Source organism: Lathyrus oleraceus, chromosome 7, assembly GCF_024323335.1.
Source record: "Lathyrus oleraceus cultivar Zhongwan6 chromosome 7, CAAS_Psat_ZW6_1.0, whole genome shotgun sequence".
In the NCBI taxonomy this organism is placed as follows: domain Eukaryota; kingdom Viridiplantae; phylum Streptophyta; class Magnoliopsida; order Fabales; family Fabaceae; genus Lathyrus; species Lathyrus oleraceus.
In genome coordinates, this window is record NC_066585.1 from 449314861 (window position 1) to 449386949 (window position 72089).

The following is a 72089-nucleotide window of genomic DNA, read 5'->3' on the forward strand; positions in this document are numbered from 1 at the left end:
CAACTGGATTTGGGCCTTCAGAAATCGCAGCAAACTTCTTCTTTGATGTTACAAATTCAGCAGAAAATTTCTGCTACAAATAAGGTCTTCAATCTTTTAGTTCCTAAAATCACTCCATACATATCTCCATATTTAGAGCCTATATATTCTGATTGAGTCTTTAAGACCTCCACATGGGAGTTAGGATATTCACCAAATATCCTCACTAATCCCAGAATATATACTGAATTAATTAATTCAGTTTTCTACACATGTACGATGTCACAGGCATGATGTCGTGACATCGTACATGACATGATGGTCCAGATGTTGAACTTCTTCAACCCAACATATTCAAACAACAAAGATGATTACATTATTTGTTTTACAAAATTAATGCCAATCCTAAGGTATTAACAGTAACCAAAAGGAAATCTTAATTTGGAAAGAGAGTATTTCGAGAAGGAAATAATGATGCGTGCAAAACTGTTTTAGAAAGAAACAAGGAGAGCAATGACATTAAACATTCTTCAATGACCAACATCCTGTTATCACTCCAACGGTCCTTCACAACCACTATATAAAGGACAAAATACTTCACAAGAAAACACACCTGAGACACACAAGAATAAAAAAACTCTCAATTTCCTTCTTATCTTTCACGAGATGCTGCTCTTAAGTAAAAAGCTATTGTTCTTACAATTCTGTAATTCTTGCTTGTTAGAAGCACATTACATTACAATTTATACTCTTACGTAAAATACTTCCTTAAGTGACTCTATGTAGTCTGAATACTTGAGAGGGTTGAGAGATTATTATCTTAGACGATTGGTTGTGTAATCTTTCAAGATTAGTGGATTAAGTCCTTTTTGAAGGCGAAATCACCTTGGTTGGGTGGACTGGAGTAGCTTTGAATTTCAAGCGAACTAGTATGAAATTTTGTGTCATCTCCTTTTTATTCTGTGTGTCTGATTTCTGAAAAAGTTTTTATTTCCAAAATAATTCAAACCCCCTTTCTTGTTTTTCTCAACCTTCACTTCTCTGTGCGCTTCAAAATTCATGAGCAGAGACAATACTGAGATCTTTGAGGGGGTTTTGAGTAGATGCTCCACCATATTGAACTGACTCCTCTTGATCAATCGAAGTACCTCATCATCATCACTAGCCTTCAAATCGTTGGATTCACCAGACTTACCCTTTGAAGCAGTAATCGGATCTATAGTAGGCACCTCTGCATTCTTACCAGCAACTGACTCTTCTTTATCTTTTGGGAACACCGACCCAAACACACGACCACTACGGGTCACCTTGGTAACATCAACAATGCTCACCACAGAAATGGTCGTAGGCAACGTGACCTCTTGACCATCCTTCATCATTGAGGCATTATACTTATACGGGACAACTTTATCAGATGAATACGGGACTGGGCTCGCTAACCGTATAACCAACGACGATATTGATTTATTGTTGACATTGTTATTGTTGATGTTGTCGTACGGAATTACCAATCTCTCTGGCTTCTTGAAAATGGGTACTATGACATTTACATCGTCATCTACATGACGGGATTGAACAATATGAATCATGCCTTCATCCATCAGTCATTGGATGTCCCTTTTCACAACCTTGCAACCTCTTGAATTAACACTACAAACAGCACAACCATCATGGTCATGCTCACAATCACTCACCAAACAAACGTCCTTATGCATCTGCACCAAGGACCTTCGGATAAAGCGAACATCAAAAACCTTAAATTCTCCAGGACAACCATCCACCATATTCACAGAAGAATTTCCCTGGGCGGACAATGGATTTGCTTTCACATTCGGCACTCGGTTCTCAAAGGACACCATTCCACTCTTCATCAGCTTTTGAACCTCGTACTTGAGCGGATAACAGTTCTCTATATCATGTCCGGGTGCCCCTTGATGAAAAGCACAACGGAGTTCAGGTTTGTACCACCAAGGAAGTGGTTCTGGAATCTGCGGCGGGTTTCTTGGTTGGATTAGGTTCTTGAGAACCAAAGATGGGTATATCTCGGCATAAGACATAGGAATCGGGTCGAGAGAGACCTTCTTCCTCTCAAAGTATTGTTGATGATGATTGTTGTTGGTATTGCTGTTGTTGTAGGTGTTTGTTCGTTGTTACGACTGTTGTTGTTGACGTTGTAGTTGTTGAATTGGTACTGATTGATTATTAGAGAATACATGGATAACTAAAGATACTTGTTGATGATATTGATGGGGTGGTTGATTCCTCTTGATCCGAGGCCTTCTCTGCCTCCCACTGATTACTGCATTAGTTTGTTGTCCTTTTTCTTCCCAAAACTACTTCCATACCTCTTACTTGACGATGATTCATCTTTCGACAAACGTCCTTCTCCGACACCTTCCTCAAGCCTCATCCCCATGTTTACCATTTCGTTAAAATCACTGGGGGCACTACCAATCATACGTTCATAATAAAATGAACTCAGGGTTTTCAGAAAGATATTTGTCATCTCTTTTTCCTCCAAGGGAAGAGTGATCTGAGCAGCCAAATCCCTCCATCTTTACGCGTACTCTTTGAATGTCTCTTTATCCTTCTGAGACATAGACCTCAACTGGTCTCTATCAGGCGCCATATCCACGTTGTACTTATACTACTTGACAAAAGCCTCTCCCAAGTCGTTGAAAGTGCGAATGCTTGCACTGTCCAACCCCATATACCAACGGAGCGCAGGACCGGCCAAACTGTCTTGGAAGTAGTGAATTAACAGTTGATCATTGTCAGTCTGGGTAGACAACTTGCGATCATACATCACTAGATGACTGAGCGGACATGTGTTCCCTTTATACTTTTCAAAGTCAAGAACTTTGAACTTCACCGGGATCTTCACATTCGGCACTAAACACAACTCAGCAGCACTTTTCCCAAACAAATCCTTACCCCTTAGTGTCTTCAATTCCTTGCGCAACTCAAGAAATTGATCCTTCATCTCATCCATTTTCTTGTAGACATCCGGACACTCAGACGGCTTGAAATGATAAATGGTATCCTCTACACGAGGCAAGGTGTGCACTACGGCAGGTGGCACAAACATGACCGCGCTAGATGTCGACATGGAAGCAAAGGTAGGTGCAAAGCCTTCAGGCATAAAGTTTGGCGGCATTCCCCATGGGAATCCGGCAGACATAGCAGGCGCGAAGTGAGCGGCAGTAGCAGGCATGGTAGAAGTAGCCACCTCTGAAATAACTGTCGTCTGAGGAGGAGTTACGGGTGTTGGAGAAGACTAGCTCTGAGCAGCTAGTACCGAATCCATCATGGCAGTCAGTCGGGCGATCTTGTCCTTCAGTTCTCTGTTCTCTTGCTCCAAATGTTCCATGATTCTGATATGATTGGCGCGAGTAATGTACCGATGAGTCAGCTTGGCTAAAGCACAAGAGAAACACCAATGAGACATTTGGCGAAAGAGAAACCTGCTTATGCAAATGATGCATGAAATGCAATGCTTGTTTATTTATTTTTATTTTCAAGGAACTTACTATATCATTTGCAAATATATATATATATATATATATATATATATATATATACATATATATATATATATATCAACAATTGCAAAAAAATTTATATGACCAAAAATCTCTTTTCATTTATATAATTGGAATAATTACACTGAGTATAATTTTAGAAACCAAATGAAAAATACAAGAGAAAAGGAGACTAGTCATCCTAAGGATTCCTAACAACAATGACATAAGACCTAGCTGAAGGCGCGTACTTCCTTCGAATGCGTCGAATCTCGGTCTCTAAAGAAGTCTTCATCCGAGTCTTCTCGAGGACAAGCTGATCAACAATCTTCTTCCAAGCAACGAAAGGCTGAGTTGACGACGAGCCAAAGCAGGGTTGTAGAAAAGACTTTCTAACAAAGTGTTATTAGGTTTGTCTCTCAAGGGGAACCCAAGTTGACGACGAGCCAAAGCAGGGTTGTAGTTAATTAATCCTTGTGTACCAACGAGTGGCACATTAGAGAATTCACCATAACTATCAATAATATCCAAACTGCTCAAAGAAGGATCATACCAAACTATATCATCATTAGTGAGAGACATAAGTCTCTGAGACCAAAATAGACATTGTTTGTTCTCCACAAAAGTAGGTGTCTGAGGCAAGTGCGAAATAAACCACTTGTACATAAGAGGAATACAACAGACAATAGTTCCACCACCCTTAGAATTCCTTAGATGCAAAGAGAAATACATATCACCCAATAAAGTAGGTACAGGATTCCCAATCAAGAAAAGTCTGATGGCGTTAACATCAACAAAACCTTCAATGTTAGGGAACAAAGTTAATCCATAAATGAGCAACAAAAAGATAGCTTCAAAAGCGTCCACACTACCAGCTTGAGCAAAAGCACTAGCTTCCTTGATGAGGAAATCAGATGGCAACCCAAATAATCCTCCTTTCTTCACCCAATGAGCCTCTATCTCAGACTTCTTCAAGTGAAGAGCTTCAACAATAAGATGAGATCTGGGAATCTCTTCCAATCCACTAAAAGGTACCTTGCTAGAAACAGGTATTCTCAAAAGATGAGAATACTCCTCCAATGTAGGCACAAGTTGAAAATCTGGGAAAGTGAAACGGCGGTAGAGAGGACCATAGAACCGCACCAATACACTCAAAAGTCCTTCAACCACATCAGCAGACAAGATAGATAGAAGCTTTCCATGACGTTGTTTAAAGTCCAAGGGATCTAATATAAAAGATGCTATCTTCTTTAACTCTTTCAAGTCGGGACATCTGAAACTGTACTTCTTAGTGTTCCTTCGTCCATAATCCATGGTCTGAAAATATTTGCAAATAATACCTTAGTTCCTTGAAATTTTCGTGTGATGAATGTTATGATGCGCATGAATGCATGAATGCAACAATCATAAATAAGGGATCACACATAAGGCAAACAATCAAAGGTCAAGGGATGAATCAAGTCATTGTCAAGATCAAACATCCATTTTGGTGGATTATGGTTTACACCTTATCAGCACCCAAGTTCCATTGATATTGAAAAGACTTGACTGGATCAACCAAGAATCAAGGGTTTGTTGTGAGTCACGAGCATGGAGTCTGGGTAAGAACCATCCCAAAGGAGTGAACTAAGGATAAAAACCTGTAGATCATGTTCTAAAATGTTCCCAGAGTCTTAATTCCATCTATCGGATATTACAAGTTAAGATGACTGACTCATCGACCCATAATATTCTCAAGAGAAACTCGTCTGAGTGTAGTATCGCGTAACAACTGTTATCAAGTCTACACTTGAACAGTCTCCACACTACGTCCTAAATAGGCCAAGAGGGGTTAAGTGTTCTATGGTCCTTAGCTTCTCGGACCCAAATTAGAGATAGTAATGCCTAACCATAAATACTTGTGTGACATTTCCAAATCTAAAAGTCGAACATGATTATACCATCCTCCTATCTTAATTGCATTCAAGTTCGGGTAAGAACTTATCTCACCAGTCAGAGATCACCAATCACAACAATTATACAAAGATCACATATATACAATTATATATAAACAAAAAAGCAGGCTAAACCCATTGGAGACTACTCCCTAGCAGAGTCGCCACTTAATTTCTATAGTGGTAAATTCATGATCGTCAAGCTATTGACAAGCTAGAGATCAGTAAAACCAGAGTCACTATCGCACTTTTATTATTTCCAAGGCAAAAGGGAAAAAGTACGAACAAAATCCAAAAGTAATAAGTTTTCAAATCAAAACTAATAAAATGTCAGAGATTACAGGTAAGGGGGTTGGTTACACAGAGGGAAGGTGTTAGCACCCAAAGTGTCCTAGGTACTCCTACGGATCCCTTTTTTGTGTGCATATGTGTTTTAACAAAAATAATGTTTACAAATAAATAGAGTGAGGGGATGAGAAAAGAATTCATTAATTATATTTTTGTGTTTGACAAGACCTTCGGACTTGGGCCTACGTACCAACATAAAAATGAGGGATCAAAACCTCGTAGTTCGTGATACAAATTTCAAAGTGGATGCATTGCTTTTAACAAAATTTAAGTTTGAAAGGAACAAAGGCCGAATAATGGTTTGAATGAGTTAGTTCTTTTTGGCTTTTGAAGGTTTAAGTCAAGTATAATTAAGTTTATTTACAAGTTTAATTAAGAAAAGAAGTTTGAAAATGCAATGGCATAAGGCCAAAGAGTCTAGTTTGCAAAGTGGTCAAAGTTTTGAACAAAATGAGTTCAATCAAAGAATATTTTAAAAAGGGGAGGAAGAGATTTTGAAATTAAAGAAATGGGGAGAAGATGAAGAGACCAATCCTATGCACAAGAATTAAAAGTTAAGAGTTGAAAAGATCTAACAGATGGGTAGCAATCCAATAGACAAGAATGTCTTATAGAAACCCCAAATTCCCTTGGACATTTTGAATCAAGCAACACATAAATGCACAATCATATCAATATTAAAGAGCAAGGCATAAAATAAAGATAGCCACATCCAAGCTTAGCCATTCCATGATCTTCTTCAAATTAGCCCATGTAACAGATGAATTCCACAAGTTACAGGTTCAAAATAACAAATTCACAATGATCATGTTGCAGATGAACTCAAGGGGATCTTGATTGATGTATCAGATGAAGTTTCAAATTGCAAGCACTTGGTTTCATAGAAAGTTGGCATTGACCAAGTCCTTTAGCATAGGGAGGTTGCCTAAATTCTAAGTCCAATTGGTCCAAGATCAAGTCAATCAGTCCACACAAAAGTCTTTTAGGGTTTTTGTTCTTATTATGTATATTAATGGTCAAAGACCACACAAACAAACAAAATATACACAATAAGATATATCACACAATATGGTCCAAATGGAAAAAAGTGAAAATTGCATTTACATAAAAAATTAGAATGGTGTGAATAATGGAAAATGAATAGAACTTAAAAATTAAAGTGTATTAAAATAAAGGACTTGAAATTGTTAGTTGTTAATGAGTTAGAAGTTAGTGAAATTCTAGTAACAGACTATCGATGTCACACTGGATGTTATAACATCCAATTCTGTGCAGACAGGAATGATGCAGAAAGTAAATGTAAAGGGCAGTAAATAACACAGAGAATTGTTTACCCAGTTCGGTGACAAACACACTATGAGAGGTATTAATTCAGGACATAAACCAACTGTTTAATCCTATCACTTAAGACCCACCCAATGCAATTTCAATCTAAACTAAGACCTGAGTTCCTACTCACTCCCCCTCAGTCACAGTAGTGTTTACAACCTTTAATAATTTTAAAGTAGTGGTGAAGATAACCGTCAAACAACTCTTGATTGTGCTTAACAACTTTAATCAAGAAACACAACACTCACGCTTAAAAGCTTAGAGTGACACAACAATTACAACTCAATGAACACCCTAGTCCAATGCAATCATCTAGGTGATAATTGCTTGGCTCACAAGTAAAATCTAATACAAGACACAATAAAAGTACAGTAGTGAAATATGATAATATAATAAATGCTTCACGCTTCAAACCCCTGAAATGCTGAAAGTAGAATTGCCATCCTTTTATAATGCAGCACTTGGGCCTTGTACTTGAATTTCCTAAAATTAAGGTCAAGCAAGAAACCTAATTTCCACACATTAGGGTGCTAACAAATAGGCTATATGCTAGGCCTCTTAATTGTAGCACAGTTGTTAGTTTCCTGGTTTTTAGCACAGTTGTTAGATTCCTGAAAAATAGCTTGAGATAAATACTGAATCATAACAGAAAAACTAACTAGCCTACACTTTAGCATATGCTGTCAGGAATGAATGTCATAACATTCAGTTTGACATCCAGAACATAGGCCATATGCTAGGTCTCTTAATTCTAGCTCAGTTGTTGGTTTCCTGAAACAGCAGCCTGAAATAAATACTGAACTATACCAGAAAAACAGACTGGCCAATAATTTAGTATTTGCTGTCAGGGATGAATGTCATAACATTCAGTTTGACATTCAGTAAATTTTGTATTAGCTAATCCTGCAGCAGACTGCTCAAGCATGTCATGACATCAGTCAAGACATCAGAGTACAGTTAGTGTTTTAACCTAAAATGCAGCCAATGAAAAACATCTACAAACTCCCCCTTTGGCAAAATTTTGGCTAAAACAATATGGCATCACAACAGAGTTCACAGTAGTGGAAAGCACACATCCAAGCAAAGAATCAAATTAGCTAATACACTCAGCACACATAGAAGTTAAACTTCAAACAACAGCAGCACAAGTAGACAGCAAACAACAACACAACCTCTTGTTTAGAGGGCCTTCAACTTCAAAGAAATCTGTTCAAACAAATCTGTTGTCCGGGGGTACAGGTGTTACTCCCCCTTTTTGTCAAAAATATTGCCAAAGTAACACTTCAAATTACAAACAAAAAAAAAAACAAACATTACAAGCAATTTTCAAAAACACAATCTTGATTTTACTTCACAGTTTCAATCAAGATGACAAACTCTTGATCTTGCTTCACAGCTTTGATCAAGACGACACCCACTTGATCTTGCTTCACAGCTTTGATCAAGTAGACACACACCCTTGCTTCACAGCTTTAGAGTGACAAATTACAACCACAGATCAGATTTTCAATCATACATAGATTGCCATTAATTGTGCAATCACAAAACACCAGACATTCACACTGAATGTTATGTGTACAGGATGTCATGACACCGGGTCTGACATCCTGGAAAAATCCTGCATAATTCCATAATTCCTTTTATAACTTCCAGCAGGTACAACCATATCAGATGCCATGACTTTGTGTATGACATCTTGAAATAATCCTGTATGAACATGTTCTTGAACTCCAGCAGGTACATAAGATATCTTGTGAACACTCTTTGTTTTACCAAAATTGCTGCCAACACTAAAATTTTGGCTAAAACATATATCTGACCTTTTTGTTCACAAGGTAAACTATCAATAGTTAAACAACATAAGAGTAGTTTAAACAGAAGCAGAAGCAACCCAATTACTAGCTTTATAGTTACTAGTAATACACACATGCACAAGGGTACTTCTCCTCCCCCTAAATCTGAGCATACATCAAATAACAGCACCTGTACTAGCCAGAATGTCAATCTGACTTCTGCTTCAACATCAACACCTGTGCACCATATCAGACATCCTCTTTGACATCTGTAAACAGAACAACAACTATTGTAACTACAACACCTGTACCAGCCAGAATGTCATTCTGACATCTGCTTCAACATCAACACATGTGCACCATATCAGACATCCTCTTTGACATCTGTAAACAGAACAACATTCTTGTTTTAACACCTGTGCACTTCCTTCAATAATAGTTGTCCTTCAGTTCAGCTACATACACAACTGCTTCCACATTCCACATCAACATGTATCACCACTTCTCCCCCTTTTTAGTCAAAATTGACCAAAGGTGACCAATTAGACAAAATAAATGTCAATTAGTCTATCAGAGAATGTTAGGACAGAAGTTATAACATTAAACCTGTTAAAACATAATAGTTAAGCAGTGCCTACCATCATCATACACAGCTGTGATAGCTGAGATAATGAACAAATCCAAGGAACTCATTAAGAGCCCAAAAAATTACAAACAGACATCAATGAGGACTTCCAGCATCCAACCTTGTGCAGCATTGCATACTTGACAGTCAGTTTACTTGCCAACAATTTTCCTTTGAGAGGCCACTTCCTTGCCTGATCAGTAGTGATGACTTGACAGATTTTGTTGACAGTCACCTCAAGCTCAGGTTGAGCTTCGTCAGGCCTTCCCAAATACTTGTTGATCACTGAAGGAGAGAAATTTACACACATGCCTCTCACGTACACTTTGCTGACTTCCTTAGACCAATCAGAGCACACTTTCAATTGTTTAATAATTTGAAATATTAAACAGTAAATTCCTAACATCCTTAGTTGCTATAATTCCTCAGAAAGACATATTCCCACTTTGCCCCTTGACTTTTCAAACTGAGTAGCGTCCAATGTCATGACATTTTGAGTGACATTGTACTTAGTCTGCATCTGTTTCATCCATACCAGTTGGGAACAACTGCTACCAGATGCTATGTACTTAGCCTCTGCAGTGGATAATGATACACAATTCTGTTTCTTCCTTTCAACTACACCATTTTGATGAGGAATAATAGATGAGGAAAATTGATGGCTTATTCCTTCAGCTGAGCAGAAATCCTCAAACTTGGAATCTTTAAACTCCCTTCCATGGTCACTTCTTATCTTGATAACACTACTATCCTTTTATCTTTGGAGTCTTATGCATAGATCTTTGAATACATCAAATGCATCTGATTTTTCTTTGATGAAGCTTATCCATGTGTATCTGGAATGGTCATCAACAACCACATAAGCATATCTCTTCCCACCAAGACTTTCAACCTACATAGGTCCCATTAAGTCCATGTGCAACAGTTCCAGAGTTCTGGATGTTGTAAGATGTCCAAGTCTTCTATGCCACAGCTTCACTTCCTGTTCTTCCTTGGCTAAGGAGCACATTTAGGAGTAGTTTGAGACTTCAGGTTCCCATAGATAGCAGTTATCTTTGGATCTGGATCCTCACATAACTTCCTTATTTTCTCCATTCTTCACAACACATTCTTCCTTAGTGAACTGTACATTGAAGCCTTAATCACATAGCTGGCTTATGCTGATGAGATTAGCAGTTAGTCCTTTTACTAACAGCATATTATTTAGTTCTGGAACTCCTGGACTGTCCAACTGACCAACAGCTTTGATTTTTCCTTTAGCTCCATCACCAAAGGTCACATAACCGGTAGTATGAGGTTGTATATCTACCAATAATTTCTCCATCCCAGTCATATGTCTTGAGCAACCACTATCAAAATACAAGTTTTCTCTGGTAGATGCCCTTAGATATGTGTGAGCTAATCTAGCAACCCATTGTTGTTTATTGATGGGGGCATTAAGCTTAGATGCCTTCTGCTTAGGTCTCACTTGAGGGTCTAGTTAGGATAGCCATGCAACCTGTAACAGAAGGGTTTTATTTGACCAAATCTACCACAGTAGTCGCATCTCCATCTTTGAAATTTCTTCTTTTGATGGTTAATCCTCCTGTGTCCATGATGTTGTGACATTGGTTGTGACTTCTGCTTGAGTTTCTGAACTTCAGCCTTTGAGCTTTTGAATTCAGATGAGGGTTCCTTAACAAAGCCTAAACCAGACATGGTTCCTGAATTCTGTCCCACCTTTAGAATCTCTTCCAAAGTGTTAGTTCCTGTATTCAGCATTCTGATGGATTTTGTCATTTGATCTAGCTTAGAGGTCAGCAAGTTTATCTCACCATTTAGACCATCTATGACTGTCAGATGCTTCTTCTCAGCTTCCAGCTCCTTGATGAGTTTCTTCTGCTTTTCTCCTTGGATACACACTTCTGCACTTTTGAAACATAACTCTTTATATGAAGCAGCAAGTTCATCAAATGTAAGTTCATCTCCACTTGAGTCATCATCAGAGGCACAGACACTAGTTAGTGCAGTGACATGTTTAGCAGATTCTCCTTCATATTCACTCTTAGAGTCTCCCTCAGACCAGGTGACAGATAGTCCCTTCTTTTGCATCTTGAGGAAGGTAGGACATTCAGCTCTAATGTGTCCAAAACCTTCACATCCATGACACTGGATTCCCTTGCCTTGGTTGTACTTTTCTTCAGATTTTGATCTTCTACTGATGTCAGATGAAGAGTTCTTGACATTTGGTCTACCTTTTTTATCAACCTTCTTTATGAACTTGTTGAACTGTCTTCCAAGCATGGCTATAGCTTCTGATATGCTTTCATCACCTCCAATATTTCCTTCTTCTGAATCCTCTTCAGTATTTGATACAAAAGTTATGCTTTTGTTTTTCTTTTCAACATTCTCACACAAGCCCATTTCAAAAGTTTGGAGAGAACCAATAAGCTCATCAACCTTCATATTGTAGATATCTTGAGCCTCTTCTATAGCATTAACCTTCATGGCAAATCTCGGGCAATGATCTGAGAATCTTTCTTACAAGTTTTTCTTCAGACATTTTGTCTCCTAAGCCTCCAGAAGTGTTAGCAATTTCAAGAATATTCATGTGGAAGTCATGAATAGTCTCATCCTCTTTCATCCTCATATTTTCAAACTTAGTAGTCAACATCTGGAGTTTAGACATTCTTACCTTGGAGGTACCTTCATTAGTTGTTTTAAGGGTATCTCAAACCTCTTTAGCCAGTTCACAGTGATGCACCAGTCTGAAAATGTTCTTATTTATCCCATTGAACAGTGCATTCAAAGCCTTAGAGTTTCCAAGGGCTAATGCCTCTTGCTCTTTGTCCCACTCTTCTTCAGGAATTTGCATAATGATTCCATCTTTACCTGTCTTCGTTGGATGTTCCCATCCTTTGTTGACAGCTCTTTAGACCTTGCTATCCAGAGACCTCAAGAAGGCTATCATACGAGGTTTCCAGTCATCATAGTTAGAACCATCCAACATGGGTGGTCTATTTGAGAATCCTACATCCCTGTCCATGGTACTAGAAAGTAACGTCCCTAGATCTCACCCAGAAATTAACAGGCAGGGTGCCTGCTCTGATGCCAATTGAAATTCTAGTAACAGACTATCGATGTCACACTAGATGTTATAACATCCAATTCTACGCAGACATGAATGATGTAGAAAGTAAATGTAAAGGGCAGTAAATAACACAGAGAATTGTTTACCCAGTTCGGTGACAAACACACCTACGTCTGGTGGCTACCAAGCCAGGGAGGAAATCCATTATAAGAGGTATTAATTCAGGACTTAAACCAACTGTTTAATTCTATCACTTAAGACCTACCCAATGCAATTTCAATCTAAACTAAGACCTGAGTTCCTACTCACTCCCCCTCAATCACAGCAGTGATTACAACCTTTAATAATTTTAAAGTAGTGGTGAAGATAACCTTCAAACAACTCTTGATTGTGCTTAACAGCTTTAATCAAGAAACACAGCACTCACGCTTAAAAGCTTAGAGTGACACAACAATTATAACTCAATGAACACCCTAGTCCAATGCAATCATCTAGGTGGTAATTGCTTGGCTCACAAGTAAAATCTAATACAAGACACAATAAAAGTACAGCAGTGAAATATGATAATATAATAAATGCTTCACGCTTCAAACCCCTGAAATGCTGAAAGTAGAATTGCCATCATTTTATAATGCAGCACTTGGGCCTTATACTTGAATTTCCTAAAATTAAGGTCAAGCAAGATAACCTAATTTCCACACATTAGGGTGCTAACAAATAGGCTATATGCTAGGCCTCTTAATTGTAGCACAGTTGTTAGTTTCCTGGATTTTAGCACAGCTGTTAGATTCCTGAAAAATAGCCTGAGATAAATACTGAATCATAACAGAAAAACTAACTAGCCTACCCTTTAGCATATGCTGTCAGGAATGAATGTCATAACATTCAGTTTGACGTCCAGAACATAGGCCATATGCTAGGTCTCTTAATTCTTGCTCAGCTGTTGGTTTCCTGAAACAACAGCCTAAAATAAATACTGAACTATACCAGAAAAACTGACTGGCCTATAATTCAGTATCTGCTATTAGGGATGAATGTCATAACATTCAGTTTGACGTCCAGAACATAGGCCATATGCTAGGTCTCTTAATTCTAGCTCAACTGTTGGTTTCCTGAAACAACAGCCTGAAATAAATACTGAACTATACCAGAAAAACTGACTGGCCTATAATTCAGTATCTGCTGTCAGGGATGAATGTCATAACATTCAGTTTGACATTCAGTAAATTCTGTATTAGCTAATCCTGCAGTAGACTGCTCAAGCATGTCATGACATCAGTCAAGACATCAGTGTACAATTAGTGTTTTAACACAAAATGCAGCCAAAGAAAAATATCTACAGTTAGTATTGTTTTGCTTTTGCTTTTTAGTTTAAGTCATTCTTTGGAGAACACTCAACCCAATTATCACAAGCATGGATCCTTGAGCCAAGACATCTTCCAAAGGAAGGAAAAAAAGGCCAAGTTTCCACACAATACCATGAAAGAGGGGAGACTTACAATCTCACTAACTAGAATGCTATGCCTTTTTGTGTCACAAATTTAGCGCTATGTTAAGCAATCGTAATTGGGCTTATGTAGAAGTCCCAAATATTTGAGGCCGAGCAATAGAATTTTGGACTTAATGCATGTTAAAGACATAGTATAATGGACTATGCTCATGAAACATACCACACACAAAAAGAATATGCAAAAGAGGTGGCCTAATCTCATCCATACTTATGTTGATTTTGCAACCAACTAGCCTTAGGACTTAGAGATATTATAGGCCAAATGAGATGAATGCATAAATAAGGGGAATGAGATGAAGAGGGAGGGGAATGGATCAAAACTCGAATTGGTCAAAGGAGGACTTTTACCAAATTAATATCATCCATTCATTTTGGAGATGGAATGTACATTCCATAAATCCCCTAAATCCAATGATATTAACTTGACAAAGTCAAATCAACCTTGACCAAGGCCAAACAACAAGAGTCAAACTTATACAAGTCATCATAATAGGTCAACACAATTAATTGGCATTTATTCAAATTAAAAATATTAAAATAATACATTTAAATTAAATATGGTTTGTCAAATTCCTAAAACCTCATCAAAACACCAAAGAAATGACCATGAGATTTATCATACGTCAAAGAAGGTCAAAGGACCTTGGAGAAAAAAATTCAGAATTTTTCAAGACTTAAAAGTATTTTTTAACAATTAAAAACAAACACAAAATCATTTAAATCATGAAAAATATTAATAATGATCCCAAAAATAATTTTAATATGAATTTTTTTGTTGAAACTGTCATATTTTTTGGATCAATATTAAAATTAATATGAATTAATGAAAATAAAAGGAATGAAAGAAAAATCAGAAAATTGCAAAAAGCACGGACCACTTGATCTCCCTCATTAATTGAGGTGACAAATCAAGTGGATCAGCGTGCGCGTTCCATGGTGCACTGTAGTCAACGTGACATAGGCTTGGTATTTAAAAGCAACACACAAGATTAAAACATTTTAAATCCATCCAATGGCTCAGAACACTTCCAGCTCATCGCCGGAGCCAAAGGCTGGTCATCTTCTCCGAAGACCCTTGCCGGACTGGTTCTTTCATTACCATAACATAATGAAAAAGGGGGACATGATCTGAAAGATAAAATGGTGTAGATCACGAATATCACCTCAATTTTAACTAACTCCACATATATAGAAAGATACGAGGAGTTGAATTTTGAGGTGTGTCAACTGAGTTGCTTCGATTTGACCTCTAAGCAACTCAATCTTCTTGCCTATATTGGTAGGACTTCAGACAACCAAAGATCCAAGAGAATTGATGAGAATTGAGTGAGAATCAAAGAGATGAAGTTTTCTGAAAATTACCTTCAATGATGTGTAGAACTTGATGTTGCTTGCTTCAAACATGATCTGATCACACTTGAGAAGCTTGCAGGAAGTGATTAGCAAGGGTGCAAGGCTTTGGATCCTGGAGTTTTTGAATCTCCAACAGTTGAGATTCAAACACAATTTTCAAATTGAAAATTCTTAGGTTTTCCTTTAGAATGAGATGGTTTAAATTGGGGGGAAAAACTGGCGGGCAAGGTCCCTTGAATTGAGCACAGGGGTCATGTATTTATAGCATGAGGAAGTGATATTTGCACACTTGAAATTTTATCCAAATTTAGCAATGTGAATGGCACGAGTGCATGGCCCTGTACAGGCCCATGAGGCAATGTATTAAGGTCCAAAATCAACTATGTTGAAGTCTAAATGAAGCTTGATTGACAAGGCAATGTGAAATGAAGTTTGTACATTTGATTTCCTCCAATGATGCAGCTCTGTTAAAGCCATGCGCAACCCTAGCAAACCTCATCCAAAATGCATGAACTTGGGTTCTTTGGAAAGCTTGGATCAAGGGGAACAAGTTTTATGTTCAACACTTTTTCATTTGGAGCTTGGATCATGGTTAATTTTGAGGTGGAAGTTTGAATTTTTCAACCTGTTGAAAACTTTTCTAAGTGTCAAGCCATATATCTCAATATTCCACCTTACTTAACTTTTTATGTGAGCTTCAAATGAGAAAAGTGTCTTCATTAAAGTTGTATCTCTTTAAAAGACCTTCAAAATGGTAACCAATTTCATGTCATTCTGATTTAGGATGGTAGAGTTATGCATTCTTGAAGTTTGGAAAAATCACTTATTCAATGGTATAGGTCAAAAAATGACCTATAATGTATCCTCATATCACATGCTCATAAATGCTGAATTTTCGTCCACTCCTAACATAAAAGTTGAAGTAGAAATCTTGAATTTAATTTTAAAACTTGGAAATCTTTCATCTCATAAAGATTGAGCAAGTTATGGCCTTGGGAAGTTGAATTTCAAATTAGGGTTTAGACAAAATGACCTATAATGTTTCCACATAGAAAATTATTTTGCAAGCAAAAATAGATCTAGGTATCAACATGAACGTTGTTTGGAATGTCATTTATAGTAACTTTGCTCTTGGAATAATTTTCATATGGTGAAAATTGTCGGAGATAGGGTTTAGGGAGACCCAATTTTGATTAGATGAATTCATCTGGCCAACCACCACCAACCAACTTGCTAACTTTAAATTATCTTGACTTTCGTGGCTCATGGTAGATCATATATGCATAATATGATTAATTTTAAAGTGTCCCTTGAGAAATTTGATCAATTGGTGAGATAGCTTGTTGGAGAAGTTACTTAAGATACCTAGTCAAACTAGGGTTTCCAAGGCAAATCACCCTCAAACTCTTGAAGAAAACTTGATCAATATGACATGGAGGAATCATTGGGACTCATATATGATGCTTATAACCATTCTTGGATCTATTCATGGTTGTGCTTCTTGTCATGAGGGTCTCAAACCCTAGATATGAACTTGATAGATCAATGGTTATCATGCCTTACCTACAAAAGAATTAGGCAAATCCAAAGACATATTTTTGGTATTTTGGTTAGTAAAATGATAATATACAAGTATGATACAATCACATGGTGCTTGGTGATCTCTCCTAAAACAATTCCAATGAAAGAGGGGTAAGAAGGATGCCAAGGTAAGATCCCAATGCTAATGCATATGATGAAATTGCAGGAGGGATCTTAAGGTCAAAATTGGGGTCTTACACATTGCAATAGGAAAACACTTTAAGTATCAAGCGTCTGAGAGAAAAGAGTTAACTTCCTGCAAAATTTACTTCTGCTTCCACATTTATTTTCAAACAATTTAACTTGTCAAGTTATTTGCAGTTGCTTTGTTCTTTTACATCTTTATCTTGTTTTTATCCTTTCTTACTATTACTGCATTTTTCTATTCTGCAAACGTTTCACTTATTATTCTAGTATTCCAAACACTTTATCAATGGACACACCATATACTTAACACATATCAGTCTAGGACTTTGTAGGCGGTCCTGAAAGTAAACCTCGATAGGAAGGCTAGAGATTGTTGCATAAACAAATTGGCACACCCGGCGGGACCCGTTGTGTTCAGTATATGCAACTATGTAGTGGCAAGATGGTATCACCATGACCACTCAAAAAACATCTTCGGGGGGAGACACAATCACTTCACAAACAACCGATGTTGGTTCCAACACTATATCTGCAGTTTCAACTGCATATAGTGGACCTATTTTAACACCATGTCAGCCTCAAACTCCGACACCGACGACGACGGGAACTTCAGGGTAATATATGCCCAATTGTACAGTCCTCGTGCACTGAATGTTGGGAATGCCAACTGAGTTTATGGTAAGTATGCATAATGTCGGTTCGACATTCGGTGAAACATCATCGTCGCCATTCTCGCACTACTAGGGGTTAAGACCGTTGGCAAACCAATTTGGTCGACCCACGGGTTTTGGATTGTCTTCTCAGTCAATCCCAACTTTCACATCAAGTTCTGTCTGAATCATGAAACAGTAGATGGATGAAAGTATTCATGAAATGGTCCACTTGCTAACTCAATAAATGGGCACCATACTGAGACCTTTAATTCAAAATTCGACCCAGAGTTACCGACAACTGGAAACTCAGATGACCCAAATAGGGGATTTCCTAGGGGCTCTTAGAGCGCAAGTTTGTCAGACACCCCCACCTCCACCTCGACCGGAAACCCCAGTACATCAAGAGGAGATGGAAGATGAAATGGTCGAACAAGAATACCAGGAAGTTGAACCAATACCTAGGATGGATCGAAGGCCTCCAGTTGTATTAGTTAATAGGAACCAGGATCCCAATGATGTGGCCAAGCATATTCGATAAGAGGGAACGGTTGGGGAGCAAAACTTAGAGGCTATTTTCGAACAGATCATAGGGCGAAATGGGATAAACCCAGGCCTATAGAAGCCGACATGATCTTCTCCTTTACCAAATTTTGTTTTACAAACAGAATGGCCTAGGGGGTGGAAGGTTCCAAAATTCACCAGGTTCTCTAGAGATACCGAAGAATCTACCATCGAACATGTTGCCAAATATCAAACTGAAGCTGTCGACATAGCAAATAATAAGGATTTGAAGTTGAAATACTTTCCAAGTTATCTTACAAAAAATGCGTTCACATGGTTTACGATGCTACCTCCACAATCCGTCCAAACATGGACGCAATTAGAGAGATTGTTCCATGAACAATTTTACATGGGACAACCGAAAATAAGTCTAAAAGAACTACCCAACGTCAAATGAAAGACCACTGAGTCAGTTGATCAGTACCTCAACAGGTTTAGGCTGTTGAAGGCTAGATGCTTTTCTCAAGTCCCTGAGCACGAGTTAGTCGAGATAGCCGCATGCGGTTTAGACTATTCTATCAGAAAGAAGCTAGATACCCAATATCTGAGGGATGCGATGCAATTATCTGATAGAGTTCGACACATCGAACGCTTGAAAGATGAAAAAACCAAAAATGGTCGATACCATAAGAAAGATAAAGTGTCTTATATAGCAGTCGAGGAATACTCTTCTGACGAGGAAGAGTTTGTCAACGAAAGCGAGTCAATGTTGCTGAACTCAAGCATGGACCTCCTTACACGTGTAAAGTATTAAAACCATCGAACGAGAAAAATCCCATCGAAGTAGAAAAATAGATAAATATGTTTCCAAAACTTACACGTTTGATGTGTCTAAGTGTGATGAGATATTTGATTTATTGGTTAAAGATGCTCAAATTGTTGTTCCTTAGGGTTTAAAGGATCTCCCTTTAGAACAGAAAAATAAAAGGGGATTTTGTAAGTTTCATAACTATCTTGGTCATAAAACTTATCAATGTGTTCTTTTCAGGGATTTGGTGCAAAAAGCATTGAAAGAAGGAAGGCTTCAATTTGGCGAAAGGCCAAAGATGCAAGTGGACTCGGATCCTCTGAAGGTTGAAGAAGCCTTGTACTCTAAACCTCTTGAATGCATGATGGTGGAGACTACTGATGGTCTCATGGAGTATCTGGATGTTGTTTCTCTAGCCGGATCTTTTGAAGTATTAATGGTCGAGACTACTGATGGTTTCGACAAGAGATCTAAAGATGAATTGGAATCAGCTTATTTCCAAGCAGGTGAAAACCTAACAGATTTCCTAGAGAAATGAAAAGTAAGTGGGTCAAAATCGATACTATGTCCAAGGTGTAGCACTGTGTTCGACGAGAAAGCCGCTGAAAGATTTAAAGCTGACAAAAAGAAGGCATGGGAAGAAGAGAAACCTGTCATCGCCAGATTCGTGTTCGACAGACATGGAGCACCACGTCGAAACTAAGAATAAAGGAGGAAATTCTAGCAGCCTCGACCAAATACTTTCCTTCCGTCATCAGATAGCGCACATGATAAGTGGGTGGAATTGGTGAACTAGAAGGGGGGAAATAGGCCAAAGTGGAGAGTGCTTGGTTTAGAAAAAGAAACAACGATGCCAAAAAAGAAGGTAGAAACAAGAGGTTATGTAGTTTATCCCAACTACAAGGGGAAAAACCCAATGAACAGAACAGAACGGAGGTGTTACCATCGGAACAAATAATCTGGGAAAGAGGCTCCAACTTCGCAGTTGAAGTCTGTCGAAACCTCTGGACAGAAGAAGAAACTCCCAAAAGGAGTGTGTGCAGAAAAAGGAAAGGTCGTGGCTAATCAGACAATAGCCATGACTGTCGACCCTAAAGGGAAAAAAGAGACGGTATCTTCCCAAAGTATGAAATGTTTGCCTCAGGTCGAGAAGGAGAAAGAGTCGGAGGACGTTCTTAAATCGAATGAGGAGGAGCCTGAATACTCCCCTCATTCGGATGAGGGAGAACCTGAATATTATCCCCAGTCTGATGAAAAGTTCTACGAGGATATGTATGACGATTCTAATGACGACACTTACTATGAAGATTTCATCGTTAACTGCGGCATCGTACCAATGTTACCTCTAGAATATGATATGGTGTCAGGAGTCTCCGAAACAGAGGAGGACTTCATGCCAGACGAAACTGTTGGAGATAAACCACTATGCTATTATGTTATGAATAGTGGCGTGATCAGGGAGCAAAAAGCCATGTTCGAAAGACCTAGCCCCAGGATGATGTACCATCTGAAGCCTTTATTTATAAGGGTGAAGGTCGATGGGATAGCAGTGAACAAGGTGTTCATAGACGATGGTGCAACCGTCAACTTAATGCCTTATACTTTATTCAAGAAGATGGGGAAATGCGACGATGATCTCTAATAGCACAATATGGTTCTATCCAACTACGAGGGAAAAAATAGTAATGTAGTTGGTGTTATCCAGGTCGGGAGTGGAGTAAATACATGGAATAAGAGTAGTACCATCAATTGCACATCAAAGGCTCATAATATAGAGAAAGGACGACATCATGGAAAAAATCGAAGCTAACCAGAGTAATTACAGGGTTGATGAGGCCAAGGGCTCGAAGAAATATTTCGACCAACATTTGGCAAACATCGCACCTTATGATGACGAATCAGGGTCCTACACTTTAGTTAACACAGGTTGCATGTTGAACCTCGATCCCGACTACAGATTCATATGGGATACTGAAGAAGAAATGAAGTCAGATATGCTAATACTACCCACGGGGTGGTCCGCGGTAGATGGAGATGAATGCTGAGTCACAATGTTTAGCTTGAATTTTGGACTATTTGGTTGAGAACAAAAGAAAGTCGCCCCTAGAAGGTGAGAGACTTCAGAATTTGGCTTTCGAAGCCAAAGAGGGAGAAGATGTCCGACAAGATCAAACAAAAGCTTCAGAAAGCCAGAGGCATGATTGCATCTATGACAATGAGCCTTTGGGGTTTGAGAAAAACCCATTGAAGGAGTTGCAGAAAATGCAAGCATAAGACCCACTCGAAGAAATTGATCTAGGAGATGGAGTCACAAAAGACCAACGTACATAAGCATTAAAGTTGGGTCAGAGATGAAGGTTAAACTGATGGAAGTATTGAAATAATATAGAGACTGTTTATCCTATAACTACAGCGAAATTCCTGGTCTAGATCGAAGTGTGGTGGAGCATCGATTGCCTATTCAACCTGGAAAAAGGCATGTAAAGCAACATCTTCGACGGTTTGCTCCCGAAGTCACTATGAAGATTAAGCAGGAGATGGAAAGACTCCTCAAAAGTCGGTTCATCAGAACTGTAAGATATGTCAAATGGTTAGCTAATATAGTACTTGTTATTAAGAAAAATGGAACTCTCAGATGAGTATTCGATGTCTGTGGCATATATGCTAGTCAATTCAGCCACAAGCTTCAAATACTTGAGTATGCTTGATGGTTATTCTGGATATAATCAAATTCTCATAGCAGAAGATGATGTTCCCAAGACGACATTTTGATGTCCTGGAGCTTTGGGGACATATGAATGGGTTGTGATGCCCTTTGGTTTAAAAAACACTAGAGCAGCCTATCAAAGAGCCATGAATGCCATATTCCATGATTTTATTGAAAAATTTATGCAGATATACATTGATGATATTGTGATAAAATCTTCACCTGAAAATGATCATCTTGATCACCTTCGATGATCATTTGAGAGAATGATAAATTATGGACTAAAAATGAATCCATTAAAATGTGCTTTTGGTGTACATGCATGAGACTTCTTGGGTTTCATGGTACACAAGAAAGGCATCGAGATCAACCAAAACAAGACAAAAGAAATTTTAGATCTCAAGCCTCCTTCGATGAAGAAAAAACTCCAGTCTTTGTTGGGGAAGACAAAATTCTTGAGAAGATTCATATTGAATCTAAGTGGCAAGACAAAGGCTTTTTTGCCACTACTCAAGATCAAGAAGGAAAGTGATTTTCACTAGGGGCAAGAGCAGCAGGAGGCTTTCGACGCCATCAAAGAATACCTGACAAAGCCTTCCATTTTATTACCTCTTAGTAGGAATAAGAAGATGAGTTTGTATATTGCTGCGTAGGATACGACCATAAGAAGCATGTTAGCTCAAGAGGATGTTAGTGGTGTCGAAAGACCCACATACTATATCAGTTAAATTTTGATAGATGCTGAAACTAGATACAATATGATTTAAAAACTGTGCATGTGCATGTACTTCTCATGTATGAAATTAAAGAAATATATAAAACCATTTGACGTTTATGTTTCGTCTCATTGTGATGTTATTAAGCATATGTTGTCTAAACCCATTCTACTTTGTCGAATTGGGAAATGGGTGTGATCAGTGCATTTTGATACATATTCTTCTACTATTCTACTTAGGCAACTCTATAGTTTATTCTATTATTTTAAATATTTTTGTGTGTTTTTATATTTAAGTTTATTTTTGGTTTAATTTTATTTTCATACTTTATTTTCAGCATAAATAGTTATTTGATACCTTATTACTTTACAGATCATAACTTGAGCTACGAGGATCAGATTGATGCATTCTAATATGCGTTGGAAAGCTAAGAGGATAAGATGAAAGTTTTATGTTGAAGTCAGAAGCTGATTAAGAGTTAAGAAGAGTCGAATAATTCATTTTATTTCCAGACTTAAGAAAGTACTTAGTTTTTGGGCCGATTTTGTATTTTTTCGGGTCGGTTGCTATTAGGCCTAAATTCCCTTGCTCTATTTAAATAACTTAGTAGTTTTAGGATTGCGGATTCAGAGTTCATGAAATAGAGAATAGGGCACATGAATACCATGGAGAGCTAATTACCAAAGAGTTGATTTGCTGTATTCGAATTCCACTTTGAGGTTTTTATTAATTTCAGTTTAATTTTGATTTCTTTTCAATTCTTCTTATAAAATTGTTAGCTTAATTCGATTAATTTATTTTGCTTAATTCAATTGTTTCTTATAGGATAGAGTTGATTAAATTTGTTTGTTTGTATGCTCCTTAACTATAATCACGTTAGTGTAGCTTTTTCGTTATCGTGTTTGATTAAGTCGTGTTTGCTTAATTCGAGTCTTCTTAAATCCGTTTACTTAATTCGGATATTAGGAACATACATCATATAATACCAATTGCGCTTGTCAGTGGGTATTGTAATCGAATGGGATTGAATTCACTAGGGAATTAAAATTATAAGAATCGATGATAAGTCGAAAATCGATACAATAAATTAGCTTATTTATCAATTTTTCTTTTACCTTTAATCATCTTCGATTTAAGTTTTAAACCTTAAAAACACCATTCTTTTCATTCGTTCGGTTATAACATTCAAGAGTCATTGTGATACGACATTATCAGTATTTTCGTACTTTAAGTTTTGAACCTTAAAAACCCCTTTCTTTTCATTCGTATTTCAATTGTTTTTTCTTAACAGGGACATTATCAGTATTTTCTTATTTGTTGCTTCATTGCTGAATTAGTTATGTGTTTTCTCTTTGTTGGTTGTTTTTTTCCCTATTGAGTTTAACATGGTTGACCAAAGAACTCTGAGAGAACTTGTTGCCCTTGATGTTAATTATAATGCTTTATGTATTGAGTATCTTGTTGTTGTTGTGACTTTCGAATTGAAATATGATTTAATACACTTGTTGCCAAGGTTTAGTGGTCTTGCAGGTGAAGATCCGTATAGGCACCTAAAAGAATTTTAGATTGTATGTTCTACAACATTGAGGACTCAAGGAATTACTTAAGATCATGTCAATCTTAGAGCATTTCCATTCTGATCTCCCTCATTAATTGAGGTTGCAAATCTGATGGCCACACGCGCGCGTTCCACCACGTTCCTTGGTTAATGCAATGTACGCATGGTAATCATAATGAAAACTTAAGATTAAAACATTTGAACCAGATCAGATGGCTTGGGACTTGCCAACGCACCACTAGAGCCCTAGCTCTAGTCATCTTCTCCCGTGATCACCACCGGACTGGTCAAACCTCAACTTCATGAAAAATGGAAAACAAGGACACTAATTCAAAGAGAAAATGCTCAAGAGCTCGAATCTGGCCTCAATTTTCTCCAATTCCAAGTATATAAAAAGATACAGGGATTTGAATTTTGAGGATCATTAACTGAGTTGCTTTGATTTGACCTTAAAGCAACTCAATCTTGTTGCCTATATTGGTAGAACTTCAGCCAACCAAAAATCAATCAAATATTTGAGAAATAAGGGAGAATCGAAGAAGAGAAGTTTCTGAAATTTCACCTTCGATTAGCTTCAATTCAGCTTGATCTTGATCTGGATTTGCTTGATTCTTCCTCCTCTTGCATGCAGTAATCAATTGAGATGGAAAAGGCAATGAATTCTTGGAGTTTGAACTTCAAAATAGAAAGTAGAATTCAAACTCGATTTCAAAGAAATCCTCAAGAAATTCTATGGTGCGAGGGTCTGAGTTTTGTTGGCAAAGCTTGGGCAAGGTGTTGATGTTAATTCTGAGGCCATGAGCTTGTTTAAATAGGCAATGGAATTGATTTTTAAACCACTTGAAATTTTGCCAAAATTGGAAACCAAGTTGCATGGATGCATGGGTAATGGTTTGATTCTAATGAGTGATGTAATCCATCTCCAATTCGTGCACAAAGTGTACTAAATTCATCATATGGAAGCATGCAAAGAAGAATGATCATTTGAATCCAAATCGTGCCAAAACAAACCCAACAAATGAGCCATGCGCAAGTCCATCAATTTTGATCCAAATGGGACGATCTTTGACTTTTTAGAAAGGTGAGATCAAGAGGAACAACTTTCATGTTGAAATGTTTTCCATTTGAAGCATGGATCATGATAAAATTTAAGGTGGGAGTTTGGAAAATCAAACATATTTGAAAATTTTCTAAGTACCAATCCAAATGTTCACTTCTTCCACCTGAATAACATTTTCTATGGACTTCAAATGGAAACAGTTCATTCATCAAAGTTATAGATATATCAAACCTCTTAAATTTGGTCACAAATTGGACCTCATTTGGAATTTGCATGAAGGAGTTATGCATTTTAGAAGTTGAGGAAAATCACTTGTTCAATGGTAATGGCCCAAAATGACCTATAATGTTTCCTCTTGGAACATGCATTTTCAAGTTGAATTTGAACTTCTTCCAAACATAAACGTTTAAAAGGACATATTGAATTTTATCATGGAACTTTAATTGCTTTAATATCATAATAATTGAGCAAGTTATGGTCCTTGGAAGTTGACCTCCTAACTAGGGTTCAGACAAAATGACCTATAATCTTCCACCATAAAAAATGACTTTACAAGCAAAAATAGATCTTTACTTCAACATGAAAGTTGTTTGGAATGTCATAAGGAGTAATGTTTCTCTTGGAATAATTTGCATATGACAAACACTGTAGGAGATAGGGTCTAGGGAACTCCAATTTTGACCAGCTCACTTCCTATAGTCAACCACAATGAACCATCTTGAAAACTTGACATTATCTTGATCTTTGGGACTCATGGAGGATCATATATGAGTAATATGATGTAATATGAAGTATACCTTGATATATTTGATCAAATGATGGAGAAGCTTGCTAAGGAAGTCACACAAGATACCTAGATGAATTAAGGCTTCCAAGGAAAACAAGCTTCAAAATCTTGATTAATTCTTGATTAAAATGATATTGGAAGATCATGGGGATCCATATATAATGTCTAGAACCAATGTAAACCGTCTCGTGATTGATCTCCTTGCATTGAGGGTCTCAAACCCTAGATATGAGCTTGATGGAGCATGGGTGAACACACACACTACCTACAAAAGTAACAAACTATACATAGACATACTTTTGGAATTTTGGTTAGTAAATAATGAAAAACAAAGTATGATACAATAAAATATGCTTAGTGATCTCTCCCAATGCAAACCCAATGAATGAGGGGTAAGGAGGATGCGAAGGTGTGATCCCAAAGCCAATGCATATTATGAGATAACATGAGGGATCTTAGGGTCAAAATTGGGGTCTTACAGTTACCTTTGTTAAGTTATCACTTGGTTGATAGTTGGTAATATCTATTTTACCTTTGATTTGTTACTTTTGTTAAGCTTTCACTTGGTTGGTAATTGGTAATTTTTCCTATAGTTGATTACCTTTGTTAAGCTATCACTTGGCTGATAGATAGGGAATTTCTCCCCTAGTGGAGTTGGGTATCCCCCTTTATTTTTTTCCTGGTGAAGTCTTGCCTTGTTAAGTCTTCCCCCGTTGGGCCCTTGGTTCGTTTGTTTTCTAACTATGCATTGGTTTCTTTCCAACACAATAGTTATTCCCGAGTCAGGTTGTTTCCCCTGTGGGACTTTATTTGTCCCCATTCGGGTTCCCCTTTAGAATCTTTTATTTCCCCGCGGAGTTCTAGTATCCTCTTTTCACCAGTCATTCTTTGTCTCTTGTAGAGCTATATTCCTCCACATATATCATTGTTTGCATTCATATAATATCATAAGTATTTTTGTAGTATCTTATGGACAAACATTGGGTTTTCTGTATTTAAATCTCCCCAATCTCGTTGAGACGAAGATCTTAATCTTCATATATCTAAATTGAAGAAACTTAAATAGGGACATCTGTCATACCATAATTTTTAACACTAAGATCCCACATATAATTTGCATCCTTGCATACAAACAATATCACATCTTGGTTTTCTCCCTCTCATCTTTGGGTTTGCCTTTTGCAGGGATCATCAAGAACCTCTTTGTTAGTGTTTTACTTTTGTGTTTATATTTTCATTACTCATCTAACAAATGATTAAAATAGTAAAAATATGTCTTGTTTATTTCAACCATTGATTCTCAAGGGAATATCTCTCAAGGAATGATCTCTAAGGTCCCCAATCATCTTTCAATCTCATTTATTGATCAAGTGTATCTCAAACTTTTGTTGCTAACTTCTCAAGAAAAGTAAAAGGTTCATGTGTTTATTTCCATGTCTTACTCAACAAGTTACCTCAAACTTTGAGAAATCTAATCAATAGATATTAAAGGACATCCTATTTTAAGTTCATATGATCATCTATGTACCTTGAAATGCAATAAAAGTCCAAGTGCACAAGCTTGTTCCAAGTGGTTTGACCAAAAAGTCAACATATGAAGTCAATGTTCCAAGGATCACAACTCATTCTAATCTCAACAATTTTGAATGATTATATTTACATATGACTCTCCTAAATATTCTCTACAACTTCTATTTACATCATAAGAGCCAATTATGCTTGGAGGATCATCAAAGGTTTGGAGACATTATAAGTCATTCGCGGACTTAGTGAAATTTGACCTATTTTCAAGTGACATTTTCCCAACTTTCAAGGCTTACAAATTCTTCAATTTTTAACATTTGAGGCTGATTCTTTTTGTGTAATATCATTTTTGATGCCCTCTACAAGTTTTCTTCAAGGATCAAAGTCAAATTACACTTGGAAGAACATTAAATTCATTGAGACATTACATGTCATTTTTAGCCATTTGGGACTTAGATTTTTCTAAGTTACATGACCAGTTTTTTGTGCCAACTTCAACATGACATAAATTTGTGCTCAAGTATTCAAATGCAACTTTTCTTGGCATATTGTAATCTTTGTTATGATGTAAACACATTGCAAAAAGAATAGGATTAAAAAGCCTCATGAGCAAGATGCCCCATTGAGTTGAACATGGCTTGGAACTGAAGAAATCACCATGGTCCGAATTTGAACTTCACTAATTCTCAATTACAAGCCAAATTAGCATGCGTTTTGGACCTAAACATGTTTAACCAAGTCTCCAGAATTTAATTGAGCCTTGAAACGCATCATTTGGCTAAGTTTTGATGGATTGCAAGTCACACTTTTCTCACTTCATGATCAAATTCATTTTGCACGAATTAAGCTTGATTCCACACGTATTTGGATCCAAACACATTAATAAAGGAAAAACCCTTAAAAAATGGTTATCTTGATTCATGGATCTATGGGTACTATCCTTAGCATTGTTGTGGAGTTATGGACATAGGACTAAGATCTTGACCCTTACTTTGAGAGTTGGTGATTTGAGACCTTCAGATTCATCTGGTGCCTTTGACTTTGGACTTCTTTTAAAGACTTGGCTAGGTTATCATGGTTTTATCTGATACATGGTTTATTCTTTGCTTATTTGGCTTGCTTGAGGTTTAACCCAAAGAAGGGAATTCTTGTTTGACTTATGTTATAAAGCTTGCTATCTCTTGGTTAGATCTTTCCTCCCTAGCTTTTACTTCATGCTTTATGATAGTCACTTCTTCTTCTCTCCTTCTTTGATTTTCAAAATCTTCTCTCCTTTTTTCAAATATTCTTGTTTTCAAACTTGAACCACTTTCTCAATAAACCTTGACTTTTATCAAGTGATTTTCAAAAATCTTTTCTTAATAAAATGTTAATCCATCCTAAGAATGTTCGGATTAATTTCAAAGAATACTTAACAAATGGATGAACTCATTCAAATAAATTTGTGCCCTTTGTGCACTTTTTCTTTTAAAACTTTTTTAAAAATTTAGACATGAGTTATTTCCGTAGTTGAAATATAATTATCCTATCACCATAGTATTGATGATAATTATTTTCCATCTAAGAGAGTTAGTGGCATATTTGTTGATCTCTATCCAAGTTGGAGTCATTATCATGATGATGCAAAGTTCTCATTCTTGTGGGTGATTAGTTGAGTATTCTCCTCAAAATGACAAAATTCATTTTCATTAAAAAGAATCAGAACAAACATCTTTGTTATTTTTACCACGAAATACTAGGTTTTGATCCTCCATTTCACTTTGTTGGTACGTAGGCATGAGACTCCAAAAGTCTTGGCAAACACAAAAATTAAAAAACATATTTATTTTCCCATCTCCCCAATCTTTTGCAAATAAAACCATTTTAAAGCCAAAATATACATATTTTCAAATAGGTTCATATAGAGGACTACATGTGTTTAGGATTCTAATAACTTCCCTTTGTATAACCAACCCCTAGACCCTTATCTCTTTTTGTTAGTTTTGTTTTAAAACTTCTTTGGGTTTTGTTCTTACTTTTTCCCTTTTCCTATGGAAATAATAAAAGTGCGGTGGAGACTGTTGCTTTGCGAGTTAAGTTAATCAACAACTTAAACTCAAAAAGTTTACCGCTACAAGTAGTCCATAAGAGTGGATTACATTATACATGGTTGCAATTGTGCGATTGATTGTGGATCACTAAATATTATTATAATTGTTATGTTAATTTCATTATTACCATGTCATGCATTCATTGTTGATATGTTAAAGGAGATAAGTCATAGGTACGAAGGGGGAAAAAAGACTTGTGCGAAATTCATAAGGGGAAGTTAAGGATTTCAAAGGGGGAATCGGATTTGTATGATGATCCACTGATGATTATTGGTACCACATGCATCGTGTAATATTGTCGGGTTTTATTGCATTGTAATTATGTTGCGCTTATGCATTTATTATGGTGAGAATGAATGTGATTTGTGTGTATAAATATTACTCTCTTAATTATTATACAGTATTTATTATATGAATGATTTACTCACCCCTTTTGTGTTTGTTGTGTATGTGCTCCCTCAGAATATAGACAATCAGGTACCTAAGTAGTTTACGATGTACCTCATGTTGTTATCAGTCGAGTCTACTAGTGGAGTTGCTCTGATACGTAACATCGGGGAACAAGTTGTTTTCTTTATGTTATTATCTTATGCATCTTTTAATTTAAATTAATTATTGAATAACTTTTGGTGTGGATGATTTGTTAAGGCTATGAATGCCATACTTTTGTTTAATTCCGCTGTTTGGACTATATTTTTGATTAAATGAAGTAACATTCAGACTTCATGGATTGTGAAGTGACATCCTACTTTGATAGAAATATATTTTATTTATTAATTATTGAGTCGGAAAGTAGGATGTTACATTAAGTGTAACAAGTAAGTACTAGTCTGATTCCAGTGATGCTCATCAGGTTGTTTTCAAGAATATCCTTAAGTGCCTCAGAAGCATGTAATTCCCTAGTGGGTAAAACATGTAATATTGTACTACGAATCTTTTCTCCTAGCCTTTTCCAATACTTTGTATCTTCATCTTAACATACAATTCATTTTTATTTGAAAGTTACCACCATTATCTAATTCTATAAATTGACAACAATTTTTTATAAATTATTTTTGGAGGAGATACACTTCATTAACTTATCTACTTTAAATGTGTTCTCATATCATGAAATATCAATTAAATTATAACATGGATAAAAAAGAGACATACCTAAAACTATTCTTTTCACTTTTCCTTTCAAATGATCAGAAATCTTTTAATAGATATTAATACGATATTCTTTTCACCTTTCCTTTCAAATGATCATCAATCTTTTAATAGATATTAATACGATAAGAATAAGGAGAAAAAAAACAAATATATACATAAAACCTAATGCATCAAAAATCCTAGAAAGTGTAATGATAACAAAAAACTTTCAAAATCACAAATAGGAATGAGCCCCACAAAGTGTAATGATAACAAAAAATCGGCATTGGCTAATCTATTCGCATATGCATTTCCCTTTTTGAAAATGTGAGATATATTAAACCTAAAGGAGCATATAGTGAGTAAAGTATTTTCCATTTAATTATTAGATGTCAATGAACAATATTCAAATTAGAAAATGCACGAATGACAAACATTGAGTCAATTTCAAGTCAAGCATTTCTCCAACTCTTCGTGGAAGCATATTTGATAGCAAGTGTGACTCCATACAATTCAGCTTGAAAGGAGGTGGAAAATCAAATCTTAACTGATAAAACTCCCAAGAATGTTTCTAAATCATCCCTAAATATGTCAACACAAGTTAATATTCTAGGATTTCCTCTTGAAGCTCCATTCGTGTTTCACTTAATTCAATTATGACTAGGAAAACACCAATTAACTTGTATGGTTCTAGGTGCGAGGGGAGTTTGATATTAAATTTCAAAGCATTTAATAATTTTAAACTCGTGAATTGAAGAGTACATGTTCCCCTGGAAAGAAGTAGATGTCATATAGATCAACTTTTCAGCTTTAAGAATGTCTCTATCAAAGTCAATGATATCATTTTGAAACCAAATATCATTTGTTATGTTTCATGCTTTCCAAAGAATTATTATGATGAGAGTGATGATCATATTTTGAATTTGAGAGCTCCAATTTCTACCATCAAGTTTGAATAAGCTTTCATAACTAATTTTATCAATCTTAATGTCAAACAATCTCTTCATCCAATGCCAGAAAAGTAATGTGTACATGCATCTCATAAATAACGGGTTTGCAGTTTTCATATCATGAATATAGAGAGCGTGCCTCTAAAACATATGCATTTCCCTTCGAATCGGGTTATCTTTTGTTGCAATAACATTATGCATTAGTTTCTAAGTCACTAATTACTTAGTAGGTGATATGTAAGGATGCCAAATGAATTTTTTCCAAGAAGGCAAAATATAAAAGATAGATAAACATTTGTAGATCTTTTCCAAATGAGTTTATCAAGAACATAATCATCAAATGACAAGTAAATCATCAAAATGTCTTCAATAATTTGAGGATTTAAAATGCATAAGCTATGAGGAATGTTCCAATTTATGTTTTGGATAATTGAATTGGCCTTAGAAGATTCCATAAATTGAATATCTAATGGTAATATTGTGTGTAAATAATTAACTTTGTATAAATGTCAGCCCATAGATAAATGTTTTTTTTCTTCCATTACTAACCTGTCATCTACTATGTTCCTTTAGAAAGAAAAGAATTCTTAATGTCATGTCATATTGAAGAAGAAATATGATGCATGATTGATTTTTTTATGCTGAATTATCTACTAATAAGCATAGAAGACCATTGATTATTGGTAGTCAACAACGTCCATTAAAGATATAAAAAAAGCTTTATTTATCGTCTTAAAATCTCTTAGATCAAGACCTCATTTAGACAAAGGTGAGCAAATAACCTTTCAAAATATAGTAATCGACTTTCTATTGTCTAAGATACATGTCCACACAAAATTTCTAATACAAGAATCTAGTTTGTTCAATAGATTGATTAACCATTCATAAACCCTAGGACTATACATAAGCATTTCGGGTATACTTACTAGACCAAACCCTACCCATCATAAAAAAGGTTTCTTTTTCAATAAATTCAATCATATATATAATTACAAGATAGTTAAATAATGCTATGATATGAAAATGATGAATTTTAGATTTGCCTTTGAATATAGGAACTCAAAGAAAGTTACATGGTGTATCTCTCACAATAAATCCAATCATATATATAATGTACCTCAATTTAGATCCATAAATACCTCCTCCATAAAATTTATATTTAGTTGGATTGATCTGTTGACTAGAATTTTGAATATGACATATCAAATCACCATTTTATGTATAAAATTGAGAAAGATCTTGAACTATGACTTCTAAAGCATATTAACTAATCATTGTTATTATTATTTTTTTATAATTTGGAATAGTAATATATAGTGATCAATATTCGAACTCACCCTAATTAAAGTTTAGAGCAATAACTTTACTAATATGTTAGCAAGTACCATCACAATTTCCCACTTTTGTTGATCTATTGAACTCCATTTATGATGATTTGGTGTTTATTCAACTAACCTGAAGTGTGAAATCTACAACTAGACCAAAAAAAGTGACATTTCTATGGTGGCGAAAATAATCATTGAATTATTGGTCCATACATGGTGGCGAAAATAATCATTGAATTATTGGTCCATAAAATGTGTGCCTCACAAGTCAATAATCATACTTCTGGAGGTCCACAAAAAGGTTAAATAGTAAAATAACTATAATCTATGACATCCCTTGCTTTCGTAGATATATAGCTATTATTCCAGGAGTGAAAACGACCCATCATAAACTTTGACTGCGGCCTGATAATTTTAAATTATTCACTTCTCATTCTCTACAATACTAATATTTACTATCAAATAAAATGAGAGATTTGTTAAGTGATTTTTTTAAATAACCAAGTATTTCAATTTAAATTTTAAAATAATCACTATTTCAAAGTTATTTTTTGAAATAACAATGTTTTATACACACATTTAAAGCATTTGTCAGTTGGATTGACGCATGCATTTTGTCCTTGAGCATGGACGTCAATACTATTGACGCATGTATGAAGTAAAGTCAATGCAATTTGCGTATACTTACTATATATCATGTGTATGTGCCATTACATTTGGCGCATACTGTATAAATTTAAAATACATAACAATTTATAAGAAAATCAATGACCCGTCCGATTGAAACGCCCCCTATTCTACATCTCGGTGCGTTGACCTACCTTCAAGGTCTCCCACGATTTCTTTGACGTTTGGGATCTTTGAGTGCTGACATGATGCAATGGTGGCTAGTGAGAAGGTCCGTTGGAAGATTCAGCGGTATTTGATAAATTTGTCATCATTTCTACGTAATAGTTAGGGGTGTTGCCGTCAACGGCGCTGCCGTAATTGAGTTCGGCGTTCGTGTTATCGTAGTTGGGTCGTTGTGGTTGAGTGGTTTGTGGACGGTAAGGTTGTCTGAATTTGGACATTGAATCGTTTTTGAAATACCGCTTATGTAACACCCCAATAAAAATAAGATAATTATTTGATTTAAATTAATAGTATATTTATTAATTTAGTTAAATAATTGGAATTTTTGGATTATTATTATTATTTTGGAATGATAATTATTGGAAAATATATAAGTGTAAAGCAAGGAAAAAGAATCCCATTTGGTAAAAAGAGTTTTACGTGAAACAGAGAAGCGGCTGAAAAGTGGAAAGTGGAGAAAGGGCAAAGAGGAAGAGCAAGGGCAAAGGTTGGAGAAGAGAAAAGCTTGGAGCTTAGAGATTGCCGGATTAACTCAGGTAAGAGGGGTTTATCGTCGTTTAATGGGTATTATGGGTTAGCATGTAATGGGTAGTGATAAGCCGTTGAATTGACCCTAATTGGGATTATGAATGCTGGAAAATTATGTTGGATAAACTGTGTTTAGGCTGTAATTGAATCTGTGTTTGGGTTAGTTGTGAATTTCCGAACGTATAGCTTTTTACGGAATTGGAATCGGAGGTCCGGAAGTCCTCCAACGGCGGAAAATGCGGAGAATTCTGCATTCTGCCTTGTGTTAGCGCAGGAACAGCTTCTGTCTTGCGTTAACCGGTTAACCCAGGGTGTTAACCGGTTAACACTGTTATCTATTTTGAATAATTGCTGTTTTGTCTGCGTTAACCGGTTAACCCAGGGTGTTAACCGGTTAACACTGTTGTGAATGCTGAGATATGGCTGATTGTGCTGCGTTAACCGGTTAACCCAGGGCGTTAACCGGTTAACACTGTTAAGTTTTGGGACAGGAAGCGTGTTTGTGCTGCGTTAACCGGTTAACCCAGGGCGTTAACCGGTTAACACTGTTGCAGAGTGGAAAAATTGTTAATTAAAATGTTGTGTGCCTAATTGATGGTTGCCTATATCGGTGTGTGATATAGTAGGGATTATTTCCCGCTGTTTTGAGCAGTATAGGTATTAGTAGAGTGTGCTAATACTGTGTTTAATTATTTGACATGATATGATGTGTTGATACATGTGTTAATAATGTATGATGGTATGCATAATGTTGTGAATGTGTATGTTATGCATATGTTGTGAATGGACTGTTTTATGGCTTAGAGAGTGAGCATCGGTCCATTGTGGATTATTGTTGTGATGTTGCATTGCTAGGTGATTAGCGTGCATAATGTGGCCTTTATGGTGGTAGCTAATTCCCATGGTGAGGAATTAGTGATGTTAGTCATTTGGACTGTTTTTGATGTTTGCATGCTAGGTGAATTAGCGTGCATAGCATGGCCCTTGGGGTGGTAGCTAATTCCCATGGTGAGGAATTAGTGATGTGAGTCACTAGGTCTCAAATGAGTGGGACTGGTGAGCTTGGTAGCCGTACCTGGATTTGGTCGGTGAAGTTGAACTATATGTTCACGAATAGTCGGTACCGCATGCATGGAGTCTCATTGCATAATATATGTGTAGTGTATAATATGAATGGATGTATTCCAATGTTATACGTGTGTTGTGTTGGCATTGAGCATGAGTATGAATTGTGTTGATATTGAGTATGATACTTGAGTTGATGTGCCGTTACTAAATGTGGGATACGATTAGGGTGATTAATGTGTTAAATTACTTAACATGACATTATATTCTATAATGCTTATTATATCGATTGAGGAACTCACCCTTACAACTATTTTTCAGGTAACGAGCAGTGATTGAGTAGAAGCTAATGCTTGGAGTCTAGTGTAGTCTCCTTAGTGGGTCATGCTCTGATAGATGTAACATCGGGAGGGAACATTTTAATTGTGTTGTTGATGTTTGTTGAACCAGTTTACATGTAGTATGTTACATGTTTTGAATGATCGATTTGATCTCTATCCGCTGCGTATTGTGCAATACTTTATGTTTTGAGTTAAATAATGAGCATGACTAAATAGTATGACGAATGGTGCGAAATAAATGTGTGACACCCTTAATTGCATGATTACTCTGATTTATATGTTGTTATTTTAATTAAATATTTGGGGTATTTTAGAAGGGTGTTACATTAGTGGTATCAGAGCATAGTCGATCGAGTCGAGTCGTAATTATTCTGTTTCCCCTGTACGGGATAGGTGTTGTGTAACCCTATCAGTACTTATTGTTTTAGCTTGTTGGGTTTTCAGATTAGAGATGGCTGGAAGAGGTAGAGACGATGCTGCGATTGCTGAGGCTCTGGGTATGCTAGCTGGAGTACTTGGAGGGAATCCGAATGTTGTGGGAATGGGAGCTGCTCGTCAATTGAGTGAGTTCCAGAAGAACAATCCTCCAATGTTCAAGGGAGCATACGATCCAGATGGCGCTCAGAAGTGGTTGAAGGAGATCGAGAGAATCTTCCGAGTAACTGAGTGTGCCGATAACCAGAAGGTCAGGTTCGGTACGCATATGCTGTCAGAAGAGGCTGATGATTGGTGGGTTGCTAACCGCACTGAGTTGGAAACCGCTGGGAATACTGAGATCACTTGGGCTGTGTTCAGAGAGAGATTCCTGAGGAAGTACTTTCCAGAGGATGTCAGAGGAAAGAAAGAGATAGAGTTCTTAGAATTGAAGCAGGGTAACAGGTCTGTTACTGAGTATGCTGCTAAGTTCACAAAGCTGTCAAAGTATTACACTCCCTATAATGAGGCTGCGGGAGAATTTTCAAAATGTGTGAAGTTTGAGAACGGGTTACGTCCTGAGATCAAGCAGGCTATTGGGTATCAGCGGATTAGAGTGTTTTCTGATTTGGTGGACTGTTGCAGGATTTTTGAACAGGATTCCAAAGCCAGAGCGGAGAGCTATCAGCAGAGGGTTGATAGGAGAGGCAAGAATCAGAATGATCGTGGGAAACCGTATGCAGCTGGCAAAGGGTTCCAGAGACAGAGTGGGATGAAGAGGCCTAGTGGGGGAGACTCTAGTGCTCCTGCTAAGTGTTACAGATGTGGTCAGGCGGGACATCGTTTCCACGAGTGTACCAGTGCTGAGAAGAAGTGTTTCAAGTGTGGTAAAGGTGGTCATTTGGCTGCAGAGTGCCGGTTGAAGACTCTGACTTGCTTCAACTGTGGAGAGGTGGGTCATATCAGTCCACAGTGTCCTAAGCCAAAGAAGGAGAACCAGTCGGGAGGCAAGGTCTTTGCTTTATCGGGTTCTGAGACTTTTGCAGACGATCGTTTGATCTGAGGTACGTGTTATATTAATGGCTTTCCTCTTGTAGCTATTATTGACACCGGTGCTACTCATTCCTTTATATCTTTGGACTGTGCTGTGAAACTTAAGTTAGAGATATCTGAGATGCATGGAAGTATGGTGATTGATACTCCTGCGAAGGGTTCAGTGACTACTACTTCAGTTTGTTTGAATTGTCCTTTGAGTATTTTTGGTAGAGACTTTGGGATAGACCTTGTGTGTCTTCCATTAGTGCAGATTGATGTTATCTTGGGTATGAACTGGTTGGTGTTTAACCGAGTTTCTATCAACTGTTTTGATAAGACTGTGATATTTCCTGAGATTGAGGAAGGTAAGGATTTGTTTCTATCAGCAAGGCAGGTGAATGAGGAAGTAGCAGGTGGGGCAGAGTTGTTTATGTTGTTAGCGACTTTGGAGGCTAAAGATAAACTGGTGATTGGCGATCTAGCCGTGGTGTGTGATTTTCCTGATGTGTTTCCTGAAGAAGTGAATGAATTGCCGCCAGAGCGTGAAGTTGAATTCTCGATTGATTTGGTACCTGGTACTAGACCGATATCGATGGCTCCGTACCGTATGTCTGCTGTTGAGTTAGCTGAATTGAAGAGTCAGCTGGAAGATCTGTTGGATAAGAAATTTATTCGTCCGAGTGTGTCACCGTGGGGTGCACCAGTGTTATTGGTTAAGAAGAAAGAAGGTACTATGAGGTTGTGTGTGGACTACAGGCAACTGAATAAAGTGACGATCAAGAATCGGTATCCTTTGCCGAGGATTGATGATTTGATGGATCAGTTGGTTGGTGCGAGTGTGTTCAGCAAGATAGATTTGAGATCGGGATATCATCAGATACGTGTGAAAACTGAGGATATTCAGAAGACTGCTTTCAGAACAAGGTATGGACATTATGAGTATTCTGTAATGCCTTTTGGTGTGACTAATGCGCCTGGAGTATTCATGGAGTATATGAATAGGATTTTCCATCCGTACCTAGACAAGTTTGTTGTGGTGTTTATTGATGACATTTTGGTGTATTCGAAATCTGAAGAAGAGTATGCTGAGCATTTGAGAGTGGTTTTAGAAGTTCTACGAGAAAAGAAGTTATTTGCTAAACTATCCAAGTGTGAATTTTGGTTAGAGGAGGTTAGTTTTCTTGGTCATGTGATTTCAAGAGGTGGTGTTGCTGTTGATCCTTCTAAGATAGAAGCGGTGTCTAAGTGGGAAGCTCCGAAGTCTGTTGCTGAGATTCGAAGTTTCCTTGGATTGGCTGGTTACTATAGGAAATTCATTGAGGGATTTTCTAAGTTGGCGTTACCGTTGACGATGTTGACTAGAAAGGGGCAAGCATTTGTTTGGGACTCAAAATGTGAAGAAGGTTTCCAAGAGTTAAAGAGAAGGTTGACTACTGCTCCTATTCTGATATTACCGAGTTCGTCGGAATCATTTGAGGTTTACTGTGATGCTTCATTGTTGGGTTTGAGTGGTGTGTTGATACAGAATAAGCAGGTTATAGCTTATGCTTCGAGACAACTGAGGATTCATGAAAGGAACTATCCGACACACGATTTAGAGTTGGCAGCTGTGGTATTTGTTCTGAAGTTATGGAGGCATTACTTGTACGGGTCAAGATTTGAAGTTTTCAGTGACCATAAGAGTTTAAAGTATTTGTTTGATCAGAAAGAGTTGAATATGAGACAGAGGAGATGGTTAGAGTTTCTGAAGGATTATGACTTTGGTTTGAATTACCATCCGGGTAAAGCAAACGTAGTGGCTGATGCATTGAGTCAGAAATCATTGCATATGTCTATGTTAATGATTAAAGAATTGGATTTAATTGAGCAGTTTAGAGACTTGAGTTTGGTGTGTGAGAGTACTCACAATAGTGTTAAATTGGGAATGTTGAAGTTAACGAGTGGTATTCTGGATGAGATTAGAGAGGGTCAGCAATCCGATGTGCTTTTGGTTGATAAGTTGACTTTAGTGAATCAAGGTCAAGGTGGTGAATTCAGAGTTGATGAGAATGGTGTTTTGAAATTTGGTAATCGGGTGTGTATTCCGGATGTTACCGAACTTAAGAAGAGTATTCTGGAGGAAGGACATCGTAGTGGCCTGAGTATTCATCCTGGAGCTACGAAGATGTATCATGATTTGAAAAAGTTATTTTGGTGGCCGGGAATGAAAAGAGAAATTGCGAGTTTTGTTTATTCCTGTTTAACTTGTCAGAAGTCAAAGATTGAGCATCAGAAGCCGTCTGGGCTAATGCAACCGTTGACTATTCCAGAGTGGAAGTGGGATAGTATCAGTATGGATTTTGTGTCTGGTTTGCCAAGGACAAATAAGAATTGTGAAGCTATTTGGGTGATTGTTGATAGATTGACAAAGTCGGCTCATTTCATTCCGATCAGAATGGATTATCCGTTAGAGAAATTAGCTGAGTTGTATATTGAGAAGATTGTAAGTTTGCATGGTATTCCGTCGAGTATTGTTTCGGACAGAGATCCTAGATTTACATCGAAGTTCTGGGAAGGTTTGCAGAAGGCTATGGGAACTAAGCTGAGATTGAGTTCTGCATATCATCCGCAGACTGGTGGTCAGACTGAGAGGACGATTCAGTCACTAGAGGATCTTTTGAGGGCTTGTGTTTTGGAAAAGGGAGGTGCTTGGGATTGTTATTTGCCTTTGATTGAGTTTACCTACAACAATAGTTTTCATTCGAGCATTGGTATGGCACCGTTTGAAGCTTTGTATGGTAGGAGATGTCGGACACCTTTATGTTGGTATGAGTCCGGTGAGAGTGATGTGGTTGGACCGGAGATTGTTCAACAAACCACAGAAAAGATTAAGATGATTCAGGAGAAGATGAGAATTGCTCAGATTCGTCAGAAGAGTTATCACGACAAGAGGAGGAAGTCACTTGAGTTCCAAGAGGGAGATCATGTGTTTCTTCGTGTTACTCCGATAACTGGGGTTGGTCGAGCTTTGAAGTCGAGGAAGTTGACACCTCGATTTATTGGTCCTTACCAGATTTTGGAGAGGATAGGGGAGGTAGCCTATCGTATCGCTTTACCGCCGTCGCTTGCGAATTTGCATGAGGTTTTTCATGTGTCTCAGTTGAGGAGGTACATTCATGATCCGTCGCATGTAGTCCAAATAGATGATGTATAGGTAAGAGATAACCTGACTGTTGAAACATCACCTATGAGGATCGAGGATCGAGAGTTGAAGCAGTTGCGGGGTAAAGAGATTGCCTTGGTGAAGGTAGCTTGGGGAGGACCAGCAGGTGGCAATATGACTTGGGAATTGGAGAGTCAGATGAAGGAGTCTTATCCGGAGTTATTCGCTTGAGGTATGTTTTCGAGGACGAAATATCTTTTAGTGGGGGAGAGTTGTAACACCCCAATAAAAATAAGATAATTATTTGATTTAAATTAATAGTATATTTATTAATTTAGTTAAATAATTGGAATTTTTGGATTATTATTATTATTTTGGAATGATAATTATTGGAAAATATATAAGTGTGAAGTAAGGAAAAAGAATCCCATTTGGTAAAAAGAGTTTTACGTGAAACAGAGAAGCGGCTGAAAAGTGGAAAGTGGAGAAAGGGCAAAGAGGAAGAGCAAGGGCAAAGGTTGGAGAAGAGAAAAGCTTGGAGCTTAGAGATTGCCGGATTAACTCAGGTAAGGGGGGTTTATCGTCGTTTAATGGGTATTATGGGTTAGCATGTAATGGGTAGTGATAAGCCGTTGAATTGACCCTAATTGGGATTATGAATGCTGGAAAATTATGTTGGATAAACTGTGTTTAGGCTGTAATTGAATCTGTGTTTACGGAATTGGAATCGGAGGTCCGGAAGTCCTCCAACGGCGGAAAATGCGGAGAATTCTGCATTCTGCCTTGTGTTAGCGCAGGAACAGCTTCTGTCTTGCGTTAACCGGTTAACCCAGGGTGTTAACCGGTTAACACTGTTATGTATTTTGAATAATTGCTATTTTGTCTGCGTTAACCGGTTAACCCAGGGTGTTAACCGGTTAACACTGTTGTGAATGCTGAGATATGGCTGATTGTGCTGCGTTAACCGGTTAACCCAGGGCGTTAACCGGTTAACACTGTTAAGTTTTGGGACAGGAAGCGTGTTTGTGCTACGTTAACCGGTTAACCCAGGGCGTTAACCGGTTAACACTGTTGCAGAGTGGAAAAATTGTTAATTAAAATGTTGTGTGCCTAATTGATGGTTGCCTATATCGGTGTGTGATATAGTAGGGATTATTTCCCGGTGTTTTGAGCAGTATAGGTATTAGTAGAGTGTGCTAATACTGTGTTTAATTATTTGACATGATATGATGTGTTGATACATGTGTTGATAATGTATGATGGTATGCATAATGTTGTGAATGTGTATGTTATGCATATGTTGTGAATGGACTGTTTTATGGCTTAGAGAGTGAGCATCGGTCCATTGTGGATTATTGTTGTGATGTTGCATTGCTAGGTGATTAGCGTGCATAATGTGGCCTTTATGGTGGTAGCTAATTCCCATGGTGAGGAATTAGTGATGTTAGTCATTTGGACTGTTTTTGATGTTTGCATGCTAGGTGAATTAGCGTGCATAGCATGGCCCTTGGGGTGGTAGCTAATTCCCATGGTGAGGAATTAGTGATGTGAGTCACTAGGTCTCAAATGAGTGGGACTGGTGAGCTTGGTAGCCGTACCTGGATTTGGTCGGTGAAGTTGAACTATATGTTCATGAATAGTCGGTACCGCATGCATGGAGTCTCATTGCATAATATATGTGTAGTGTATAATATGAATGGATGTATTCCAATGTTATACGTGTGTTGTGTTGGCATTGAGCATGAGTATGAATTGTGTTGATATTGAGTATGATATTTGAGTTGATGTGCCGTTACTGAATGTGGGATACGATTAGGGTGATTAATGTGTTAAATTACTTAACATGACATTATATTCTATAATGCTTATTATATCGATTGCGGAACTCACCCTTACAACTATTTTTCAGGTAACGAGCAGTGATTGAGTAGAAGCTAATGCTTGGAGTCTAGTGTAGTCTCCTTAGTGGGTCATGCTCTGATAGATGTAACATCGGGAGGGAACATTTTAATTGTGTTGTTGATGTTTGTTGAACCAGTTTACATGTAGTATGTTACATGTTTTGAATGATCGATTTGATCTCTATCCGCTGCGTATTGTGCAATACTTTATGTTTTGAGTTAAATAATGAGCATGACTAAATAGTATGACGAATGGTGCGAAATAAATGTGTGACACCCTTAATTGCATGATTACTCTGATTTATATGTTGTTATTTTAATTAAATATTTGGGGTATTTTAGAAGGGTGTTACAGCTTACACATGCATGGACTATGTATGCGCCATTGCATGCGGCGCCTACACATGGATGCGCCATTGCATGTGGCGCCTACACATGCATGCGCCACTCATATTGGCGTCTTCGCCATGGATGCGTCAGTGCATGTGGCGCCAATGAATAACATTTTCATTGGATGCGCCAATTCAACTGACGTCTAGGTTAGGTGTTTTTTTGCAAAGTGCTTATTTCGATAATTTTTTTGAAAAAATGATTATTTTAGAATTTTAATTAAAAAAATAGGTTATTTTAAAAAAAAATCTTGTTAAGTTGTATGTAAATATCATTACAACTTAATAAAAATGAAGATTTAAAAAATCTCAATTTCAATATTAAACTGTACAAAAATATATATACAGATTTCTAACAAATTAAAGCTAAAATTTCGTTAGACTTTTTCTATCTAATGACTATATACATAATTTTACCAACTTTTTCTATCGAACGACTATATACTTAATTAAATAACAGATTTTTAGTTTAATACCCCCTTAAAACTAGAGTGTATGGAAAGAAGATCCAATTTAGAAACCAGAATTGAGAAGGGATCGAGGTGCATGGACTTGGTTGCTGCTTCTTCCACGAGTGACTCCTTCTTTGACTGGTTGACACTATGTTCGTTTCACCCATTGTTATGGATGTTTCAGTGGTGGTTTTCATTTTTTCATTTTTCAATCCAAGCTCAATCTTTATACCCACGACAATCAAGTCAGAGAAACTTGTCGGTACACTACTCTCCCTCCTTTCATATAACATAGGCTTTATTGTATCCATGAACCAATCTACTGATTCCTTCTCAACAAGGGGTGGTTCAACTTGTGAGGCCACCTCCTTCCATCATTGTGCATATTATTTGAAAGAATCGTTATCTTTCTACGACATGTTGAGCAATTGCCTCCTATCCGGGGCCATAATCATGTTATATTTATAATGCTTGATGAAGTATCATATAAGTCTTGGAAATAACAAATTCTACTACGACCAAGGCTTAAGTACCACTTAGAGGGAGCACCCCTCAAGCTATCTTGAAATCAATGTATCATAAGTTTATCGTCCTCGACGTGCGCAACCATCTTTCGATAGTACATGATGAGGTAACTTTTGGGGCATGAGTGGCCCTCGTAGTTATCGAAATCAGGGGTCTTGAATTTCACAGGAATCGCAAGATCAGACACTAAACACATTTTCCTAGCAGCAGTGTAAGACCCCAATTTTGACCCTAACATCCCTCATGCTATCTCATCATATGCATTAGCTTTTGGATCCCACCTTGGCATCCTCATTACCCCTCATTCATTGGGTTTGCATTGTGAGAGGTCACCAAGCAGACTTTAGTGTACCATACTTTGTTTTTCATTATTTACTAACCAAAATACCAAAAATATGTCTATGTATAGTTTTGCTTGTAAAGTCATTTTTTATAGTGAACAATTATATGTAATTTTGTCTAAATCCTAGTTAGAAGGTCAACATCCAAGGACCATAACTTGCTCAATTTTTATGAGATGAAAGCCATTAAAGTTTCATGATAAAATTCAAGATTTCCTTTCAACCGTTTATTCTTTGAGAAAATTCAAATTCAACTTGCAATGGCATGTGCCAAGAGGAAACATTATAGATCATTTTGGGTCATTACCATTGAACAAGTGATTTTCCTCAACTTCTAAAATGCATAACTTTGATGAAGGAACTTTTTCCATTTGAAGCCCATAGTAAAAGATATTCAAGGTGGAATAAGTGAACATTTTACTTGGTACTTAGAAAATTTTCAAATATGTTTGATTTTCCAAACTTCCACCTCAAAATTCATTATGATCCAAGCTTCAAATGGAAAAGTGTTCAACATGAAAGTTGTTCCCCGTGATCTCACATTTCCAAAAAGTCCAAGATCATCTCATTTGGCCAAGAATTGGAGGACTTGCGCATGGGTTCCTTTCAAGGGTTCATTTGGATGAAATTCACATTCACATTTCAATCTCCATTGCATGATCACATGAATGATTTCAGCGTTGCACATGAAGGATTTTGGACCTGATAACATCATTTCATGGGCCTATCACACGCCCATGCACGCATGCAAGTGAATTGATAATTTTGGTCAATTTTGGAAGTGTGTGGAATTCAAATGCATTACCTATAAATAAGACCCCCATTGCTCAAAATTAAGGACACCCTGCCCAAGCTTTGAGACTGTAATCCAAACCCTCACCATTAGAGGATAATCTTGAAGGTTTTTATTTGAAAATAGAGTTTTAAATCTCCTTCTATTTTGAGATTGAAACTCCAAGAATCCAAGCCTTTCCTTGATCCAATTCAACTCCTACAAGCTTCTGAAGTCAAGCCAAGGACAATTGGCAGCAAGATCAAGCAAGTTTCAAGCTCACTCGAAGGTGATTTTTCAGAATTTTCGCCTCTTTGATTCTCTCTCAATTCTTCACCGTTCTTTGTGATTTTTGGTTGGCTGAAGTCCTACCAATGTAGGTAACAAGATTGAGTTGGTTTGAGGTCAAATTGTAGTAACTCAGTTCATGATCCTCAAAATTCAAATCCATGTATCTTTCTATATACTTGAAATTGGAGAAAATTGAGGTCAGATTCGTGATCCTGAGAATTTTCTCTTTGAAATAGTGTCCTTGTTTTTCATTTTCCATTGAGATGAAGTTGGACCAGTTGTGTGGAGGTCACCTGAGAAGATGACCGGAGCCCTAGCTCCGGTTGTGTGTTTGCACACCTCCTGGCCATTTGATCATGATTCGATGTTATAATCTGGACCGTTGCATTTGATTACCAAGCATACAAAAAGTTGACTTGAGTCCACCATGGAACTCGCACATGTGACCATCAGATCTGCCACCTCAATTAATGAGGGAGATCTGATGGCCATTGTTTTTTCTATTTTTATTTTAATTTCTGATTTTGTGTTTAATCCTTTTATTTTTTTTATTCATATTAATTTCATTTTTAATCCAAAAAATATGGGATTTTCACCAAAAATCTTTAAATATTTTCCTCTTTCCTATTATGAATTAAAATTATTTTTTTGGATTAATTTTGATATTTTTCATGAATTAAATGTATTTGTGCATATTTTTATTTATCTAAAAATACTTCTGACTTTTCAAAAATCATGAAATTTTTTGTCTAAGGTCCTTTGACCTTGTTTGACCTCAGACAAATCTCTTGGCCATTTATTTGGTGTTTTGAAGATATTTTAGGTTTTGACCAAATAAAACTGCATTTTAATTCATTTTTAATTGATTAAATGTGTAAAAATTATGTTGAGCCACTTTTATGGTCTTGTGATGTTTGACTATTTGTTTGGGCCTTGGTCAACGTTGATTTGACTTTTGTTGGATCAAAACCATTGGATTTAGGGGATTGATAAAATGTATGATTCATCTCCCAAAATGAATGAATGGTTTAAATTTGATGAAAATCCTCCCTTGGTCAATTTGTATTTCTATTTTCCCCTCCCTCTTCATCTTCATCTGTATTATTTCCTATTCCTTCATTTGACCAATGAAATCGCTAATGTCTTAAGGCTAACTGGTTCATCAATACAAGTATGACTAAGATAGGCACATCGCTCTTGATTTTTTTCTTTTAGTGTGTGGTATGTTTTAGGAGTTTGGTTCTTCATACCAAATCTCTAACATTCATGAACACCTAAATTTTTATTGCCCGACCTCATATAGTTGTGACATCTACATAAGTCCAATTACGATTGCTTAACATAAACTAAATTTGACCCTCAAGGCATATCATTCTAGTAAGTGAGATTGTAGGTCTCCAATTCTTCATGGCATTGTATGGAGACTTGACTTTTTTACCATTCATGGGAGCTAGTGGCATACTTGTAGAATTATCCAAGTTGGATCCCTTCTCATGGAAGATGTCTTGGTTTAAGGATTCATACTTGTGAATGGATGGTTGAGTGTTATCCAAAGAATGACTTAATCAATTAAAAAAAATCATCACTAACACTTGACTAACTTTTGATTAACATTTGACTAACTCTTGTTAATATTGCTTTACTTTCAAGTTATTTACTTTATGCAATTTAAATTTCAGTCGTTTATCATTCATTGCCATTTACATTCCATTTAACTTGTTTATGTTTATGTCATTTTGACTTTGCTCATTTGAGCCATATCTTGTGATTGTATATATTGTTTGTGCATTTTGATTTTGTTTGTGGTCTTAGGACCTTAAAATACTTAATAATAAAAAAAACCTTAAAAAATATTTGGTGGACTGTTGATCTTGATCTGAACTATTGGACTTAGGATTAGGAAACGTTCCCTGTGCAAAAAGGACTTAGCCAATGCCAAAATTTTAAGACCAAGTTATTGTGAACTAAGCCTTCATCTGATGCAAGCCTTGGACTTTGTTTGAATTCATCTGCTACTTTGTCTTGTTGCTAATTGTTATTTTGATCTTGTGTTTGATGCTTTGTTCTGAGTTGATCAAGGGATATTTCATCTGATACATGAGAAGACAAAGAATACTGCTAGCTACGGGAATTGCTTGCTTGGATGTGGCTATCTTTATTTGATGCCTTGATCTTCATGATTTCTGGATTTTTCTAATTGCTTAAGGTTAATTGCTTGATTCAAAGTCCAAAGGGAAAATGAGTTTTCTATATGACATTCTTATATGTTGGATTGCATTCCGTTGGTTAGATCTTTTCAACTCTTAACTTTTAATTTGTGCTTAGGGTAGTCTATTCATCTCCTCCCACTTCTTAAATTTCAAAATCTCTCGCTCTTTTCAAAAATCTTCTTTGCTTGTGATTTCAAACTTGGACTTTGTTTTAATGATTAGAAACTTTGGCCTTATGCCACTGAATTTTCAAACTCTTTCTTTAATCAAAATTTGTAAATAAACCTAATCATATTGACCTAAAATTTCAAAAGACAAAAATAAATAACAACTCCGTTCAAGTTTTTTGGCCCTTCGGGCCTTTTCTTACTAAACTTTTGTTATAAGCAATTTACCAACTTTGAAATTTTTACCACGAACTACGAGGTTTTGATCCCTCATTCTTATGTTGGTACGTAGGCACAAGTCCGAAGGTCTTGTCAAACATAAAAATATAATCAATAAATTCTTTTGGAAACAATAAAAGCGCGGTGGCGACTCTGGTTTTGTTAATGTTAAGCTTATTCATAACTTGATGGTCATGAATTTACCGCTACAAGTAGTACCAAAGACTTGGTCACCTTCCATAGCCCTTAAACTTTTATTAAGAATCTATAAATTCTCCTTCATCCCTCTTATTTCTTCATGCCTTTCGTCATCTTCTTCAAAAAAATCTGGAGCATGTTGTTGATCTTTGAAATAAGGTTGCACACATGCATGGACATGGGTGATGCAAATGTGTGAACCACAGAATGAGCCTCGTTGATAGTTGGTAGAGGCATTGTTTGTTGAGTGGATTGTACAATGCCAGGGGAGCCTTCAATTGGAGGTGTAAAGATGGGAGGTAAACCGAAGATTGGGTAAGTAGTATGCACCGTACTTGCAGGTTAGGGTTCAATCGTAGGACCAGTGATCTCTGAAAATGACCGTTGTCTGAGTGTCCAACTTGGCCCTAATGACTTGTAATATCTCCATGACTTGACCCATATTTCCTCGCAAGTCCTCAAGCTTGGAGCTTACTCTCTCCAATTCTTGCTCTTGATTTGCCATTCTCTGACGAGCGTTGGCTCTAGTGTTGTACTGGTGTTAAGGACTCAGTGTGGAACTGGAAGAAGACACAAAATGAGATTTTGTTTGAAGAATGACATGGGTGCATGTATGGGTGCATATATAGATGCATTTTTGTGCAAAACTCTTAGTTATCTTTGTTATTTATTTCAGCAATGTCAAAATATATTATTTGCAATATATGAATAAAAAGCATAATAAATGAGATCCAGAATGACAACTTTCATTAATTTAAATTCTAATTAAAATACAAGTGATTCAAATTCTAGTAGAAGTGATTCAAATTCAAGTACAAGTGAACTTAAGCTCCATATCCATTGTAGCAAGATCTATGGTGAGCTCTTTCACCATTTTCTTGAAAAACTTGACAAAATTGAAAACTTGGGGAGGTGTGTTCTCTAGACACACACACCAATCAACTTCTTGGAGTTTTTTTGGAAGTTCCAACATGTTAAGGTTAACAAATCTAGCCAAGTTAAGAAACTTACCATTCCATTCAACATAGAGGTCTTGGAGTTTCTTTATGGCACAGTGATCTTCATCTAGGTCCGCTCTAGCCTCTCTATACAGCCTCCTCCAATACACGCAATCATCCTATTAGTTTCTCCCAACTGGTACTCGAGGCGGAGACAATTCCTCTCAGCTTCCTCTTTTCGTAGGACCTCGCGAGACAACTTATCTTTACACTTCTTGAGAGTGTCCTTAAGTTCACGGATTTGGGCTTCAATGTCGAGCTTAACATCCTTCTTTTCCACAAGAGACCTATCCAACATCCTTCCTAAATCCTGAATTCTATATTCAACTTTCTTGAGCTTTTCCTTTATGGTTTGGACTACCGAAGTAGAACCTATAAGGATATGATCAAGGTCGTCCTTCTTGTCTTCCAATAACCTAGTATCTTATTACTATCTTAAAGTTCCTTGGATTTCCCCTTACGTTCATCATTTAGTTTTTTATTTTCTAAAGCAGTTTGATTCATCTTAATCTGCAACTCAATATTCTCCAATTCGGGCTTCTTAACCTTAACATTGAGTTTCTCAATGTCTTCAAGAAGTATAGGTTTTGGCTCAGGAACCTTAGGGAAAGTCGAAGCATCAAAGGTGAGTGGTAAATGGATTACTACAACTCTCTCTTTCACCCATTAAGTGTAACTTTGATAAGAATGTTCCTTTTTCCAAAAAAAATACCCTTTCTAATAATGTTCAACCAAGCTTTTTAAATTGTTCTTACATCAGGATTACTTGCTTGGATGTGAAAGAGCATATATGGTTGTATGTCTTTGGCTTCAGGAGGACCATCCATGGAGTAGCTGTGTTCCATCCGAGATAACATAGGGTTGTAATTGATACAATCCTTAGTTCCTATCATCGGCATATTAGGAAATTCCCCACAGCTGACAATGATGTTTGGGGTTTCCCACTCTCTGACATTCCATCTGATGGAACTTGTAGTGAGAGAAGCTAGTCTTTGAGGATATTTAAGCTCCTTTGCTACGAAATGACCTTTTTCAGACATATGTTGCATGAACCAAGTATAAAGCAAAGGAACAAAGTTCCACCCCTCTTTTCATGTTGAGCGTGAAAACCATGGTAAATGTCAGCAAAGAGAAATGGCATATGATTTCTAGAGAGAAAGGCTTCTACAGCTACACGATCCACAAAATTTTCAATGTTTGGGAAGAGCACAATCCCATGAATCAACAAAGCAACACAACATAAAATGTCTTCCAATTTCCTGGTTTCTTGAATTTCAGAGGTAATTCTTCAAAGAACCTCATGGCAACACCTTTGAAACCCCCTTTCTCAATCCAATTGGCTAGAACAATTGGGACATCGAGATATGGACTAAAGCTATCTTCTTTGGGCCCACTTCCTATTCAAGCTTTGGAAATGGATTGAAATCCTTCAACTTTAGACCCAAAATTCTCTCAACTTCATCCAACGTAATTGCTAGTTGGAAATCAGAAAATGTGAAACAATATAGAGGTAGATCAAAATATTGTGCTAGAGAGATGATAATCCTATTGTCAACTTTCTTAGTCAAAAGGTTGAAAATTTTCCCATAGTCTTTTCCAAAGTCATCACACTTATTTAGACTCAAGTCAGAGATCAATCCTTGCAAACTGTCAAGCTTAAGTTCCTTGTACTTGAGTGAGAAAATGTTTCTTCTTAGAGTTGTCATTTTCAAGTTCTTAATTCCTGAAACAAATATGATACAACTAAGAGTTTGCTTTTTATGATGTAGATGCAATGCATATGGATAAATGTGATGCATTTTTTGTATAAGTTCAAAGGTTCGAGGTATAGATAAATCTGATTACTTCGTATGGAACAAGTTTCTCACCAGGCATGGTCTAGGTTACAAAAAGTTCCCAGAGTCACAGATCTATTAGATTGTTTGCTGCCTGCGGAACTTACTTGTCGAGCGTCAACTCTATCTAAAAAATCTACTCTAAGTGAGGTTCTTGCATCGATCCAACGAGAAATTAATCTCACGGACCCACACTACACAACCATCATTCCTAGTTGGCAAAAGGATTAAGGTTCTACAAATTGTCTGAAGAGTCATGGATCCAAATGAAAATATTGAATCTTACGACAACTTACATTCTGGGGGAAACATCCTCCAAAGGATATACTTTAAGTGAGGTTATCGTACCTACCCAACGAGAATTTCATCTCACTGACCCTCACTACTCAACCTCATCATATCTTATGTTTTTACATGAGACCCAGGTAGAGAGTTTTTCCCACAAGGTTTGTAATCAGACTTTCCAAGTACCAAAGCATAATGGAACCAATACAACATATTATATCAATATGAAAATAAAGACAACAAAAGAAATAAAGAAAACTCACACAAGTAAACAAACAAAGGCACACAATCGACCTAACTAGGCTTGACCCACTTAGGGAAACATCCTTCCCCAGCAGAGTCGCTATTTGTCGCACGTCGAAAAATGAGAACACGACTTAGCGAAGCACAAGCGCACACTCGCATGATGGACTAAACAGAGTCTCTACCGAACTTAGGAAAGGGGAAATATCTATAAAACCCAGAAAAGAACAACAATGATTATGGTCGTCGCAACCAAATCAGGGTTCGGGAGTCGATTACGCAGGGGAAAGTATTAGTACCCCTCACGTTCGTTGCACTCAACGGGAACCATTAGGTTAATTGCGCACATCAGTGTTAGCTTAGAAATGTTAGGCTTCTCAAGTTATTATGAGGGAGAGAATAATAGGATCAAAAGAAAAGACAAGATGTTTTTTTGGTTTTTTAAAAGGAGGGGGGGCTAAAGCTAAGGTTTTTTAATGGGTATGATAAGATTTACAAATCCTCCTCTTACGTATCTCCGGGTGTAATAGATAACTCAAGGCTTACGTAGTTCTGGGTAGAAAAATATTTGTTTGTTGGTCGATTTTAGAGAAAGCTATTTTGTCTCAATCGACGGAAAAACATTGCTTGCTACCCAAAACAATTGAGGATCGGGTGTTTGCATCACATTGAATGGATTTACAAATCAACATTCACAGGAAAACGCCACGTATCTATACTCAATGGTTGTGGATGAAGCATTGATTTGAATCATCTCAAGACAAAATGTCTTTTGTTTTTGAAAAGGTTTGAAATACCATACGATAATGAAAAAAGAGTTTGATTGGTTGAATGTATTTTTGAAAGACGAATATTTATGACTTATAAAATTTTACGACTTGGGTCAAATATACGGGACTACGTCTGGACCTTTCACCCATGTAATATTTTTCTTACAATTTTATTAATAAAATGGTTTGAATGTTTACAAGTTTGAAGGGAAGACAGCCACTTATGACATGCAAGCTCTCACAACTTGGGTCTAGCTTTCGGGACTACGACTGGACCTCTCACCCAGGTAATCTTTTTCTTCTAATTTTATTTAATAAAATGATTTGAAGAGATTTGAATTGAGAATGGTTTAAAGTGATGAAAATGATTATCGAAAAATAATTTAAAATTGTTTTGAAATTGATTAGAGGTGTTAGTGAAATGGAGTGGAAATGGTTGATGGTTTGAGTTGAGAAAAATGGCTCGATATCAGATCGAACGCTTATTATTTTTTTCATTTTAGAAAATGTTGATTTTATATTTTCTTTTTGTCTACTATTTAATTAATTATTTTATTCTAGCTAATGAAAAATAAAAAGCAATAAAGATAATTAAACAATTACAAACAATGATGGGGGATACACTTTTCAAAAGGGGAATATAAAAAAAAGTAAGAAAATAAATAAATAATAAAAATAAAATTAGACAACCAACAAAAATAAATATAAACAGAATAAAAGAAAGTAAATCACAAACATTAAGATAAAATGCTTATTAAAAAAAATTTCATTTCCATTTTTTCTATTTTATAAAATTTATATTTTTGTTTTGATGAAAGGAAGAAACAACAACAAAAAAGTTCTAAACACCTAATTAAATAACATATCTAAATAAATAAATAAATAAATAACAAAAATAATATTTTTTATCATTTTTTTTAATAAGTTTTTTTTTGTATTTTTGTTGGACAAAAATTTTAATCTAAACATAAGAATAAATATCTCTCTCTTCTTTTTAGATCTTCTTTTTTAAATAAATATTAACAAAAAAAGAAAAAAAAAAATCACTTTGTTATATTTTTATTACTATTTTTGTAATAATATTTTTTTTAACTAAAAATAAATATTGACGAAAAATCATAATAAATAATCAAAACAATTAAACCACCTTATACTCTTTGTTTTGTTTCCTTTCTTTCCCTTTTTTTATTTATTATTTTTAAAATAATTAAAATCAAATAATGACCATAATATTCACACTTATTATTATTACTATTATTATTATTATTATTTTTTTTTTTTCAACATTATGATCTTTTTATTTATTATATAAATAAAACTAAGTATATACAAATCTAAATCTAAGGATAAAAATAATTAAACATCATTTTTTTTACTTTGTAACAATAGTTATTGTCTTTATTATATTTTATTATAATTTATTATATTTTACCTATCTTAAAAAACCAAAAAAATGAGGAAAAAAATAAAATAAAACATAAAAACAAAATAAAAGAGAAAAATCATCGGTTGTTGCATCTAGCTACTATTTTACTCTTTACTAATCAAATCCAAAAAACACGACCATCAAAATTACTTTATTAATAAAATCTAATCTATTAAAGTATTAAGATATTTTTTTAAAGTCTAATTAAAACCTTAAATGACAAGAACATATCAAAACATGACCATCAAAGTTATTTTTTTTTTAAGTATTAAGATTTTTTTTTCAAATCTAAAGTATTAACACTTTTTCATCATTAGTATTTTTTTTTTTTTTTAAATATTAGGGTATTTAATTTTTATTTGTTTTGACACTTTTTTTATTAAAAACCCTAAGTATCTGACTAAATAAATAGATCTAATTAAAAAAGAAAAGAAAATAGAATATTTTTAACATTTTTAAAATAGAAACTAATCCCTTTTTTTTATTATAAAAAAAGCTAGCATTTTTTATTGGTTATATTATTATCTTTATTATTATTTTTTAATATTAAATAAATCTCAACAAGTAAAAATAAAATAAATCACTCTTTCGGATCTTATTAGTAAAAATAAAAGAAGACTATATTCTTTTTTTTTTATTCGATGTTATCCCGTTAAAGTTTTTTTTTGTTGAGAAAGTTGTTTTTATCAAGAAATTTCACGGGTGATATCATTTTTTTTAAAAGTCACACTTCACAAACAAAGCAGGAAAAATAAAATATTAAGTACATATGAAAGAACTGATTTTATTGATAAATGGTCCCCAAATGGGTGATTTTGTAAAAATTAAGCAATTCCTAAAAGAGTTGATTGTGAAAAGAAATTGAAAACCTATAATGGCAATGAAATATTTCAGATTTCCACCAAATTCAAACTCTGCTATAGTCTTTATGTATTTGGTCGTCCTTTAATCTTGCTTTCAGAAGAATTGTGATTGGATTGACTTGTTGGGGCCACTGGATTGACTCGCTGAGGAGTGAAGAAAGATTCTTTGCGGGATGCAGCCTCTCGCTTTTGCTAAATCCCTAATTTTTTCGTAGGCCTCCCTTTTGGATTTTCAGCCTAATGGGATACCCATTTTTTTATAAGTCGCTCTTTCGGGTTTTCAACTTATCGGGCTCTCTCCTTTTTTTTTCAAGCATAGTATTTTTGACGGCATCTTCATTCACGTGGGATGGAAGATCTTCAACATCCATAGTTGCAAGGATTAAGGCTCCTCCAGAGAAGAGCTTTCTTACAACATATTGGCCTTTGTAATTTGACGTCCATTTGCCCCTTGGGTCGGTATGAATGGGCATAATCTTATTCAATACAAGGTGTCTGGCCTTGAGGTTGCGAGGTAAGACTTTCTTGTCATGCGCTATTTTGATGCGCTTTTAGTAAAGCTGGCCATGGGAGATAGCTTCCAAGCGCTTTTCATCAATGAGGTTCAGCTAGTCAAATCGGGCTTCCACCCACTCGGCTTCTTCAAGCTTGACATCAGTCAAAATCCTTAAAGAAGGAATCTCTACTTCAACAGGCAAGACTGCATCCATGCCATATACGAGAGAGAAAAAAGTTGCCCTTGTGGAAGTACGCACTTAGGTACGATAGCCATGTAATGCAAACGGGAGAATTTAGTGCCAATCTTTGTAGGTATCTACCATTTTCTGCATGATCTTCTTAATGTTCTTGTTAGTTGCCTCAACAACGCCATTCATCTTTGGCCTATAAGGCAACGAGTTATGGTGTTCGATTTTGAAACTTCGGCGCAGTTCTTTCATCATTTTATTATTGAGGTTAGATCTATTATCAGTAACGATCTTGTTAGGGACTCCATAACAATAAATGATTTCTTTCTTTATGATCTGAGCCACCACTTGTCTTGTAACATTGGCATATGAGACCGCTTCCACCCATTTTATAAAATATTCAATGGCTACAAGGATGAAGCGGTGCCCATTTGAAGCAGTTGGCTCTATGCATCCGATTACGTCAATGCCCCGCATGGCAAAAGGCCAAGGTGATGTTAGGACATTGAGCGACATTAGTGGCACATGGATCTTGTCGGTGTAGATCTGGCATTTATGGCATGTTTGGATGTGGCGGTGGTAATAAACCTCCATAGTCACCCAATAATAATCGTCCCCCAAGATTTTCTGTACCATGGTATGTCCACTAGCATGCGTCCCAAAAGATCCTTCATGGATTTCCATTATAATTTGGTTTACTTCTTGCTTGTTCACACATCTTAGCAAAAATGAATCATAATTTCTCTTGTGCAGGGATGAGCTTGTGATGTCTAGTATCCCAGTCTCCTTTGACTTGGCTAATAACCAAGGTTGAATCTCCGTAGACTTCAAGGATTTTTATCCTAAGATCAATTGCAACTTCGATGCCGAAGATACATGCCTCTTACTCCGCCATATTGTTTGTACATTTAAAACACAACCTTGCGGTGAAGGGGAGCTGAAAACTAGTTAGAGAGGTGATAACTGGCTCAATACCATTGCCATGAGCATTAACAGCTTCGTCAAATACCAAGGTGAATCGGGATCCAGGCTCTAGTCCTTCCTCGGGGCCAAGGATGTTGTTGTATCTAATTAGCATGATATCCTCGTTGGGGAATTCAAAGCATATAGACGGGTAAGCTTCCAAAGCTTATGTGCAAGATAGTCGGACAAGACACTCCCTTTGATGGCCTTTTGAGTGACATGTTGGATGTCGTACTCGATTAAATCCATTTGCCAACGGACTACTCAACCGGTTAGATTCGGCTTCTCGAAGATGTACTTGACATGATCCATCTTGGAGATTAACATTGTTGTATGAGTGAGCATGTACTGTCTTAAGCGTTTGGCGGCTCAAGCTAGTGAATAACAAGTCTTTTCAAGCATCGAATACCTACTCTTTCAATCAGTGAACTTCTTGCTTAAGTAGTATATTGTGTGTTCCTTCCTACCCGTCTCGTCACGTTGGTCGAGGACACATCCTATGGATCCTTCAAGGATAGTAAGGTACATGATTAACGGTCTTCCAGGCACAGCAGGCATCAAACAATGAGGTTCTTGCAAATACTCCTTGAATTTCTCAAAAGTGCTTTGGCAATCATTGTTCCAAATGACAGCTTGATCCTTTCGAAGAAGTTTGAAGATTGGTTCACAAGTGTCCGTAAGGTGAGATATGAATCTAGCGATGTAGTTCAATCTACCTAAGAATCCTCAGACATCCTTCTCAGTTTTCGGTGCATGCATAGCTTGTAAGGCCTTCACTTTTTCAGGATCCACCTCAATGTCATGTTGGTCGACGATAAAACCTAGCAATTTTCCAGATCTTACCCCAAACGTGCACTTGTTGGGATTAAGCCTTAATTTGAACTTCCTTAGCCTCTCGAATAATTTTTCCAGATTGATAAGATGTCATCAACATAAACCTTGATCTCTCTATTAATCATATCGTGAAATAGTGTAAACATGGCTCTTTGCTATGTTGCTCTAGTGTTCTTTAATCTAAAAGGCATGACCTTGTAACAGAAGGTGCCCTATGGGGTTATGAAAGTGGTTTTCTCCATATCTTCTTGAGCCATTCGGATCTGGTTGTAACCGGAGAAACCATCCATAAAGGAGAAAACAGAGTACTGAGTGGTGTTGTCCACTAGCACATCAATATGGGGTAATGGGAAGTCATCTTTAGGACTTGCTCTATTTAGATCTCTATGATCTACAAACATCCTATAATTATCGTCCTTTTTGGGCACGGGCACAATGTTGGCAATCCATTGGGGGTAATTGGAGACCGCTAGAAAACCTACGTTGAGTTGTTTTTACACTTCCTCCTTGATCTTGATAGCCAGGTTAGGACGAGTCCTTCGTAGCTTTTTCTTCACGGGAGGGCACTTTTCTCTAAGAGGTAGATGATGGACCACGATATCAGTATCGAGGCCAGGCATGTCTTGGTACGACCATGCAAACACATCCCTGTAATCCTTCAATAGCTTGATCAACTTTGCCTTGATTTCTTCTGGTAAGGCCGGGCCTACTCTTACTTCCTTAGCTTCTTCGTTTGTTCCAAGGTTGACCACCTCAACTGATTCTTCATGCGGTTGGATGACCTTTGACTCTTGCTTAAGTAATCTCGCCAATTTTCTGGGGAGCTCGTAATCTTCATCACAATCCTTGTTGGCATGATTAATCAGGTTATCAAAGTCATATGAGACTATAGAAGAATTGTCATTGGTGGTTGTCGAGGGTGATTTGCACTATTCAGGGTTCATGCTTTTATTGATATGAAAGGAATAAAAATGATTTGAAAAAGAATTTTAAGAAAAAGAATATTGCCATTTGTTTTGAAAAGTGAAATAAATAAATGAAAGACTAGGATCATAACATTGAATGTGAAACGTGGATTTTTTCCATGATAAAAGGGAAAACTCATTGAGGCCATACAAATGATTCCCTTATGCCTTGGGTGTAACATGAGTTCTTTTGATTGATAAAAAGGGAAAACAAACAAGGGAAATTACATCTTGATCATGGTCACTTCAGGTACTTCCATCACAGCCCATTTGGTGGCACACCTTCCTTCCGTTTTCATGAAGATCAGTCCTTCTTCTTCCTCAACATCTTCCCCTAAAGCAAGGACATGGTCGTCGACAAGGTGCCCGACACTTGAGACGTATTCTGATAACGAGAGAATTTGTCCCTTTTCAGGAATTGGCGTGGGATTCTTCATGTTTTGGGAATTGTATCCCAAACCCAAACGGTCCTTATTGTTAGGCAACTCAAGCATTCTCCCCCATCCTTCGGGGTATCCACTCCACATGATAGTGAAGGCATCTTTGAGGAATGCCATCAGAAATTCAACATTTTTCGATTCATCCCTTACTGGGAAAACCATTTCGACATTGATAACCTCAAATGACTAAAATGGGATTTCCTTCATTTCTCATTCTCCTTCGACGTATCTAAATGATGCGAGATGACTCACTACAATATCTTGTTCACCTTCCACGACCACCAGTTTATCGCCAACTAAAAATTTCAATTTTCGATGGAGCATTAAAGTAACAGCTTTGACTGAGTGAATCCACGGTCTTCCAAGTAGGAAACTATAAGCTGGAAGGTCTACTTTACCAGTCATGGTCCTCCTTAACCCATCAAATGCTCTCACCACAAGATCACTAGGTTTCATTATGAGTCCTTCAATGGTTAACTTAGCGAGGGAGCCCTTGGGCATCATATTGAGAGATGATCCAGTGTCCACCAAGACTCTTGATAGAACTGTGTCCATGCACTCAATAGAGATGTGGAGAGCTTTATTGTGATTTCTTCCCTCGGCGGGGAGCTCCTCGTCACTAAAACCCAAGCTTAGACTGATGGATATATGTTTAAGTACTCCTTCGAACTGACACATTGGAATCTCTTGTGGTACATGGGCCGTCTTCAAGAATTTCACCAAGGCGTCCCTATGCGCTTATGAGCATATCAACAAAGATGACATCTAGATTTTTGATGGTGTTTGGTTGAGTTGTTCAACCACTCGATAATCACTCCTCTGGATAATGCATAAAAATTCATCTACGTCACTGGTAGGTAAAGAGTCTTGCCTTTGCTGAGTACCATGAATTTTCTTTCCCTTGTCTAGGGACGAAGGACCACTAGGACCAATTGGGGGAGGCACGGGTGCAAAGATCCTACAACTTTTAGTGACTCCGCCAGTCCCGACTATGCTGATTATTGGGTCATTGGACTTCATTGGCTCTTCTTGCATTTTCTGACCATTGATATATATTGAAGTATCATGCACCCATGGGATTGCCTTGGTGTCATCGTATGAGAATGGTGTTGGAACCATTATTTTTATTGGAGCAATAAGGTTTACTGAGAGAGTTAAATGAGATAGGTCATACGGAATTTGTAGAGGGGGAACTTCATGTATGGTATTTCGAGAGTTGACACGTCTTTAATTATAGAGGGGCGATCTACTAACAATATTCCTTGATTCATCAGAGTGTGAATGAAGGCCTTCAATACTTCACACTGTTGTGGGTCCATTAAAGAATGATCACAACTCTTGGTACAAACTAGGAATGTGTCACTTTTATTAGTATGTTTAATGAACGGAGTCTTCAATTCACTGACAGAGGTTATCACTTTCCTTTCATCGTCCAATTCTACCATATTCACATTTGCTTTATTGTGCGGAGCCATAGCATTGTTGTTTGCGTTCGGGCCATTGGGTGCGAACGTAATTGCCTTTGAATCAATTAGATCTAGGACTTTGTACTTCAAAGCCTTACAATTCTCGATGGAATGTCCGGGAGCTCCGGAATAGAACTCGCAATAGGCATTTGCATCATATTTGGATGTGGTTGTACGAAATTGGAACTGGTGGGGGTCCCAACTCCCTTATTTGTACAAGTGATCCTCTCAAAAGATATAGTAGGATGTGGCTGTACGGAATTGGAATCGGGTCAAACCTTCTTTTGGGCTTTCTTAATCTTTGTTGTTGTTGTTGATACTGTGGTTGAGGTTGTTGTTGTTGTGGTTGATAACATTCCTGATGTTATTGTTGTTTCTGTTGCTGTTGAGGTTGAATAGGAATAATGAATGTTTGTTGTTGAATATCCGGGACGGGGTCCACAGTGGCCACTTGTTGATATGGAACTTGATATGTTGAAGTCCTTGTTCGGACGACTGCGGTTGCGTTAGTCTCACCCTCTATTTTCTTGCCATATGGGATGAAAGGTTTGTTTGCTACGCCAGACGTACTCGTAGAGTTTTGAATTTTACCCATTTTGACCATGTTCTCGATCCTTTCAACGACCAAGACCAAATCGGAAAATCCGAAGGATGTAGTTCCCATCATTCTATCGAGGTACAAGCCTTGTAAATTACCCATGAACATGTCTATCAACTCTCGTTCTAACAATGGCAGTTGTACTCTGGCTGCTAGCTCTCCTCATCTCTGAGCATACTCTTTAAAGGTTTCCTCAGACTTCTGCGTTAAATTCTGCAATTGCATGTGGTTCGGCGCCATATCAGTGTTGTATTGGTAATGTGTAAGGAAATATTTGGCCATCTCTCTCCAAGTACGAATATGGTTACCCTCCAATTGCATATACCAATCTAGGGATGCCCCACTTATTGAATCTTGGAAGAAGTGCATCAAGAGTCGGTCATCGTTGGAATAAGCATCCATTTTCTGAGAGTAGGCTCTGATGTGGGTTATGGGATTGTTGGTTCCCTTATACTACTCAAAGCCGGGGATTTTGAATTTGGCCAGGATAACCACGCCGGGCACCGAGCATATTTCAGCTGCATCAAAACCTAATGCATCAGTACTCTCCATTTCTTTTAGCTTTTCCTCAATGGCCCTTACCTTCTTCTCCACCTCATTGGTCGCAGGACCAAAAGCATCATATTGGGAGGCATCCCTAGGGCTGAAGAAAGCATCATGTTGATCATATATCTTGACAACAGGGGGATAGAGTTGACTGGTGGGACACCGCCGGGTGCGCCTATATGGATCGGAGGGTCAACTTAAGGATGAGGGATTAAAGTTTCAACCACTGGAGGAATGGGAGGATTAGCAGTGTTAGCATGCTAGTTCATGTCTTCTTGCATCTTTTCCATAATCTCTTGTCCCCTAGCGACCCCTTGGATTGTCTCCATTAGTTGCCCAATCTGGGACCTCACTTGGGATACTTCTTATTAGAGTATGGCTTGGTGAATCACGAAAGCTTTATTCATCCTTTGAAGGGAAATCATACATGTTACAGATACATGGAAATTGTAAAGTACAAGTAGTTGAGACAAATAAGCTAACTAGATGTCGACCATAAAAGTGACCCCTTGAGACTTGCGTAGAGCCTCAATATTGGTGATGAGCTCGACCATGGTCTTCTTGCAGAAATTGACGAAATGGTAGACCTCCTCAGGGGTATTATCTGGGTACATAATCAAATCAGCCTCCTTCAACTTGTTGGGAAAGTCTTGGAGGTCATAGTTATTAAGTACCTCCATGTTGGTGTATTTGCCCCTCCACTCATTGCAAAGAGTTTGAGGGTTGTGGATGATTTCATCCTTTGAGCAATGGAATTTTAGGATCCATGGCATCGTTCCTCCCAATATCTACAATTGTTTTGTAACTCCATGTATGCTTGATTATAGATTCCCATCTTCAGATTTTTTATTTTCTCGTCCAAGGTTGAACTGCTCGTGCAAAAAGCTTCGGTGGATCTTGTCTCTCTCTCTCTAGTTGTTCCTTGTCCAAGAGGTCTTTACACTCTTTTAGAATAGTCCTAAGCTCGAGGATATGGGCTTCGTAATCCTCCCTAGCTTCTTTCCTCATAGAATTAGACCTCTCAACCGTCTTCTCAAGGTCCTTGATAGTTCGATACACTTGATCCAACTTGTCATTGCATAAGTTTAGATCAGAATTAGCTCCTTGTATAGCTCCACCAACCCAAACTCTTTCACCCTCAGCTATTCAGAGCCTTTTCTTGCTATCCTAGAACTTATCATGGATTTGCTTACCCTTGTCTTTTAATACGTGGTTACGTTCCTTGGCACGGTTGAGTTGGAGTCATAATTGAGTGTTCTCCAACTCAAGCTCTTTGATTTGGTTGGTAAGCTTGTCCATGTCCTCTTGCAGGTTAGGCTCAGGCTCGGGCATCAACGGGAATGAAGAAGGGTCAAACAGAAACGACATCTTGACAACCCTATGTAACACCTCAAAATTTGCCCTCCTCTTCTTGAGACTAGTTTGACACATTGCATTTCATATTTTAGAGCATTAGGCATTGCTTTTTGCATCTCATACGAATTGAGAAGGTCATCCTCCAAAGTTTTTTCAGAAGATGGAGGAGTTACATGATTCAAGCCTGAGGGTCTCTATGAATTGATTATCAACCATCTGAGGGTATGAGTTTCAATTAGGGTTTCTTGATTCTTGAAAAGGTCTTGAGCATCATCTTGTTTGCAAGGATATATTACCATCATCATGGTTCTATTATCATCAAGGGTTTCATAGTTCATCCTCAGGTTCCTCTGGATTAGGGTTGTGACCTCTGGTCAACCCTAATCAAGGCCATTCTTCCAACCAGGGTTTCTCAAAGAGATGAGGTATTTTCTTGGGATGAAGATCACATGATTTTTATAAGGAGCTTATATAAGCTAGGGTTACATTTTTGAGCAATTTCCCCAAGTGGTAGAGGCTCAAGTGGATCAAGGCATTTCAAGGTCATCTGAGGACCAAAAAGTCAACTGTGCAGTCAACGGAGGGCTATGAGGTGGGGAAATGAGTTGAGACACCTCAATCATGTTCAAAAGAGGTCCATTCATCATTTTAAACATCCATCTTGAAGATTCAAAGGTCATGGCAAAAGTTACTAAAAATGGAAAATGGCCTATAATTCAAAGTTTCCAAATTTGGCAAGTTTTTGGTCCACTTTCAACTTGACTTTTTAATATCAAAGATGTTTCAAATGGATTTTTGGTGAATATGAAAGTTGTAGATGTTTGTCTCCCCTTTCTAAAAATCCATAATTCATGTCCATATGATGAATGGTTAAGGAGTTATGGTCATTTGATCACAAAGTGTGCATGGAAATTCAAAATGGCATAACTTTTGATACAATGCTCCAAATTGGTTCATTCTTTTTGCAAAATGATTCTCATGATCAAGACATCCCAAAATGAGCTTTGCCATGCATGGGGAAAGTGTGTATGTCCATTATTTCACACATGTTCATTTTGAAGTGAATTCTCACCATTCCTTTTTGGCTTATGATACAAGCAAAATAACATTCCAATGTTGGCCTTTGGTTGCTCATAAGTGAATTGAAGCCCTTGCAAGAGAAAGAGCACGTGGATTATGGCCTTATGAGCTCAATGTGCATTTTTGCAAGTTACTTCATATCTCACTAATCATGATTTGTACATGGAAAATATGATTAGCATTGTGATTAGCATGAGATATAAATAGCCAAACCCTAATTGTAATTGCCATAACTAACTTTTCAGATCTGAAAATTCAAGAACACTCTCAAATTTCTCTCTCTTTGAATCTCCATTTTCTCCACATAACTGTAACACCCCAAAATTTGCCCTCCTCATTCATGCATTCACTTTTTAGGTCATTTAGAATTTCATACCACATTGCATCATGTCAATTGGAATTAGCTCCAAGAAGCTCGGACATCATCCAGGACACTTTGTGGGTTCTACTTAGACGATCAATCAACACAAGGAAAAGACTTGAGGTACTACCAACAGGGCCAGATAGGACCTACTCACCGTACAAATCGCCAAGCTGGAATAAGCAAGAATCTGCTGCTGAGCTGTCACGCTCGCTAAGCAATCAGATGCTTCGCCTAGCGAAGAGCACTGTCATGCTCGCTAGGCGAGCAGGTCCTTCGCTAGGCGAAGGGCGCGCACTTCCGAAAATATCAGAAAGATTTTGGACTTGAGTTGCCCTCATTTGAGCCCACTACCCACGAAATCAGCCTATAAATACTGAAGTTTCAGTAGAGGAGTGACATTTTGGAGTTACACTTGGAGTTTCATTTGGAGAAAGATCTTGAGAGAAGGAAACCTAGGAACTACTCTGCAGCGACCTTCAGGCAGCCCTGAGAAGTTCACTCCGCCTCACGTAAACCCTAATGATACCTTGCCAATCCAGCCGTGTCGTTCAATTCCAATCGGTTTCTCATCAGGTATGCCTTTGTTCCTCTTACTTTATGCCTTGAATTTGAACACCATGAATGTATGAGGTAACATCAGGTTTTTCCCACGGGTTTATGTTTGCGTATGAATATGTGAATAGTGTCTTGAATGTTTAATAATTTCGTTTCTGAAATGAATGCCATAGGGTTCGGAACCCTTAAAATCGTACTGTTATCGATGGGAAATTCAAAACCCGCAGGCGCTCGCTAGCCGCTTCGCTAGGCGAGCACGTAGCGAAGCTTCGCTAAGCCTTCGCTAGGCGAAGTAGTCGCGAACGTGACAGTATTTGCTTTTTTGTTCTGTTTTGTTCTAACCTGTCTTGTGCTTCCATGGCATTGTTTTCCTTGGATTTCATCTTGTTTGTCTAACCTTTCTGTTGAGTTTTCGTGAGGGCTCATATACTCTTGCAGGGATACCATCCGGAGGTTTATTCTGATTACTCGTATTGACTGATTTTCTTTGATGGTCTAACTGGAGAGATCTCAGGGTTGCTAATCCTTTAATTGCTGTAACTTCGGATCTTTATCCGTGTGGTAATTTTTTCCCTTTCTCGTACTTTATCGCTTTCTTAGCTGGAAGACCTCGATAGGAGGGAATGTTTGAGCCCCTTGGTGGCATTTTACTTTAAGATACATGTTTTGTGTGGTGTGATCGCCTCCCCATAGGACACGAGGCTTCAGATAGTCTCCCGTTTGCATGCCAATTAAGGTAGCACTGTTCCTTCGCCTAGGACTTCCTTTTTGCATGCGCGTTCCTACAACGCGAACAAACCCTAAAACCTAAAGCAACATGTTATCTCCTTCTACTACAGGCGAGTAAGTCTCCAAAGGTCGAGCATCCGGTAGATTGCGTAGTAACGTTGTTCGTCCAAAACCCAATCCATAACCCCGTAGTTAGCCGAACTACGGCTTGCTCTGATTCTCATTCCAGATGAGATACGTAGGCATAAGACGCGATGTCTTAGCGAGCACACATCCCCCCAACCCATAGGTCAGCCGAGCTACGAAGACTCTGATTCTCATATTTAGATGAGATACGTATGCAGTGGATGCGCCATCCGCGCGAGTCATTTTCATTTAACCTTTTTTTTTGGTAAACAACACAAGATAAACTCACACCCTTTAGACAAGAACCACAAAAGTGGATCTCGTAGAGTACTACGGATGCGTAGGGGTGCTAATACCTTCCCTTCGCATAACCGACTCCCGAACCCAAGATTTGGTTGCGAGACCCCGTCTTGTCCTTTCCTTTTTCAGGTTTACTTCGAGCGTTTCCTTTCCCTCCTTTGGGATAAATAACGCACGGTGGCGACTCTTCTGTCATTTTCTTTCGCCGGTTATTTTTTTCGCGCACTGTATTTTTCAGGTTGTTACAATAACTCTCAAAGATCTTTGCATAATCTTGATCCTCATGCTTCACTGATCAAGAATCATCACTCCTTGGATGCAATTCATCAAGATTTTGAGCAGTTCATGTGCATTCTCATGAAGATGGAAGTTGGAAATTGAGGCGAATTCAGAAGGTTTCAGCCATTGATTCTTGCATAGAGCTTCAAAGGAAATGCAGTGGAGTTGATCTGGAGCATATAAGCTTGTGAGGACACGATTTCAGAAGCTTTCATTTCAAGGTGACCAAATTTTCGTCCTCTCATTTTGCTGATTTAAGGTCATAGATGAGTAGATCTTGATTAGTAGAGCTTGTAGATATGATTAGAATTGATTTTGGTTGAGTATTGAGCATGTTAGATTAACTGTAAGTTTTGATCATGAAAATGTTTCTCTTCGATCCGTGGAATCTAGGAAGAATTAGATGAAATTGATATGATATTTGGATTCAGCATTGAAAGAGGTTTCGAATGATGTAAGCTTTGTTGAATTCTGGAAAATTTTGTGTTGAGGTCGCCAGAATCGCGCCGGAGAAGACGACCGGAGACTGTAGCTCCGGCGTCTGTAACTTGCTAGGGTTTGCTTACGTGTTTGCCGCGTGTGTGCTTGCTTGGCTGAATGATTGGCTATGTTTCCTTTGACCATGCCACGCGTGTGAGTTGAATGATGACTGAGCATGCCAATGCATTAGTGAAACGGTGCATTTCACTCATTTGAATTTGGACCGTTGATGCTTGATGCACGCCAGATCCAAGGGCTGTGTATTTTCTGAGTTTAATTTGAATTATTTGTTTCCCTCCATTTTTCCATTGTTATTTCAGTTATTTTGGTTGTTTTGGAAAAGTCATAAAAAATGCAAAAATGATCCAAATGAGTCCCAATTTTTTTTCATGGTTTTGTATGGATGTCTAGTTTTTTATGGTGTTAATTTCATGAATTGTTGATGTCTGGGTTTTTATCTGTGAATTTTTGAATCTATGTGGTGCCATTTTGACCTATTGCCTTCAATGTGTTGTGAAATCCTCATCTTTGAGCCATTTGATCCAATTTTTTGCATGCTTGACATTCACACATGATATGAAATATTGGTCACTGGTTTGGATTTTTCTCACATGCTATCACCATTTTTGACACAGAGAATAATGTGACAATTTGTGTCACATTTTTGACATTGAATTGGTGCATTTTTATTCACATAGCATTTGCATCATTCTGGATTTGATTTTTTGCATATTGAATGTTCATGACATGAAGAACTTGTACAAAAAATCTCAAGGGCATTGTATGCATTTCTGATTTGATTTGAATTTTCTAAGTTGGAAGTTCATTTTGGGCACATTTTTGGTCATTACATGGTAGAGGCCAATTGAGGCATTTTCTTATTGATTTGATGCTGGTCCTTTTGAGGACATTTTGTGGAGTGTTTGAAGGTGTAATGTGTAAAAGGATAGGTTCTGTTTTGGTTATTTGGTTAGGTTTTGAATCTTGTCTTTACACTAGGGTTTTGTTGTGTTTGATTGGATGTACATAAACTAACTTTGTCTTGTGTTTCAGGTTTGGACACTTATCATTGATGGTTGGATTTGTTCTCACTTTGTGAGATGCATTTGAGTTCTAACATATGTTTATTTGTAGGTTTAATTGATGTGGTGAACTCATGAGTTCATTTGAGTGCCAAGGCACTTATGCATTGAATTGTGTAGCAGTTAGAGGGTTTCACTGCTTGTTTTCTGGTTTTATGACTGAAGTACTAACTGTTTAGTCTTTGTACAGGTACCTTAGTTGTTTGCTTGCTTTTGCTCTTGCTTGAGTATTGGATTATGGTTGACACACCACTCAGGTAGTTAGCTTCTTACTCCATGTAGTCTGGAAGTCCTGTCACCTTTTTGGCAGGCATTTTGCTGGCAAGTTCTCCTTCAGAGGCTCTGTTTGTGTTTGTTTACAATTGTGCCAAAGACCTCCAAGAAGAGGCACGTGATATCTGATAAGACCTCCAAGAGAAGAGGCAATTGACGGATAAAAGGGATTAGCAGTCAATCCCCCGTTATTCAGTGTGTCGTTCTTTATGCTCGCACTACGTGCTGATGCTTCTGAACATGTGCCCCAGATCTTTGTTCAGAGTCTGTCAAGTGGAATAAGATCCCCCTTTCTGGATACCCACGCTTTCTTTGTCATGAGCTCACCCTGGCCAAGGTTAAGAGCTATGAGGTCTCATCCTCATTACCATTTTGATCAGCTTCACCCTGACGTTCAATGTCAGTGGTTAAGAGCTACAGATTACCCATTACAGTTTGGCTTGTTTGCCGAGGTTGATATGACCCCTCTTGACTAAAGCCCACCCATTGTTTAGGCCTCTTGTATGGATATAGTGTGTGATGCTTGTTCACTTGTGCTGGTGTGTTTATCTGCTTTCCTCTTCTCATCTCCATTTCTGTAGGAGTTGTATGATTGATTTCTGAGGAAGTTGAATGCATGTTAGGGACCTCAACTTAGGGATATTGATTGCATGACAACTATTAGGCTCGAGTCTTAGTCTCCCTATTAGTTTGTTGTCTCCCTGGTCTCTGGTTATGAGAGTGTTTTACCCCTGTTAAGAGGAACTACGTCGCCCTGATTCTCATACCAGATGAGATACGTAGGCAGGAGGTTGTGAGCAATCTCTCCGGGCACCCTTTTTCTTTTTTGTTGTGTTGTTTGGTGTGTGTTCACCCTCTTATTTGTTTTGGTGTGAGTACTTGTTTGTTCATCGCGGGCGTGTGTGGTATGTTTATACCTTATGGGGTTCATCTTTGAGATTTATTTGGGGTTCATCTTTGGGGTTCATCTTTGAGATTCATTTGGGGTTCATCTTTGGGGTTCATTTTGGGGTTCATTTGTGAAGTTTGTGGTGATTATTCACTTGGGGTTCATCTTTGGGGTTTATTTGTGGTGACTGGCTGGATAGTTAGTTACTTTGTTGGGGTTTGTTCTGATAACCTTTTCTTTGGTGTTCGCTGGTTAGCGTTTGTAGGTGTTTAATTGGCTGCATTATATGGTAAAACACTAGATGGGTACCAATGTCTTGACTGATGTCATGACATGTACGTGTAACTACATTGTAGTTACTGCAGGACTAGCTAACACAGGATTTATTAAATGTCAAACTGGATGCTGTGACATTCATACCTGTCAACAGATACTAAGGAATAGAACAGCAGGAGTTCTGTTAGAACTTAGTATTTAAGTGCAGTCTGGTTATCAAGGAAGAACCAGACCTGGCATAAGGCCTACTGACTGAATGTCAAACTGGATGTTATGACATTCATCATTGAAAGCAGCTGCTGAAGATTAGACAGAGTGGTGTTCTGTTATACTTCAGCATGTAACTTAGTTTGTTCTTCAAGAGAATAACAGAACTAACTTAAGGCCAAATGTGTAAATGTTAAGTTGGACACTTTGACATTTATTAATGTAAGTTGTTACTGTAGTATGGTCATTCTGATCATGTACAGGCCAGCAAAATTGTACAGTCTGTTTTCTAGAAAAACAGACTCAGCATATGGACCTTGATGTCAAGCTGAATGTCGTGACATTCATGCCTGACAGCATATGCTAAATTGTAGGTTGTTCAGTTTTCTGTTTCAGCTTTTTCTCAGGCTATTCTTTAGGGATTCAACAGCTGAGAGGAAATCCAGGAAATCAACAACCAAGCTACATTCAATGAACCTAACAAATAGCCTATTTGTTAGTAACCTAAATGTTGAATTTATGGGAACTTGTGTGACCTTAAATTCAGGAGAATACAGGTGCAAAAGCCCAGGACACTGCAATATAAAAGGAAGGCGTTCCTTCATTCAGTTTCAGGGATTTTGAGGCGTGAAGATTTAGTGTGTCCATCATACTTCACTGCTGTATTTTTGTGAGTCTAGTATTAGACGTATCTTGTAAGCCAAGCCATTATCAAGTAGATGATTGCTTTGGCATAGGGTGTTCATTGAGTTGTAAGTGTTGTGTCACTCAAAGCTTTTAAGCGTGAGTGCTGTGTATCTTGATTTAAGCTGTGAAGCATAATCAAGAGTTGTGTTTGAAGTGTGACTTCAAAGTGTCTTTAATATCACTGAGGTGATTGAGGGGGAGTGAGTAGGAACTCTGATCTTAGGTTAAGATTGAAATTGCATTGGGTAGGGATTAAGTGATAAGTTGTAAACGGGTGAGTTTAGCTTTGAATTGATACTACTAATAGTGGATTTCCTCCCTGGCTTGGTAGCCCCCAGATGTAGGTCATGTTGGACTGAACTGGGTGAACAATTACTTGTGTTATTTACTGCACTTACTGTTAAGTTCTGCATAATCCTTGTCTGTGCAGAATTGGATGTCATAACAACCTGTGTGACGTCCAAAGTCTGATAACTAGAATTTCAGCGTTTGTTTCTGATAAACTACGTAGGCACAGGATGCGACATCCTGCCGAGTCCACTTTTCTCCACCTGTTTATCTTTCCAGTTTGTGCAGTATATTTGAGCAGTTTATTAGCAGCAACCTTTTCCTTCCCTTTGAGCTATCTTTTGAGCATGGATCCCGTCGAGTACCGCGGACGTGAGGGGTGCTAACACCTTCCCCTTGCGTAACCGACTCCCGTACCTTGTAATCTCTGGTCGTAAGACCGTTCGTTTCCCTTTCTTAGGTTAATCCTGCGCTCCCTTTCTGTCATAGGATGAACAGCGTCGGTGGCGGCTCTGTATTTTTCCCGCCGATTGTTTTTCGCGTTGCGACACCCTAGTCTTCTCTTTTACCCACACAAAGTAGGATTCCTTGGCTAGAATGTTCTTATTGCCCCATTCTTGGTCAATAAGGACTATGTTTGTCCAAGCTTTTTGCATTCTTTCCGTGTTTGAATCGAGCAGATCTATGGTATTTACAATAAAAGGAATGAAGTCTCTTTCCTCGAGAGGATTCAACATGGTGTACCCCAATTTTCTTTTGAGTAAAGCGGGGTTGTAGTTGATACAACCTTGCGTTCCTATTAAGGGTACGTTTAGGAACCCTCCATATCTTCCAATGACTTCTTTTGTATCCCATTCTCTTTTGCACCACAAAATTGATTTGGTGGAGAGAGATGCGAACTTTTGAGGCCATGTTAGATTGCTTTGAGAAAAAGGTCCATGTTGAGGCATACGAGCTCTCATCCACATGTGTAATAGGGGATCACAACAGAGGAAGGTACCTCCTTTCTTATCATGCCTTGTATGGAAGGTATGGTAGAAGTCGGTAATTAGAAGTCACATTGGGTCTTTGTTAGAAATACTTCAACCGCCAAGTGATCCAGGAATTTGTCTATATTTGGGAATAGAACAATTCCATGAATTAGAAGTGCTAAGATTGCACTACAAAAGTTAGGCCTTTCTTTCTTTAACATCTCATAAGCATGGGTTTCGAGGAATTTTTAAGTCAAACCTTTGAAGGAACCTTTAGTTCCCCAATTGGCCACTAGCTTGTTGGTGTTGATACCCAAAACAATTTAGAGTTCAGTCAAGCATAAACCTTCTTCCAATTTGGGAAAGGGGTCATATTTCTTTATTGATTAGTTGCGAAGTCTCTCAAGGTCTTCCAAGGTTGGAGAGATTTGGAAATCCGGGAAGGTGAAGCATCTCAGAGAGACGTCGTAGTATTGGGCCATTGTAGTGATATCCCCATAGTCAAATTTCTCGGTTAGAAGACTATGATGTTTCCAAAATTGGCTCTGAATTTGTTGTCCTTGAGTGTTGTTACTTTTGAGCGAAGGACCTTTAATGAGTTGCTGTCAAGACTCTTGAATCTTAAGGTAGAAGTGTTTTTCCTTGTTGAGGAATCCATGATTGTGTCGGTAAAAACTCTTGTAATTCTACGTTTGAACAAACAAAAATCTTAAGAGCTTTGCTTATTAGTCTGATGATGAATGTATGTATGGATGGATGAATGATTGGTTTTTATTAATTTCCACATGACGAAGCGTGAGGTTTAATAATGACTGCTTTGTAAACCAAGGTTCTCGCTTTGCATGATCTAGGACTTTTGAGAAATCGGGTATAAGACACTTCCCCTAGAGTCATGGAGTTTCTTGACTGTCGGCCGCTTATGTCAATTTAATTTCTAGGCGACTGCTCCATCAAAGTCATCTACTCTAAGTGATATCTTCATATCTACCCTTACGAGGAAGGCACCTTGGGGACCTATACTACGTGACCATCGGTCTAGGAGGGCCATGGTTAAATTTTCTCAAAAGGGGGTCTTAGGGTCACAGACTCTAATAAAGGAAAGGATACTTACGCCAAAAGCACGACGGTCATTAATCCCCTTAAGAGAGTTTACAATTAAGTAAGGTTCTCGTACGATCCATACGAGTAAGGAACCTCAAAGACCAATACTACTCAACCTCTCCTATCTCAAACAAGCTCTTAAACTCAGGTGGAAAGTCTTTCACACTAGGTTCCCTTTGCAATCATTATTGCCTCCAAATTTTCTTCGTCACAGAATCATGGTTACGGACCAACAGACAAACAAAGAAAATATACAGAAGTTAACAATGAAAGCAATATATATAGG